Raw genomic sequence first — 72089 nt, forward strand, 5'->3', positions numbered from 1 at the left:
AATTTTTGGCAATTTTGATTGGGGCAGCCTGCAAGTAATGAACAGCTGAACTGAATATGGACTCTTCTGATTTTGTGTTTTATATTCTCTGTTGGTTTACCTCATTTTTTTTGTTGCCATTTGCATGATTTTTTTTGCAAGTTAGGGTGTGGTTTGATGTTTTTCTTTTTTTAAGATTATGAAGACACGCAGTCCTCTTTTATTGTCATTTAGTAATGCATGCATTAAGAAATGACACAATATTCCTCTGGTGTGATATCTCAAAACACAGGACAGGCCAAGACTGAAAAAACTGACAAAACCACATAATTATAACATATAGTTACAACAGTGTAACAATACCATAACTTGATGAAGAAGTCCATGAGCACAGTAAAAGTTCGAAGTCTCTCAAATGTCCCACATCTCACACAGACGGGAGAAGGAAGAAAACTCTCCCTGCCATGCTGACCACAGTCTGACTCTGAGTTGTCTGAAAACTTCGAGCTCTGATCAGCTCTCCAACACCGAATACTGAGTGCCATCTCTGTCCGAACAATTCGACCTCAACCTCGGTCGCCAACCGCAGGCAAGGCCGGGGATTTTGAGGCCTACCCTCCGAAAGATTCCCGACCACGGAGTAACGACAGCAGCGAATGAGCGTTTCAGAAATTTCTCCAGATGTTCCTCTGTGCTTTCACGTCCATTCTCCATCAAATCAGAATTGTCCACGGCCCCTATTTAACAGATACGATATCATTTTTCACCAGAGGGCTGCACACGCGTGTGGTGCGCTGCCTCTCCCCTCCTGCCATGGTTCCATGACGTTTCTTTGTTTGGTGGCTGTGGCGGAAGGCGAATCTCAGGGTTGTATACTGCATTCGTACTTTCATAATAAATGTATTTGAATTTTTGAATCATTGAAAAATCGTTTCACGTTATTGAGAACAAACCAAGACCAAAATCCAGGGCTCAGTATTACTTGAAACGAAGCTCACAAGCCATAACTCTTTTTCCCTTCGGATTTAAGAAAGCTTTTAAAGAAATGATAAATACACACAATTATGCAGAAGTACTTCCAATTAACATTTTAACATACAAACCCCTTACAGGCGGTGGCAGGAATTGATCCTTGAATGGTGATAGCTTCTCTGTAAAGTGTTGCGCTAACTGCCATGCTACTGTGCTGACCTGAACTTTTAAGTAAACTTTGAAAATTATTTTTTGATTTATATTACTTAGGTCTGTTTGAACAGGTTTTTCAAATATCAATCTTTAACATAGACCTTGAAACGATTTCCAGCAGCAGTGAATGGATGAAAGGCTGTCAAGGTGGTGCTAGGCCTCAGGATGCACAAACCTGTAGCTCCACAACCAAAGTTCAAAGGTCGTTTTGTTATCTGAGTACATATGCTTTATACAACCTTGAGATCTGTCTTCTTGCAGTCAACCATGAGACAAAGAACCCCAAGAGAACCCATTAAAAACAAAAGGATGCTGTCTAACACCCAGATCCAGAAGTCCACTGGTTGTAGGCCGCAGCCTCAGTCCAGCAACCCCTGTGGAGCAGCGAGCCAGTTTGGACCCTCCCTCACCTCTGACCCCGACAGCCGGACCAGTTCAATCAGGCCTGGTGCTTAAACCATTCAGACCTCAGGTTGTTCCTTGCCCTAGGCCTCGTGCTCCACCGCCTCAGTTCAGCCTGTACTGACCTTTCCAATTCAGCTCAGCTCTTAAACCGATCGAGCCTCGGATCCTTCCTCATCCTCAGCTCCTGCTGCATGGAGTTATCAGACCTCTCTAATTCGGCTCGGCTCTTAAATCGATAAAAACCTCGGATCTTTTCTCGTCTCACCCTGGCTCCGCAGGTTAGTCAAAAAGTTCAAGGTAAATTTATTATCAAAGTACACGTATTGTCCTTGAGGTTCATTTTCTTGCGGGCATACTCAATAAATCCATAATTGAACAACAACCACAATAGAATCAATAAAAGACCGCACCAACTAGTGTGTTGAACCAGTGCTCAAAAGACAACACACTGGTGCAAATACAAAAAAAGAGAGAATTAATAATAATAAATAAATAAGAAATGAATGTCAGGAGCATGAGGTGAAGAGTCCCTGTAAGTGAGTCCATAGGTTGTGGGAACATTTCAATGATGGGGCAAGTGAAATTGAGTGACATTATCCCCCTTGGTTCAAGAGGCTGCTCTTGGGGACAATCAGATCTGCACCACTACAAAAAAGTAAATATACAAGTAAAGAAAAATTAAGGGTGCAAGCACAATTATATGTTATCGTTGTAGATTTTCTAATCTTGGCAATCCAAGCAAAGCTCTTATTTGTTTGTATTGGAACTGTTGATCTAAAAACTCCCAGATAATTCCCCTATTACTTATTTCCACCATTAATGATAACAATAGTTAAATAACAATGGTCCTAACATTGATCCCTGCAGGGTGTCGTTGTTTGCAGGTCTAGAAGCAAATCGCAGTAATTAATAGCAGCGACTTGCCTCTGGGAATGCAACCAATTCTTAATCTAATATAGTGACCTCCCACCAGTTCCACAAGTTACTCCCCTGCGGAGTAACCTCTCATGAGGTACTTTATCAAATGCTCTCTGAAAATCCGCGGAAACAATCCCAGTGAGGCTTTCTCTGCTGGTGTGCTCATTGCACACGCTTCTGAGAAGGTTTTCTGTCGTCTTTTCCGGCGGCCGGAAGCGAAGCGACGCCTCCGTCATTCCGTGGCCGTGACTTGGCGTCTTTCTGAAAATTGAAATTGAGAATGGATCCTTGCAGTTCACTGTCAGCTAAGTTGGCGCAAGTGTGGAGTTGCGTTAGCATACTGCGTTTTCCCAGCAAGCTCGTTTTGATCTGCCTTCATTCAAGTTTTTCAGAGTTTCTTGATTATTTTGTTTATGTTCTCAAAGCATCCACCCGGTTGTGTACTTTATTCTCGTTGGTATTTTAGCACCCTGATTATAAAAGCTGAAGATCACTGAGTATCCATTAGGTACCATTAATGAACAAGAGACTAGTGCAAGTATGTTCAAAGTAAATTTATTATCAAAGTACATATATGGCTCCATGTACAACCCTGAGATTCATTTTAGAGTCATAGAGTTACTGTGTACCATTCAGCTAGATTTTCTGATAACAAACTACAACAAATTCAGAGTGGATTAAATGACAGGCGCATTTTATTATTTACTTGCAAGGGAAGCTACACATTATCATTTGAGAATAGCTTCAATCTTGAAGCTCAAACAAACTACTTCGATATGCTTTACAGAGAACAGCAATTAGAGTGTTCCATTCAATAATATTCCTCTGTTATCTGCATCCGTCTCTAGTTCCTAATATTTGTTCTTCAGTCAGACCATTTGTCTTTAGAGGCTGTGTCCGGTTTTTCTTTCTTGTCAGGACATTCCTCTTGACTTAAACACACACTCCCCTGTCATAAAACAAACACGCAGCCTCCATCCAAACCAGCAAAGCACTCTGGGATCTCGCAGGTTCCATTTTGTCACAATACATTTTACAAAAGTTACAAATTCATAAAGACTTCAAGGATACAGATATACTTCCACAGAGCCATAGCAAAGTCCAGCACAGAAACAAGCCCTTTGGCCTGTCTAGTCCATGCTGAGCCATTTAAATTGCCTACACCCATCTACCTGCTCCGGGACTTTAGCCCCCCCACACCCCTACCATCCATGTACCTATCCAAGCTTCTCTTAAATGTTGAAATTGAGCTGGCGTGCACCACTTGTGCTGGCAGCTCGTTCCTCACTCTCACCACCCTCTGAGTGAAGAGGTTTCTCCTCATGTTCCCCTTAAACTTTTCACCTTTGACCCTTAACCCATGACGTCTATTTGTAGTCCCACCCAACCTCAGTGGAAAAAGCCTGCTTCCAATTACTCTATCTATACCCCTCATAATTGGGTATCCCTCTATCAAATCTCCCCTCAATCTTCTACGTTCTAGGGAATAATGTCCGAACCTATTCAATCTTTCTTTATAACTCAGGTCCCCAAGACCCAGCAACGTCCTTTTATTCTTTCAACCCTATTTACATCTTTCCTGTAGAATCTTTCTTGCGGGCAATCACAGTAAATACAAAAAAATACAATAGAATCAATGAATGACCACACGTAACAGGGCAAACAACAACTAATGTGAAAAAAAACAAGTTGCACAAATAGAAAAAGAAAGAGAAATAATAATAAAAAATAAATAAGCAATTCTTGTCAAGAACATGAGATGAAGCCCAGTTCAGTGACTGGCTGAGAGAAGTTGAGTAATGTTAGCTGGTTTTCTTAGTGGCAAATAAGACCATAAGATGTAGGAGAAGAATTAGGCCATTTGGCCCATCAGGTCTGCTCTGCCATTTCATCATGGCTGACCAATTTTCCCTCTCAGCCCCAGTCTCCTCCCTTCCCCCTATATCCCTTCATGCCCTGACTAATCATGAATATATCTACCTCTGCCGTAAATATATGCAATGGCCTAGCCTTCATAACCTGTGGCAACAAATTCCACAGATTCACCACCCCTCTGGCTAAAGAAGTTTCTCCTCGCCTCCATTCTAAAAGGATGTCCCTCTATCCTGTGTCCTCTGGTCTTAAACTCCCCCACCATTGGAAACATCCTCTCCACATCCACTCTATCAAGGCCTTTCAACATTTGATAGGTTTCAGTGAGCTAATTCTTCATTCTTCTTAAATCCAGTGAGTAGAGGCCCAGAGCCATCAAACACTCCTCACATGACAAGCCTTTCGATCCCAGAATCATTTTCGTCAACCTCCTTTCAACCCTCTGTGGTATGACATGCTGGTCTGTTTTAAAGGTCATTGAGAGTATTTATGTGCAGTTTTTAAAAAAATTCTATTGTATTGCTTTGTTTTCCTGTAAATTCCTGTAAGAAAATGAATCTTGAGGTAGTAGATAGTGGAAGATACTGCTTTTCATAATGACTTTTCTTTGACTTTGAGAATGTTATCACGAGGAGTGCTTGAATGAACTAAAATTCCATCAAACCATAACTCCCCTTTTGTCCGATCGCCTATCAGGTTCAAGTAATGGCAATCTAGGTTTAAATCCAGCCCGCATTTGTGAACCAAATAGGTGAAATGATTATAAACGTGGATGTATCGGAGGTTTTTAGCAGTTTCTCTGAAGATGACCTCATGGAAATTTGTTTATTTTTTTATTGGCTCTGAACTATAAGATATATCACGATTTAAAAGCATTTGACAAGTGCTCGTTAATTTGTGCATTGCCCTTCAACAATCGACCAAGCTGACTAGACCACACGGGCCACTCTAAAAATTGACAAAAGCACTCACCACAACAGCGGTCAGAGAACCAAGTTCTCTTCTACTTTGCTGTCAGTTAAAGATTCTTGAAGCACAGAAAGAGCCTACTCAATTATTGTGCTTTTACTTCATCCCACTTCACTGCTCTTTCTCAAGGCTCGGCAATTTGCTTTTCTCGTTCCAATGTCTCTAGTTCCCGTTGGGACCTTCTCATTCCCCTATTTAGGGGTTTAAAGTAAATTTATTTCCAAAGTCCATACTGTATATGTCACCATCCACTAACCTGAGATTCATTTCTTGCGGGCATTCACAGTAACTACAAAGAAACACAATCAAGTTGATGAAAATACTACTCACAACATGGACAAGTAAACAATGTGCAAAGACAATGGTGCAAGCACAAAAAAATACTGACAATAAATAAGTAAGTTGTTATCATCAAAGTACACTTATGTCACCATATACAATCCCAAGGATCATTTGTTTTCCTGTGTTTGTAATGCCTTGGTTCATATTTTTACCGTTATGCTGTATGTATGTCATTTTGGCAGTTCTGCAAGAGCGGTCAGTTCTGTTTTCAGCTTGTTCGGGTTACTGTTGAGGGATGAGGGGAAATGTGTGCCATCCAATTAGGATGGTCGGATTAAGGGGAGGCTTCTCTGGTGAGGGACACTAAGCTCGGGCTTGGGACTTTCGTTTCAGTGGAAATGAAGAGGAAAGACACAGGATTTGACCAGGACCGGGACTGTGATTCAACGACACCCGGGGCGAGATCGATTGAGGATCAGTGACTATGGAGAAACTTTGAGTTTCAACTTGTGCACGTTTGACTGTTTAATTAAAATGGGCCCTTTTCCTTTTGTCCTTTTCTTTACTAACCGTTTAGTGGAATTAAGATTCATCAATCTTTCAATGGTATGTGGTGCACTGACTGTTATTTTGTGGCACTAATTTGTAACAGGGTAGCAAATTGCACAGCATCCGTGCAAACAGGGGTTTGAGGTGGGAGAGCCGTCTCAATCTCACGAGTTTGGCAGGGCTGGAGGTGTCTTCCCTAGACTTGCGCAGCCAAGGAAACCGGGGGGGGGGGGGTTTCATGGACGTACTCTATAAATCTAGAAAATAGTAGCTATAACAGAATCGATGAAAGACCACCCAACTAGGTCATTCAACCAGAGTGCAGAAGACAACAAACTGTGAAAATACAAAAAGAAGAAATAGTACATTAATAAATAAGCAATAAAAATTGAGAGCATTTGATGAAGAGTCCTTGGAAGTGAGCCCAAAGGTTGTGGGAGCATTTCAGTGATGGGGCAAGTGAGTTTGAGTGACATTATCCCCTTTGGTTCAAGGGCCTGATGGTTGAGGGGTGATAACTGTTCCTGAACTTGGTGATGTGAGTCCAGAGGCTCCTGTAGCTCTTTCCCAGTGGTGGCAGTGAGAAGAGAGCATGGGCCGGATCGTGGGGGCGCTCGATAATGGGTGCTGCTTTCCTACGACAGCACTTCTGGTGGATGGGTTCAGTGGGCAGGGCCTTACCCACGATGCACTGGGCCCCACCACGATGCGATCTTGTCTTCCCACCACATAGCTCTGTCAAGGCTGCTCCAAGGACACTCAGCTCATTTAAGCAGCTAAGGTGACACTTAATGCGATGATATTTTAAAAGGCAGATTAATTCAAATGTGACATTATTTCAGAGTTATAGCTGTCAGGATGCGAATGGGTTATTTCATTAAATCATCTGCGCTTTCAGTAATTCGAGCTCGCGGAACATGTGAGCTGGTTTTTATTATTTAATGTGTGCCAGTCTCATCGGGAGGGAGCTGTCACCTATCAGGTCTCGGTTCCAGTCACACACCCAATTAAAACATAGAGTAGGTAGAAGGTACAAGAGCCTCAGGACTCGCACCACCAGGTTCAGGAACAGTTCCTACCCCTCAACCATCAGGCTCTTGAACAGAAGGGGACAACTACACTCACTTGCCCATCCATTGAGATGTTCCCACAACCAATGATCTCACTTTAAGGACTCTTCATCTCATGTTCTCGTTATTTATTGCTATTTATTTATATTTGCAATTGCACAGTCTGTTGTCTTCCGCACTGTGGTTGATCTTTCACTGATCCTGTTTACAGTTACTATTCTATAGATTTGCTGAGTATGCCCGCAGGAAAACGAACCTCAGGGGTTGTATGTGGTGACATATATGTACTTTGATAATAAAATTTACTTTGAACTTTGAGTAAGCCTCTTGCGCCATTGTTTGCGTGTCACTTGTTTGTGATACACATAAACCTCTTCCAGCTCACGCATCTAACTTCAAAGCGTACAGTAACTTCTTCCTTGCGCATTCAGGTCCCCTACTACTTAAATATATCTGCGCTAGTAATATGGCGGCGCACTCGATCGCGCAGAGTCAACCGAAGGTGCTATTGCCCTTTTTAAACATACCTTTTTTAACGATGGCAAGGCCCTGCTGGACATTAAGAACTTAAAGCACTGGAGGTCTTCCCCACCAGTGAGTTGCCCGTTGGCGGAGAAACGGAAGGCGCTGAAGTTGGTATGGCTTGCGCTGCTGCCTGCGGGAGAGAGGCACTGGTGTGCAGTCTGGCAGTGAATGATCGTCGCAGTCACTTTCCTTGGGATTGGGAGACCCCGTTGGATATTGTTAACGTGGAAAGCAACAAGTCCGACTCGCTGGTTTGTTGGTGGGCGGCGGGGAGGCTGCGTGGCCTCGGCGGCAGCGAGGACCGGGCCTCAAGCCGCGGTGTCGCCTGTTTACAGCCACCCAGGAGAGGGACTTTGGAGTTGGGGCGCTCCACCGGACGGGGTGTGGCGTGGCGTCCAAGCTGGACTCGGTGCTGTCCTTTGGTGTTCGCTCAGCAGAAGACGAGCTGCATTGTGTTCGACTGCAGACTGCTGCTACATTCATGGACTCAGGGACTTTGAATTTTATTTGTGTGCCTGTATTTTCCTGATACCTGATACGTGTTTGCTACCTTATTTGTACCATACGTGCCTTGTCCTGTGTGTGACCGTTGGTACCGTGCTTTCCACCTTGGCCCTGGAGTAACACTGTTTCGTTTGGCTGTATGGTTGAATGAAAATAAAACTTGAACTAGTCACTCTTGAGATTAAGGAGTACCACATTTATCTTATGATTAGAGTTAAGATAAAAGTTAGTTCTATTTTTTATGTGTACAACAGAAGGGACAGTGAAATACGTTGTTTGTGTCAACGACCAACACAGTCCAGAGGTGTGCTGGGAGCAGCCCACATGTGTCTCCACGCCTCTAGCACCAACAACATAGCCTGTCCTCAATTTACTAACTCTCACTAGCCCACGCTGAATGTTTTTGGGATGTGGGAGGAAATTGGAGCACCTGGAAGAAAGGTCATGGGGCAAGGGGGCAAACTCCGTACAAACAAGACCATAAGGCAAAGGAGCAGAAGTCGGCCATTCGGCCCATCGAGTCTGTTCCGCCATTTTATCATGAGCTGATCCATTCTCCCATTTAGTCCCACTCCCCCGCCTTCTCACCATAACCTTTGATGTCCTAGCTACTCAGATACCTATCAATCTCTGCCTTAAATACACCCAATGATTTGGCCTCCACTGCCACCTGTGGCAACAAATTCCATAGATTCACCACCCTCTGACTAAAAAAAAATTTCTTCGCATTTCTGCTCTGAATGGGCGCCTTCAATTCTTAAGTCATGCCCTCCTGTACTACACTCCCCCATCATGGGAAACAACTTTGCCACATCCACTCTGTCCATGCCTTTCAACATTCAAAATGTTTCTATGAGGTCTCCCCTCATTCTTCTAAACTCCAAGGAATACAGTCCAAGAGCGGATAAACGTTCCTCATATGTTAACCCTCTCATTCCCGGAATCATTATAAACTACGGTGGGAACTGAACTTCGATCGTAAAGCGTAGCGCCACGCCGCCCGATAGATACTGGGAGCTTCTTAGCAGCCCTGTAACTGGGCTTGTCCTCACGTGGCAGCCACAGAGAGGCACGTTCTAGCAGGGCATCGTTGACCAAGAAAAGCAACCTCTTTCTTGCTGACCCACCTGAGCTCCAGGGGTCTCGGAGCTTTCTCCCTGCGCAGGAACCTATACCCGAGCCGAACGTCTGCCCGAAAGCAACAGCTGCTGCTGAGAAATCCTTTTCAGACAATCATTTTGAGGTTGTGTTCGCAAAAGCTGCATCACTGATGCAGGACCACAGTAGACATCTTGGTGAAGGTCATTCATCTCCTGAAGGTATGCTGTGCAGACTCCTAGTTAATGGATTTACGATGGCAGAAGGACATATTTACATCTTCTGACTCTTTGTCAGCGGCTGCCAAAGTTGCTTCTTTATGAAATGCAGCTAGCCTTATTCATAATTTAGTTTGTGAAGGATTTTTTTTTTTGTTTCTGGCATTGATTTCTTAATTCACGTCAGACTTCAGCCGTGAACTGCTTTGTGAAGATCAAAGTTCAAAGTCCGGAGAAAATTTGCATACAGTACTGTGCCAAAAGTCTTGTGCTGGCTGGTGGCGTAGTGGCTTCAGCACCAGACTTCAAAGCAAAGGGTCCCGGGTTCGAATCCGGCCGGCCCTTTGTTGATCATTTGTAAAAATACTAAGGTAGCTGCTAAAAGGAACAACAGCAATATGAATATGGAGTGGAGAGTGTGTGGTGTAAAATTTGACGGGAACAAAGGATGTTGGAAATGGTGAGGGTGGAGCACCGTGGGAGGGATGTGGACAGGTGACGGAAGGGGTTGGTGTGGGTGCAGACACACCCGGCCCAGAGACACCAGGCAGGGTCACTTGATTCCAAGCGATCGGTTCATTGATCATTACAGAATGCCCCTCTGGTGCTTCCCGCTCCCTTCCCCTTTTCCCAACCATGATTCCCCTCACCCTACCCCCTTCCCACCACTCTCAGTCCACAAAAGAGACCCATATCAGAATCAAGTTTATCATCACTCACATGTGTCTTGAAGTTTGTGGGATTTTTTTTTGTGGCAACAGTACAGTGAAATACATAAAATTACTACAGTACTGTGCAAAAGTCTTAGGCACCCTCGCTATATATATGTGCCTAAGACTTTTACTGTATGTGTCACCATACACTGCTCTGAGATTCATTTTCTCACAGGCGTTCACAGTAGAACAAAGAAATACAATCGAATCCATGCAAAGCTACACTCAAAGACTGACAAGCAACTGTGTCCAGTTCTGGTCCCCTCACTATAGGAAGGATGTGGAAGCATTGGAAAGGGTACAGAGGAGATTTACCAGGATGCTGCCTGGTTTAGAGAGTATGCATTATGATCAGAGATTAAGGGAGCTAGGGCTTTACTCTTTGGAGAGAAGGAAGATGAGAGGAGACATGATAGAGGTGTACAAGATAATAAGAGGAATAGATAGAGTGGATAGCCAGCGCCTCTTCCCCAGGGCACCACTGCTTAATACAAGAGGACATGGCTTTAAGGTAAGGGGTGGGAAGTTCAAGGGGGATATTAGAGGAAGGTTTTTTACTCAGAGAGTGGTTGGTACGTGGAATGCACCGCCTGAGTCAGTGGTGGAGGCAGATACACTAGTGAAGTTTAAGAGACTACTAGACAGGTATATGGAGGAATTTAAGGTGGGGGGTTATATGGGAGGCAGGATTTGAGGGTCGGCACAACATTGTGGGCCGAAGGGCCTGTACTGTGCTGTACTATTCTACGTTCTATGTTCTAATGTGCAAAGGAAGACAAACTCTGCACATACAAAAAAATAATAATAATAAATAAAGGGTAAATAAATAACTCTGAGAACACGAGTTGTAGAGTCCTTGAAAGTTGAGTCCAGAGGTTGTGGAATCAGTTCAGCGTTGAGGTGAGTGATGTTATCCACGCTGGTTCGGGGGCCTGACGGCCGAATCAGAACACAGTGGATTCTGACAACCAAGCAGGGAGGAGAAATACAGAGCAGTATGATCTTGGCTTTATCTCTTGCTGGCTGGTCTCAAGCAGGGTGTTAGTAACTTACTCAGGTTGACTCGAACAAGGAAGACGTGCGGTCAGCCAGTGCTCATTTTAAAAATTTCCCGGTGGAAGTGGCCCCTCAGGGGTCTCGAGGTTCGGGTTGTTGGTACCTCCAGTTCCTCCAGGCTGGCTTCCCATTTTCCATTCTCCTTCGACCTGGGCTCACCCATAACTCTGCTGCCCCGTGTCTAGTTCCCCTCTGCTCGAAGTTCAAAGTACGTCTCCGGACGCAACTCTGAGATTCGCCTTCTCCTGATAGCCACGAAGCAAAGAAAGAGCGTCAACGTCGCTCAGAGAGAAAGATCAACAAAGAAGAAGAGCAACACGGTCATCAGCCCCCAGCGCCCCTCGCCGTGCACAAAATGGACAAGGACATCGACCCCCAAGCAGCCCACCCCCCCACAAAATGGAACAAAAACATCGGTCCCAAAGCCCCCCCCTCCTCCATGCAAAACAGAACAAGAATATCGACCCCCAAGTAACCCCTCCCCTACACAAAAAAACTAACAGAAATGCAACAAGAACATCAACCCCCTCCCCTCGCCAAATAAAACGGAAAAGGAACGGGCGATAAAAAAACATAGAATATAAAAACCGTAAGTCTGAAAAAGTCCATAAATGCAATAGTCCAATCTATAAGCACAGAACCACAATATCATCCTACAATATCACCGACGTTCATTGAAAGAGAGGGACACCACACGAGGCAGAGGCCTACCTGCCGGCCACAGTGTGTCACACAGGGGAAAAAGAACCCATTAAAAAAGCAGAAGACCAGCCAACTCCCAATCTACAGCGAGAGAGAGAGAGAGAGAGAGAGAGAGAGAAAACAAACAGTGTAAACAATAAAAGTAAGCAAATAGCACTTAGAATGAAAGTGAGTCCTCCAACGCCAAGCCGGGAGCAACCTGAGCAGGCCCACAGCCTCGGCCTCAGGTCAGCACGTAGCGGAGTAAACCTTGAGGAGCCAGCAGGCCCCTAGCCTAGGCCTTAGTTCAACACACAGCGGAGTAAACGTCGAGGAGCCTTCAGGCACGAAGCCCGGATAAGGCCCACAGCCTCAGCCTCAGTTCAGCACATAGTGGAGTAAACGTTGAGGAGCCCACAGGCCCATAGCCTAGGCCCCAGTTAAACACACAGTGGAGTAAACGTCGAGGAGCCCTCAGGCATGAAGCCCGGAGAAGGCTCACAGCCTCAGCCTCAGTTCAGCACATAGCGGAGTAATCGTTGAGGAGCCCACAGGCCCAAAGCCTGGAGCAGGCCCATAGCCTAGGCCCCAGTTAAGCACACAGTGGAGTAAACGTCGAGGAGCCCTCAGGCATGAAGCCCGGAGAAGGCCCACAGCCTCAGCCTCAGTTCAGCACATAGCGGAGTAATCGTCGAGGAGCCCGCAGGCCCAAAGCCTGGAGCAGGCCCATAGCCTAGGCCCCAGTTAAACACACAGTGGAGTAAACATCGAGGAGCCCTCAGGCATGAAGCCCGGAGAAGGCCCACAGCCTCAGCCTCAGTTCAACACATAGTGGAGTAAATGTCGAGGAGCCCGCAGGCACGAAGCCTAGAGTAGGCCTGCAGCCTCAGCCTCAGTTTAGCACGTGGCAGAGCAGCGAGCAGAACCAGTACGGCCCTTGCCTGTCGATGACCTGCACCATCTCCTCGTCTGGTGGTACCTTGCATTTCATGAAATGAACTCATGTTTGTGAATCCCTCCATTGCCTGTAATCCCTCCCTATCTCTGTAAACTCCACCAGTACAAAACCCTCCAAGATCTACGTGCTTTGCCAATACCAGAGCGTCCTTCATTTTCCGTGTCTCCACTTTTGGCAACCATTCCTCAGAGCCAAAGAGCGCTAAAGCACAGAACCAGGCCTTTCAGCACATCTAGTCTGTGCCAGCCTCTTGTTCTGCCTAGTTCCATCAGCCCACACCTAGTACATAGCCATGTACTTACCCAAATTTCCTCTTTAGAATGTTGACATCAAACCCACGTCCACCACTTTGGCAGGCAGCTCGTTCCACACTTCAGGGACTCAGTCCCTAAACTCGAGATTTCTGAACATCTGATTATCTCTCTTGCTCTCAACTCTTAAGATGCTGTTAGAAATAACAGATTTTAGACATCCGCCCTAATATCTCGTTCAATGTCTCTGAAATGTCTCCAAACGCCTTGAAATATACTTCTATGGGAAAGATGCTACATGCTTACGAGATTGCACCAAGTATCCTGCAGTAACATTGGAACACTGAGCTGTTGGCCTCCCCTCTTGTCGTTTCAGAAGCAATACCAAAATCGATAGTTCATGGCCTTTGAGAGCTTACTGTTGCTTACACATTTTTTGTGTCGTGGGTGTCTGTGAAGAGTAAGAGTTTCTGGTTGTACACTGTGTATGTTCTCTGCCATTGAACTGAAGCCACCGAACAGCAAACCCCAGCAGAAGTCTATGCCTAGAGGCCGGTTAGCAAGTTTCACAAATAAGATATCCTTACAATCTGTTGTGTCTTACATATTAGTCTATTTTAAAAACTGCACAGTATTTGCACCATTGTGGCTGCAAAATCCTCCACATAATGCTCTGCTGCTGAGCCGCCCGCTGAACCTTGATGGGCAAAGGGAACGTGTTTGATTGCGATGGGACTGAGTGTGGGATCTAAACCTCTCACTCAATGCCAGCAAGACCAAGGAACTGATTGCAGACTTCAGGAGAGGGAAACCAGAAGTCCATAAGCCCGTCCTCATGGGAGGATTGGAGGTGGAGAGGGTTAGTAACTTTGGATTCCTAGCTGTCGCTATATGGGAGGACCTTTCGGATTGAACCCTGCACCAGGACTCCAGAAACAAAAATCCAAGTGCCAACTTTCAAGACTGAAATTGGTTGTGGGAACATTTCAATGATGGGGCCAGTGAAGTTTACTGATGTTAGACCATAAGACATAGGAGCAGAATTAGGCCATTCAGCCCATCGAGTCTGCTCGGCCATTCCATCATGGCTGATCCCGGATCCCACTCAACCCCATACACCTGTTTTCTCACCATATCCTTTGAAGCCCTGGCCGATCAGAAAATGATCAACTTCCGCCTTAAGTACACACACGGACTTGGTCTCCACTGCAGTCTGCAGCAGAGCGTTCCACAGATTCATTACTCTCTGGCTAAAAATAAAATCCTCCTTACCTTAGTTCAAAAAGGTCGCCCTTCAATTTTGAGGCTGTGTTCTGGATACCCCTACCATAGGAAACATCCTCTCCACATCCACCCTATCTAGTCCTTTCAACATTTGGCAGGTTTCAATGAGATTCCCCCTACCATTCTTCTAAATTCCAGTGAGTACAGGCCCAAAGCTGCCAAATGCTTGCCATATGTTAACCCCATTCATTCCCGGAATCATCCTCATTGGCTGACAAATAGAGAAAGCTTGGAGGCAGTGCAAGAGGGAGGATAGGCAGGTGATAGAGAAGGGATAAGCTCAGACCGATGGTTTGAGATGTGTCTATTTTAATGCAAGAAGCATCATGAACAAAGCGGATGAGCTTAGAACGTGGATCAGTACTTGGAGCTATGATGTTGTGGGCATTACAGAGATTTGGATGGCTCAGGAACAGAATGTTTACTTCAAGTGCCAGGCTTTAGATGTTTCAGAAAGGACAGGGAGGGAGGCAAAAGAGGTGGGAGCATGGCACTGCTGATCAGAGATGGTGTCAGGGCTGCAGAAATGGAGGAAGTCATGGAGGGATTGTTGATGGAGCCTCTGTGGGTGGAAGTTAGAAACAGGAAGGGGTCAATAACTCTACTGGGTGTTTTTTATAGACCACCCAATAGTAACAGGGACATCAAGGAGCAGAGACGGAGACAGGTTCTGGAAAGGTGTAATAATAACAGGGTTGTTGTGGTGGGAGATTTTAATTTTCCACATATTGATTGGCATCTCCCTAGAGTGAGGGGTTTAGATGGGGTGGAGTTTGTTAGATGTGTTCAGGAAGGTTTCCTGACACAATATGTACATAAGCCAACAATAGGAGAGGCTGTACTTGATCTGGTATTGGGAAATGAACCTGGTCAAGTTTTAGATCTCTCAGTGGGAGAGCATTTTGGAGACAGTGATCACAATTCTATCTCCTTTGCCATAGCATTGGCAAGGAATAGGAACAGACAAGTTAGGAAAGCATTTAATTGGAGTAAGGTGAAATATGAAGCTATCAGGCAGGAACTTGAAAGCATAAATTGGGAACAGATGTTCTCAGGGAAATGTATGGCAGAAATGTGGCAAATGTTCATGGGATATTTGAGTGGCGTTCTGCATAAGTACGTTCCAATAAGACAGGGAAAGGATGGTAGGGTACAGGAACCGTGGTGTACGAAGGCTGTGGTAAATCTAGTTGAAAAGAAAAGCTTACGAAAAGTTCAAAAAACTAGAAAATGATAGAGATCTAGAAGATTATAAGGCTAGTAGGCAGGAGCTTCAAAATGAAATTAGGAGAGCCAGAAGGGACCATGAGAAGGCCTTGCTGAGCAGGATTAAAGAAAACCCCAAGGCATTCCACAAGTGTGTGAAGAAGCAAGAGGATAAGATGTGAGAGAATAGGACCAATCAAGTGTGACAATGGAAAAGTGTGTGTGGAACCGGAGGAGATAGCAGAGGTACTTAATGAATACATTGCTTCAGTGTTCACTATGGAAAAGGAACTTGACGATTGTGGGGATGACTTACTGCGGATTGAAAAGCTTGAGCATAGAGACATTAAGAAAGAGGGAGTGCTGGAGCTTTTGGAAAGCATCAAGTTGGATAAGTCTCCGAGACTGGATGAGACATACCTCAGGCTACTGTGGGAGGCGAGGGAGGAGATGGCTGAGCCTCTGGCAATGATCTTTGCATCGTCAATGGGGATAGGAGAGGTTCCAGAGAATTGGAGGGTTGCAGATATTGTTCCCTTATTCAAGAAAGGGAGTAGAGATAGCTCAGGAAATTATAGAACAGTGAGTCTTAATTCAGTGGTTAGTAAGTTGATGGAAAAGATCTTGAGAGGCAGGATTTATGAACATTTGGAGAGGCATGATATGATTAAGAATAGTCCGCATGGCTTTGTCGAAGACAGGTCATGCCTTACGAGCCTGATTGAATTTTTTGAGGATGTGCTGAAACACATTGATGAAGGTAGAGCAGTAGATGTAGGGTATATGGATTTCAGCAAGGCATTTGATAAAGTACCCCATGCCAGGCCTATTGAGAAAATAAGGAGGCATGGGATCCATAGAGACCTTGCTTTGTGGATCAGAATTGGCTTGCCCACAGAAGGCAAAGAGTGGTTGTAGATGGGTCATATTCTGCATGGAGGTCAGTGACTAGTGGAGTGCATCAGGGATCTGTTCTGGGACCCTTTCTGTTTGTGATTTTTGTAAATGACCTGGATGAGGAAGTGGAGGGATGGGTTAGTAAATTTGCTGATGTCACAAAAGTTGGGAGTGTTGTGGATAGTGTGGAGGGCTGTCAGAGGTTACAGCGGGGCATCGATAGGATGCAAAACTGGGCTGAGAAGTGGCAGATGGAGTTCAATCCGGATAAGTGTGAGGTGGTTCATTTTGGTAGGTGAAATATGATGGCAGAATATAGTATTAACGGTAAGACTCTTGCCACTGTGGAGGATCAGAGGGATCTTTGGGTCCGAGTCCATAGGACACTCAAAACTACTGCGCAGGTTGACTCTGTGGTCAAGAAGGCATACCGTGTATTGGCCTTTATCAACGTGGGACTGAGTTTAAGAGCCGAGAGATAATGTTACAGCTATATAGGATCCTGGTCAGACCCCACTTGGAGTACTGTACTCAGTTCTGGCCACCTCACTACAGGAAGGATGTGGAAGCCATAGAAAGGGTGCAGAGGAGATTTACAAGGATGTTGCCTGGATTGGGGAGTATGACTTATGAAAATAGGTTGAGTGAACTCGGCCTTTTCTCTTTGGAGCGATGGAGGATGAGAGGTGACCTGATAGAGGTGTATAAGATGATGAGAGGCATTGACCGTGTGGATAGCCAGAGGCTTTTTCCCAGGGCTGAAATGGCCTGTACGAGAGGGCACAGTTTTAAGGTGCTTGGAGGTAGGTACAGAGGAGATGTTGGGGGTGAGTATTTTATGCAGAGAGTGGTGAGTGCGTAGAATGGGCTGCCGGCGACAGTGTTGGAGGCGAATACGATAGGGTCTTTTAAGAGACTCCTGGGTAGGTACATGGAGCTTAGAAAAATAGAGGGCTACGGGTAACCCTAGGTAATCTCTAAAGTCAGTACATGTTCAGCACAGCATTGTGGGCCGAAGGGCCTGTATTGTGCTGTAGGTTTTCTATATTTCTATGTGAACCTCCTCTGGACTCTCTCCAATGACAACACATCCTTTCTGAAATAGGGGGCCCTAAACTGTTGACAGTACTCCAAGTGCGGCCTGACTAGTGACTTATAAAGGCTCAGCATTATCTCCTTGCTTTTATATTCGATTGCCCTCGAAATAAATGACAACATTTCATTTGCCTTCCTTACTGCAACCTCAACCTGTAAATTAACCTTCTGGGAGTCTTGCATGAGGACTCCTCAGTCTCTCTGCACCTCTGTTCAAAGTCTCCCGCTGTTGTAGCCCATCCACTTCACGATTTGGCATGTTGTGCATTCAGAGATGTTCCTCCCATGGATGCTGGATGGACTGCTGATTTCCTCCATCAGATCGTTGCTTCAAAGTCTCAATCCCAGGCTTGCTGTTACTGCTGGTGGTTGGTGTATGTGTTTGTGGAGGGGTGGGGTTGGGGGAGTCCAGGGGGATGTTAGTGGAGTGATGTAGTCTATACCTCCTGGTGTACATCTCCAGTGAGTAGAAGCACCAACCTCACTGAGCAGGAACTGTACAAAAACAAAGAAAACTTGAACCGAGCTCCAGGCCATTGACATATGTTTGACCATCCACTTTGCACGTTTACCCCAGCTCGGTTTCTCTTTACTGAGACATTTTGAACCATTTTTCAGGGCAGGGGAAGAGGAGGTTTTCCAAGCTGCTCATCAATTGAGATGGGTAAGCAGACTGGGCATTTTCTCAAGTTTCGAAAGATGAGAAGTGATGTCAATAATATGTACTAAATTGCTAACGGGCTCCGCAGAGATATTTTTATTGTATTTATTGAGATACGGAGTGGAACGAGCACTTCTGGTCCTTCGAGCCACTCCGCCCACCCCCGGATTTAATCCTTGCTTAATCACGGGACAATTTACGATCACCAATTAACCTACTAACCAGTAACGGCTTCGTACTGTGGGAGGAAAGCGGAGCACCCGGGGGAAACCCACGCGGTCACGGGGAGAACGTACAAAGTCCTCACTGGCAGCGGCGGGAACTGAACCCGGGTCACTAGTATTATAAAGTGTCGTGCTAACCACTACGCTTCCGTGCAACAACATCCATACTTTTCAGAGCAAGGCAAGAGGAGGTTTTCCTGAGTGTTTGCCAATTTAGAGGGGCTTTGAGTGTTTCTTGAGATTAGCAAAATGAGAAGTGATATTAAATTGTTAAGCTGTTAAATTGAGAGACGTAGAGCCATTATTTCCCCTGGCCTGTATTTCGGAAATCAGAGTCTCGAAATAAGGGGACGGAGATGAGAAGGAATTTCTTCACCCAAAGTATGGCGAACATTTGGAATCCTATATTCAAGAGGACTGTGGAGGTTTGGTTACAGAGTATGTTCAAGTCAGAGACTGATAGATTTTTAGATATTAGGAGAATGGAGAGATAGGGAATTAGTGCAGGCTGGAGTCTGATAAGAGCCACAATCTTATTGAATGATAGAACACACCTTAGGGGCCAAATCGTGCAAACTGGCTTCTATTTCTTTTATTCTTATCATCGCAGATTTATCCTGATCGGCGAATAAATTGCTTTTGGATCACACTCAGACATTTGACTGTAGATAGCTTCTTGAATATAATTCATTTACTTGCACAAAATTCTTGGTTTGCGGCAATGATTTAATAACTTGTTGACGCCCACTTGTATGGAATGGACACGGGGAATTAACGCTTGGCTGCATTTATCACGTCCTCAGCATTGTTCCTGAAACATTACGCGAACAGCGACTGATGTCGAAGTGTTATTCCTATTGTTATGTAAACTGTGATACCAATTATACTCAGTGGCCACTTGATTAGATACCTCCTGTACTTAATAAAGAGGCGACTAAGTGTATGTTCAAAGTTCAAAATAAGTTTATTATCAAAGTACATGTATGTCAGGTGAGGTACCAGAGGATTGGATGACAGCCAATGTTCTGCTGTTTGCGAAAGGCTCTCAAAATAAACCTCGAAATAAAAGGCGTGTGAATCTGACATAATAGTGGGAAAGTATTGGAAGGTATTCTGAGGTACTGGATATATAAGTATTTGGATAGACATGGGCTGTACTTGGCTTTGTGCATGGGAGGTCATGTCTAATGAATCTTGAAGAGTTTTTCGAGGAAGTTACCGGGAAAGTGGACGCAGGCAAGGCAGTGGATGTTGTCTACATGGATTTTAGCAAGGTGCTTGACAAGGTCCCGCATGAGAGGTTGGTCAAGAAGGTTCAGTCACTCAGCATTCAAGATGATATGTGTTGTGTATGTGGCCTGGTTACACAACAATGCTAGTATTAAAAATGCTGGAGATGGGAGCTAAGTTTCATGGTTCTTTACTGGCATAATCCGAAACCGGCACACACATACAGATCAATACGCGCCTAATAGCGCATGCAACGACGTGCTACTAAAACATAAATTAGTCCCTTATTATAATGTAGGCTACATGGTACACTCCTCCCCTTTTATTTTAATAGTGTATCAGCTGTTTTTTTTTACTGGGGTACTATGCTAAACAAATATGTTTACCTTTAGCATACAAATGCCTACCATTTTTTTACGTAGCAACTTAATAATATCAACTTACAACAAAGTAACGTAATAATATCGAATTATAACAAGCCTTTTTTTTACTTTTGGTCTGATGTTCGTCCATCGTTGACGTCGATGAGGACCTCGACACCATTATGATGGTGTTGAGACTAGCGCGTGATTTGGATTTAAGTGAGGGAGAGTTGCGCAGCGTCAGCCTCACTCTCTCTTCTCAATTCCCATCTGGATCCAGTGGCAAGACAAGAGTCAAGACGGCTGGAGATGGGACTAGGTGCAGTGGATGACCAGGATGTCTTCTGTGTCTTGTCCTGCTCTACACGTTCTACGATGCTTGCAGAGACCGCCTTCTTGACTGTTGGACCTTCCGTTGGTCTCGTCCGCTCAATCCGCTGGAGTCTGTCTTCACATGCTGGAATAGACAGCTCCCTATCACACCGAAGGTTTGAGACCCGTTGGCTACCCTCACCTGGTTTGGCCAGCTTGTCGAAGCCGTTGCTTGGGGTGTGGCCGCTGTCGCGTGCAAACAGCTACGGGGAGCCACAGGTGAGAGCTGAGTGCCAGGTGGGGACCAGAGGTGGACTAACCGCCTTGAAAAGGATGCGACATGTTCCCCTACCAGAGGTGCTACCCCTTCCTGACACCCCATACACCCCTCTTTTGGTCTAAGACCCATCTATAACTCAAGTCTCTGTGGGCGGGGGGGGGGGGGGGCGTTCTTCTCTAGATTGTCCGGCACTGAAGCAAATAGGTCTTCACTCTATTGTCTGGAATAAATTGAACAATCCACAAATTGGCAGGTTCCAGCCATAAAAAGTAGTCACCTCCATCTTGCGAAGATGACGAAAGCAAAGAGAAATCCGTGAAAAGGTGAATGTTATTCCTAAAAATATGTACAATCATCAAAACTGAGATGGCATTGGAAAGTGTCTTCAAATAGTGTGGTCTCCAGTCTGTCAATAAGCTTGTTTGTTTTAATACCGATTTCCATATACAAGTCATGAACAGTTGACCCCTGAACATAGGGAGTTAAGAAGATGTGCGCCTCCAACTTGCTGAGAGTTCTAGGCAGCAGATTGCCTCTGTATAATGAAGACTGCTCTGTGCAGCTGTCCCAGATATATACACATTTTTGGACTATCACTTGTCTTCCTTACCCATATCTCATTTATTCCAACTGAACTAATTACACAGCCAATCTTCGTATTCTCCTTAGATTCCGAATAGCTAGCCTGACCTTTATGATACCGTCTCTTATCATAACATAACTTCCCATCTTCTGCTCGTGCTTCATATCTTTGTGCTGGTGATTCAGCAGGAGTGCTGGGAAGATGCTCAGGAGAAGGCGGAGAAGCCGGTCTTTTCGGAGATTTAAGCTTGTTGAGAGTTCACAGATATTCCATTACCTGTTCATCTGTTAACAAGTAATTTAACTGTGCAGGGTGCAGATTTTTGTCTTTTGTCTGTAATTGGAGCAGGGTCATTAGGTCTCCTCCTTAGTTTCCTAGTCATTATTGGCTTTACCTCCGTAGAATCTCCTGTGAGTTCCATTGTTAGCCTCTCATTCTCAATCATCTTTTTCTTTTCTTCTAACTCAATCTTTTTATCTTCAAGTTCCTTCACTGCTGCTTTCTTCACTTTAATATAATTCCTTTCCACTTCTTCTGTCTCTAGTTGCAGAAAAGGCTCTGTTTTTCATATTCTTTCCTTGTATTGTTGATCCTTTTCTGATACTCCTGCAAAGTGCCTTCCTGTAACTGCTGTAGCTGTCTTTTGAGAGATGTCAATTTCTACTGTTACATCTGCTCTTTTACTTCCAGGTAGTCTTCAGCATCCTGTTTATTGGCAATATCTGTCTCCCTTGCATCCTCTGTATCTTCATCTGAGTCGCAGCCACAGATACAGTGTCGTCCTCATCGTCGACGCTGTCTAGCTCCTCCTCGTTGTTGTAATAGTCGACAATGGGTAAGAGGCAAGCTGCGGACATCTTCCCCGCCGAGCTGCCCTCTTTTGTTGACACATCTAGTGCCTTGATGGTGTGCCAATCCAACTGGATTTTCCTGAGCCATTCACATCCCAGCAATGGTGGTCCTCCATTTTTCAGTACATAGGGGTTCAGCTGCTGTGTTTTGTCTCTGTAGGTCACTGTCACTTAATTTTACCTTTGGGACACACTTTCTGTCCTGTGTAGGTCTTTAGCAGTAGTTTTGTTAATTTCAGAGGTATGTGAGGAAATAGTTGTTTATAGTCATGTACAGAGATCACTGTTAAAGCTGAGCCTGTGTCCAACTCCATTTTCAGTCTCACGCCTGTGACTTGTGGAGTGATCCTTATTACTCTTCGATCATCGTGTCTCTTTCACGCTGTGAAGTAGCAGACAAGCCAATTCACTTTCGTCTGAGTCGTTTTCATCAGAACTGCTTTCTTCCATGTTGTGTACATTGTTGTATTTTCCTTTCTGGGGTTTCTTGTTTCTCTGTATTTTGTCATTTTTCTGCTGTTTACTAGCTTTGCATACTCTGCCAATGTGGCCCTGTTTGCCACAGTTTCTGCATTCTTTGTCTTTAAACCAACAGTCATCCAGGTCACGTGACCTGTTCCCACAACGGTAACATTTCTTTCTTCCATTTCCGTTCAGTGACATTTTATTTGTGAAATATTCCAGAGATTTTTGTTGTATCTCGGAAGCACTCCGTGCCACTGTTTCTGTTGATTTTGCAATGTTTAGCGCTTTCTCGAATGTAAGGTCTCTTTCACACAGAAGCTTCTTCTGTGTGGTTTCACAGTGCATGCCACACACTAACCTGTCCCTCAATGCGTCCAATAGACCAACTCCAAATTGACAATGTTCTGATAATTTGCACAATTCATCACAATATTCAGAAATGCTTTCATTTTCGCTCTGATTCCGATTGTGAAATTTAGATCTTTCAGCAATGACCAGTGGTTTGGGGTTTCACTGCTGTTGGAAAGTGACTACTAATTGCTTGAACGTTTTGTCAGCTGGCTTTTCAGGGGTTAACAAGCTCCATAGCAGTCCGTATGTTTTTGCTCCCATAATACTGAGTAAGACGCTGGCTTTCTTTTCATCCTCAACACCGTTAGCCTCACAATATAACTCCACTCTTTCAATGTAAGTTGCCCAGCCTTCAATGCCACTATCAAATGCTGTAATGCTCCAATCATCGCCATCTTTGTTATGTTAATTTAGCCTAGTTTTCCCCTTATTTTCCTTTTTGACTCACGTGTCCTTTTTGCTAGCACCATGAGCGCACTCCGTCTAGATGTGTGTGTGTGTGTGTGTTGCTCCTTTTTATCTCCTTTCTGGGGCAGGCAGACCCTCAGTCCCTGGGGATCAGCGCCAGCTGTGGTCTCAGCTGGACGTGCTGCAGCTCCGACTGTGTGTCTTGGTCTCCCGACGTTCCTGACCCTGGCTGTGCTCCCGCTTCCTTTCAGATTCGCGGCCTTGCTCTGCCTCCTTCTCCCGCTCCTTGGCTCGTTCCTTGCGCTCTTCTTCCGAGTGTCGTTATCAACTAAAACACGGCATTCCGATGCGATGTAGGTTCATTAACCTCGTCGCCAATTTGTTGTGTATGTGGCCTGGTTACGCAACAATGCTATTATTAAAAACGCTGGAGACGGGAGCTAGGTTTCATGGTTCTTTACTGGCATAATCCGAAACTGGCACACACGTACAGATCAATACACGCCCAATAGCGCATGCAACAATGTGTTACTAAGACATAAAGTAGTCCCTTATTATAAGGTAGACTATGCAGCACAATATGGTAGATTGGATTAGACAGTGGCTTTGTGAGAGGAGCCAGAGAGTCGGGGTAGAGGCCTATGACTAGAGGTGTGCTGCAGGGATCGGTGCTGGGTCCATTGTTGTTTGTCATCTATAGCAATCACCTGGGTGATAATGTGGTTAACTGGATCAGTAATTATGCAGATGACACCAAGATTGGGTGTGTAATGGACAGTGAGGAAGACTATTATGGCTTGCAGAGAGATCTGTCTGGACAAATAGGAAGGAGGAGGGAGGAGAAGATGGAGATGCGACGCAGCGCGCACGGTTGTTCCGAATTGATGTCAATTATGTGTTAACTAGGGGGCCGTGCACAATCCTGATTTGATGGAGACGGCCGTGAGAAGCGCAGAGGAACATCTGGAGAAACTTCTGAAATGCCCGCTTCGCTGCCGCTGCTACTGTGTGATTGAGAATCTCCGGAGGGGAACGCCACAAATCCTCGGCTTTGCCTATTGCCTGTTGCCAGGGCTGGGGTCGAAGCACTGGGCAGAGATGGTGCTCGGTGCTCAGTGTCGGAGAGCTGGTTGGAGGCTCGGAGTTTTCGGACGGACTCAGAGTCGGACTGTGGTCGGATGCTTCCAGGATGCTGCATCGGCAAGTTTGCGGCGCTGGAGGTTCACCGTCTGCGTGAGATGATGGGACTTTCGAGAGACTTTGAGACTTTTACCGTGCCCATGGTCTGTTCTTATCAAATTATGGTATTGCTTTGCACTGTTGTAACTATGTGTTATAATTACGTGGTTTTTGTCAGTTTTTAAGTCGGTTTGTCATGTGTTTCTGTGATATCATTCTGGAAAAACATTGTATCATTTCTTAATGCATGCATTTCTAAATGACAATAAAAGAGGACTGAGTGTCCTCATAATCTAATCTAATCTAATAATCTAAAAATGGCAGATGGAAGTTAATGCAGACAAGTGCGAGGTTTTGCACTTCAGTAGGACCAACCAGGGTAGGTCTTACACAGTGAATGGTAGGGGACTGAGGAGTGTGGCAGAACAAAGGGATCTGGGAATACAGGTCCATCATATGTAGAAAGTAGTGTCACAGGTGGACAGGGTCATAAAGAAAGCTCTTGGCACATTGACCTTCAAAAATCAGAGTACCGAGTATAGGAGATGGAGTATTATGTTGAAATTGTACAAGGCGTTGGGGAGGCCTAATCTGGAGTGTTGCGTGCAGTTTTGGTCACCTACGTACAGGAAAGATGTAAACAAGGTTGAAAGAGTACTGAGAAAACTTACAAGGATGTTGCCAGATCTGGAGGAGCTGAGTTATAAGGAAAGATTGAATAGGTTAGGACTTTATTCCTTAGAACATTGAGATTGAGAGATTTGATAGAGGTGTACAAAATTATGAGGGGTAGACAGGGTAAATGCAAGCAGGCTTTTCCCAATGAGGTTGGGTGGGACTACAACCAGAGGTCATGGGTTAAGGGTGGAAGGTGAAAAGTTTAAGGGGAACGTGAGGGGGAAACTTCTTCACTCAGAGGGTGGTCAGAGTGTGGAACGAGCTGCCAGCACAAGTAGTGCACGCGAGCTCGATTTCACCATTTAAGAGAAGTTTGGAAAGGTACACGGATGGTAGGGGTAGGGAGGGTTGTGGTCGATGGGAGTAGGCAGCTTAACTGGCTCGGCACGGACTAGATGGGCCAAAGGGCCTGTTACTGTGCTGTACTTTTCTATGACTCTACGACTCTGAAGGGGCCTGGTTATCGAACATTGACCGATTTCAGAAGATCAGGGTGAAACCAAAAAAGGGGGGAACATCCATGCCAGGCAACAAGATGCAGTAGTAACCAGAGCTACTGGTGATGATAAACGTATTCAGATGCATCTGAATTTGCTATCATTATTATTTATGAAACATTCTGCACCCATAACCTGCAACCTGTACTTAGGCATTCACTTTCAACTTGACGCGTCCAATCTTCCCACAAAGGTCTTCCATGGAATTAAAAGGACTTGTGATGAGCCTATATCATTAATGGCTTCATGGATATTGTAATCAGCGGGATCCACCGATATGATTCAGAAGCTTATAAGCAGCTAATTTGTGAATTTACATCCATTTTAGGGAGGAGACTAGGTCTGGAGGACCTGATTAATAAGGAAAGATTGAATAGGTTAGGACTTTATTCCTTAGAACGTAGAAGATTGAGAAGAGATTTGACAGAGGTACATAGTATATAACATTGTGAGGGGTATAGATAGGGTAAATGCAAGCTGGCTTTTTTCTGTGGAGGTTGGGTGGGACCACAACCTGAGGTCATGGGTTTAGGGTGAAAGGTGAAAAGTTTAAGGGAAACATGAGGGGAAACTTCTTCACTCAGAGGGTGGTGAGAGTGTGGAACGAGCTGCCAGCGCACGTGGTGGATGTGAGCTCGATTTCAATGTTTAAGAGAAGTTTGGATAGATACGTGGATGGGAGGGATGTGGAGGGCTATGGTCCTGGTGCAGGTTGATGGGAGTAGACAGATTAAATGGCTCAGCATGAACTAGATCGGCCAAGGGGCTTGTTTCTGTGCTGTACTTTGCTACGGTTCTGTGAAAATATATCTGTAACCTTGAAAGCTTTATGAATTTGTGGCTTTTGTATTCTGATGTTTGGTCTGAACAATGCCTGCACCTCTTGACCATGTCTGCGTGCTCTTATGCCTTGAGTTGCTGCCACATTAATGAGCAGGTGTAGAAGTGTACCTAATAAAGTGGCCACTGAGCAGAAATGGACAAGGATACCCAAAACGGCAATAAAAAGAACTGTTTGTCTCTGACTGCATCGGTTGTGGAAGCACCATTGCACAAACCACCAGACCAGTCGACTGTTTGAATAGCTGTCGGTCCTCTGTGGCGTTTGGACCGACCCTCAGAATAACATCTCACCACTCTGAGGGAAATAACCAATGGTCGATTCTATTTTCAAAGCTGGAATCCTGAACAATATAGAAATGCGAAACAATTTTTTGAAAGTTGACCAAGAGCTGGGGTTCCCACCCTGGGGTCCAGTCACCCCTTGCTTAATGGTATTGGTCCATGGCATAACAAAGGTTGGGGGTCCATTCTAAGTACATCTCCGAGACCAAGAATGGCAAGTTTCTTTATCATTTCTACTTCTTGGGAATGGCGGAGCTGGGGCCATCAATGACCTCCCGTCTGCGTCGTCCTCTGAAGTCGATGGGATCAAAGCTTCTGTAATCCATCTTATCCACTGTACAGCGGGATTTGCTTGTACAGCTCCACCAGAGCCCTGCTGGCCGATCTCCCCGATTTCCATCTCTCACGGCGGGCACGTAGGTTTGGACTTTGAGAGGGTCTTCCTCGCTTGGGAGTACAAATTATTACGTTTCAAAGTTCTAAGGTTTCAAAGGTACATTTAATGTCAGAGAAACATATACAATATACATCCTGAAATTCTTTTTCTTCACAAACATCCACGAAAGCAGAGGAGTGGCCTAAAGAATGAATGAGGGTTCAATGTTAGAACCCCCGAAGTGCCGTCCCCAGCTCCCCCCACCCATGCATAAGCAGTAGTAAAGAGACAACACCCCCCTCCCCCACTAGCAAAAAAAAGCATTGGCACCTCCCCCCCCCACCCCAACAAGCACTCAAGCGTGCAGCAAAGCATCAGTAAAGACACAGGCTTGCAGTACATCAAAGGCCACTCCTTCACCCGGTATTCGACATACCACATGCTCTCTCTCTCCCTAATAAGGGAAAAGGAGGTGTCCCTGTTTCACAGTGAGAGGGGAGACATTACAAGCAACTTGCTGATTTATGGTGTTAAAAGTCTGTTGCGTCGCTTTTTCCGAGCTCTGTGCCCAAAGAACTCGGGTCTCTGGGCACACAGCCAGCAGCCAGCTCGCTGCTTTCGATCTTCCGTCTCCCACGGCACACCAGATTCCTGTGACAACACCGACCTCGAGTCCGTCCGCCTCCAGAGCCATGAAATTCTGGAACCCTGAAGGCCCGCTAGTCTTCCAGGCCACGTCCTTCGTACATCGAACATCGGTCGGTTGTGAGACCCCGAGAGCAGGTTCCATTCCTGAAAAGAACCGAAGTCAGCGTGTAACCCCAGGTCAGGGTCTTCAAAAGAACACTGAAAGGGAAAAATAGAGATATTAAAGATAGAAATAGAGCTGTTTCCAAAGATGCAGGCAAAGGAGTCGCCATTAAGCGCCATCATTCTCCTAAGCTCCTCCTCCTTTGTGTTGTGTGCCTGATTGCTCCAGTTTCCGGGACTTAGATGCTCTAACTCTCCAGAATATGGATCGTTGTCGCGTTCCCTTTAAAGATTGAAGTTTGCCCCGCTAATGGGCAGCCATGTTTTGGTGCCAGGATTTTAATACTTAAAAAGCACTGGAAATGAGGTTTGCTGCTCAGTCAGAATCAGAATCAGAACATTATCATGAAATTTGTTAACTTTACGGCAGCAGTACAATGACGTACGGGATAAATAAATATGAGACCATAAGATATGGGAGCTGAATTAGGCAATTTGACCCATCGAGTCTGCTCCACCATTTCATCCTGGCTGATCCATTTTTCCTCTCAGCCCTAATGTCCCAGTATCCCTTCATACCCTGACCTATTAAGAATTGATTAACCTTTGCCTTAAATATATTATTATGAGGACACGCAGTCCCCTTTTATTGTCATTTAGTAATGCATGCATTAAGAAATGATAAAAATGTTTTTCCAGAATGATATCACGAAAACGCATGACAAACTGACTTAAAAACTAACAAAAACCACATAATTATAACATATAGTTACAACAGTGCAAAGCTATACTGTAATTTGTTAAGAGCAGACCATGGGCACAGTAAAAGTCTCAAAGTCTCTCGAAAGTCCCATCATCTCACGCAGACGGTGAACCTCCAGCGCCGCCAACTTGCCGATGCAGCATCCTGGAAGCATCCGACCACCGTCCGACTCCAAGTCCGTCCGAAAACTCTGAGCCTGCGACCACCTCTTCGACACCGAGCACCATCTCTGCCGAGTGTTTTGACCCCGGCCCCGGCGACAGGCGATACGCAAAGCCAAGGATTTGGGGCCTTCGTCTCCGGAGATTCTTGATCGCACAGTAGCAGCGGCAGCGAAGCAGGCATTTCAGAAGTTACTCCAGATGTTCCTCTGCGCTTCTCACGGCTGTCTCCATCAAATCAGGATTGTGCTTGTCACCCCTAGTTACATATATCGATATTCATTCGGAACGGCCACGTGCGCTGCGTCGCGCCGCCATCTTCTCCTCCCTCCCTTATACATAAAGACTTGGCCCCCAAATTCCACAGATTCACCGCTCTGTGAATAGTGGAAAAAACTGAATTACGTTCAGTGTCGTATATCAATGTCTATTAAATAGTTGAGTTAAAATAACTAGTGCAAAAAAAACCGCACAGAAGCAAAAAGTAGTGAGATGGTGTTCATGGGTTCAATTCAGGAATCAGACGGCAGAGGGGAAGAAGCTGTTCCTGAATCGCTGCGTGTGTGCCTTCAGGCTCCTGTAGTGCCTTCCTGATGGTAGCAGTGAGAACCAGGCATGTCCTGGGTGGTGGGGGTCCTGAATGATGGACGCTGCCTTTTTGAGGCACCACCTCCTTGAGGATGTCCTGGATACTACGGAGGCTGGTGCCCATGATGGAGCTGACTGAGTTTACAACTCTCTGTAGCTTCTTTCAATCCTGTGCAGTAGAACCCCCATCCCCATACCAGATGGTGATGCACCCAGTTAGAATGCTCTCCAAGGTACATTTGTAGAAGTTTTGAGTGTTTTAGTTGATAAACTTTATACTTTATACTTTATTGTTGCCAAACAATTGATACTAGAACATACAATCATCATAGCGATATTTGATTCTGCGCTTCCTGCTCCTTAGATTACAAATAGATAGTAAATATTAAAAATTTAAATTATAAATCATAAATAGAAAATAGAAAAGGGAAAGTAAGGTAGTGCAAAAAAGCCGAGAGGCAGGTCCGGATATTTGGAGGGTACGGCCCAGATCCGGGTCAGGATCCGTTCAGCAGTCTTATCACCGTTGGAAAGAAGCTGTTCCCAAATCTGGCCCTACGAGCCTTCAAGCTCCTGAGCCTTCTCCCGGAGGGAAGAGGGATGAAAAGTGTGTTGGCTGGGTGGGTCGTGCCCTTGATTATCCTGGCAGCATCAAATCTCCACAAACTTCTCATGAAATAATAGCCGCAGTCTTGCCTTCGTTATAACTACATCTTCAGATCTACCTTGGATTCACGTCTACCATCTAGTTTAGAAATCTGACCCCATGTCAGTCTCGTGTTGTGCCTTGATCTCAGTCTCGGATACTCCAGTACTTTGGTCCTAACCATCTCTCGACCCAATAAAAAAGATCTTGCTCTTCTCGTGCTGTGGAAGTGTGATATTATATCTGAACTATTTGTTCCTTAATAATAATTTGAAGAGATGGTAATTTATCACTGCAGAAAATCTTGCGTCTATCTAGAAAAGGAAAATGTAATAAATAATAGTTTCTTGATGTCCTTGGTTATCAAGTCTGACATTTTTATTAATGTTTTAATTCACATTACAGCATTGCTTTCAAATAGATGAACCAGTTGCTCTCGCCTGAGGCCTCAATCTTGTTCAGTCGCAGCCCTGCATCTGAAGGAGTGACTGCACTAATTTCATCTTACAAGCCTGCTGTTTTTGTACCTTTAACCCATCAAAGGTCACGCGCTGTGTTCCGGCCTTTCATTACGCGGCGCGAGAAGGCCAGCATTTTCAACGTGGTGAAATGTGACATGTTTCCTGACCTTCTCATTGTTTCCTTTAATGTGCGGCGCGCGTTGCCTGAGCTTTGCTTTTAAAACCCTCTTTCTGGATCTCCGGCAAGCTTCTGGTGTTTATGCTCCAGGTGAACCTCCTCCCAGCTGCCACATTTACTCAGCCTCCGTTCCTTCTTCCCCTGAGTGCTTATCTGGCTCGGCTTCAAATGCATCGAGAAAGAAGATGTGCATCAGAATCAGGTTTATTATAGAAACCATAGAAACCATAGAAAACTACAGCACAGAAACAGGCCTTTTGGCCCTTCTTGGCTGTGCCGAACCATTTTCTGCCTAGTCCGGCTGACCTGCACATGGACCATATCCCTCCATACACCTCCCATCCATGTATCTGTCCAATTTATTCTTAAATGTTAAAAAAAACCCGCATTTACCACCTCGTCTGGCAGCTCATTCCATACTCCCACCACTCTCTGTGTGAAGAAGCCCCCCCCCACCAATGTTCCCTTTAAACTTTTCCCCCCTCACCCTTAACCCATGTCCTCTGGTTTTTTTCTCCCCTTGCCTCAGTGGAAAAAGCCTGCTTGCATTCACTCTATCTATACCCATCATTATTTTATAAACCTCTATCAAATCTCCCCTCATTCTTCTACGCTCCAGGGAATAAGTCCTAACCTATTCAACCTTTCTCTGTAACTGAGTTTTTCAAGTCCTGGCAACATCCTTGTAAACCTTCTCTGCACTCTTTCAACCTTATTTATATCTTTCCTGTAATTTGGTGACCAAAACTGAACACAATACTCCAGATTCGGCCTCACCAATGCCTTATACAACCTCGTCATAACGTTCCAGCTCTTTATAACATTATAACATTATCACCAGCATGTGGCGTGAAATTTGTTAACTTAGCAGCAGCAGTTCAATGCAATACGTAATTCAGAAGGAAAAGACACAATAAAAAAAATAAATAACTAAATCAATTGCAGTACACGTATCTTGAATAGATTAAAAAACATGCAAAAAACAGAAATAATATATATTTTAAAAAAAGTGAGGTAGTGTCCATGGGTTCAATGTCCATTTAGGAATTGGATGGCAGACGGGAAGAAGCTGTTCCTGAATCGCTGAGTGTGTGCCTTCAGGCTTCTGTCCTCCTCCCTGATGGTAACAGTGAGAAAAGGGCATGCCCTGGGTGCTGGAGGTCCTTAATAATGGACCTTTCTGAGACACCGCTCCCTGAGGATGTTCTGGGTACTTTGCAGGCTGGTACCCAAGATGGAGCTGACTAGATTTACAACCTTCTGCAGCTTCTTTCGGTCCTGTGCAGTAGCCCCTCCGTACCAGACAGCGATACAGCCTGTCAGATGCTCTCCACGGTACATCTATAGAAATTTTTTGAGCGTTTTTGTTGACATACCAAATCTGTCCAAACTCCTAATGAGGTACAGTCGCTGTCTTGCCTTCTTTATAACTGCATCGATATGTTGGGACCAGGTTAGGTCCTCAGAGATCTTGACACTCAGGAACTTGAAACCACTCACTCTCTCCACTTCTGATCCCTCTATGAGGATTGGTATGTGCTCCTTTGACTTACCCTTCCTGAAGTCCACAATCAGCTCTTTCGTCTTACTGGCGTTGAGTGCCAGGTTGTTGCTGTGGCACCTCTCCACTAGTTGGCATCTCTCACTCCTGTACGCCCTCTCGTCAAGTGCATTCAAACAGCTTCCTTTCATGACCTCAGGCCATCTCAAAGTGCTTCACAGCCAAAAGGAAAACTACTTGTGAGGAGAAGTCTGTGTTGTGATGTAGAAAAGACAGGAGTCACTCTATCCACAGCAAGCTCCTATTGACGGTACAGTACAGGCCTCCGTCTGTCCGGATCAACCATGGACGTTGTGTCCTAGCTGTCCAGATACACAATCCTGGGCAGGATGATATGGAGAGCAAGCTGTTGTCCGTGTAGCAAGCTCCCCCTCTCCGCGCAACTGATGAACGGCAGAGACCGATACAGTAACAGTGTCACAGGAGTTGCCAGTCGGCGTTGAATTCAACACGGGACTGCCTTAGGGACCCCAGCTCCCGATCTTTCCCCCAGGGTTTACGTCTGAAGCTTTTCCCCTGAGTGGGTACAGCCGCAAGGCAGCCGAGGTTTGGGATCTGAGCTTCCCTTCTCCTAGACAAGCTGCCAACCACAGCTGATGAGCCCCATCTGTCCGAAATGACTGGTTTTGAGGCGCCAGTAGCCCGCCTTTGCCCCTTCTCCTGTCAGTAGAAACGGTTCCGCTGGGCTTAGTAGCTAAGCCACACGTGAAGGCCGGGAGCTGGACTTGGTTGTCAGAGGCTACCTGAGATGCCTTTGGGAGCATTTAATAGGTAGTGGCAGCTTATCCCCATTATCGCCCCCAGCTATAATAACTTTAAGGAGCCAATTAACAGCATTGATATTGGTTTGTTAATTTCTAGACAATCTCTTAATTAGATCAACATACACAAAATGCTGGAGGAACTCAGCAGGTCAGGCAGCATCTACGGAAGTGAATCAGCAGTCGACGTTTCGGGCCGAGACCCTTCTTCGGGACTGAGAAGGAAGAGGGAAGACGCCAGAATGAAAAGGTGGGAGTGAAGGGACAGAGGCCAGCTGGAAGGTAATGGGTGAAGCCAAGTGAGTGGGAAAAGTCAAGGGCTGGAGAAGAAGGGATCTGATAGGAGAGGAGAGTGGACCATAGGAGAAAGGGAGGGAGGAGGGGCACCAGGGGGAAGTAATGGGCAGGTGAGGAAGAGGTAAAAGATCAGAGTGAGGAATAGGGGAGGGCACGGGGAGGGGGGGGAGGAATTTTTTTACCAGAAGGAGAAATCGATAGTCATGCCATCATGGTGGAGGCTACCCAGATGGAATATGAGGGTGGCCACAAGAGCAGGGCATGGACCGACACGTCGGAATGGGAATGGGAATTCAGTTGTCAGGCCGCTGGGAAGTTCCACTTGTGGCAGGTGGAGCGGAGGTGCTCGACAGAGGCGCTACCTATGAAATGTGTTTAGAGTGGTAAATATCAGATGCAGAACTGAGGTGAATTGCCTTTCGTGTCACCCTGGTGAGAAGGCAAGGCCTTAGTTTCTGGACACATCATGGAAATAGGGTTCTTCACCCCACTGAGTCTGTGCTGACCACAAGTCACCCATTTTAAGCAATTTACGGCAGCCATTTTATGTACCAACCCACATACATTTTGGATGAGAAGATGGCGACGGGACGGCAGCGCGCGTGGCCTCTCCGGTGAATGATATCTGTAATCTGTCAAGTAGGGGACCGTGCACAATTCTGATTTGATGGAGACGGTCGTGAGAGCACGGAGGAACATCTGGAAAACTTCTGAAATGCCCGCTTCGCTGCCGCTGCTACTGTGTGGTAACCGGAATCTCCAGAGCAGAAGGCCCCGAATTCCTCGGCTTTGTGTGTTTCAGCGGCCGGGGAGAGGTCGAAGGCGCTCGGCAGAGGATGGCGCTCGGGAGGCTGTATCGGAGGGGCTGGTCGGAGGCTCGAAGTTTTCGGACGGACGGACTCAGTGTGGGCTGTGGTCGGCTGCTTCCAAGGCATCGGCAAGTTGACGGTGCCTGGAGGTTTATGGCAGGGAGTTTCTCCCCTTTGCCACTGCTCTTGGGGACTCAGGGACTTTGAGACTATTTTTACCATGCCAAATTATGGTATTGCTTTGCTCTGCTGTTATAATTATGTGGTTCTGTCAGTGTTAGTGTTATCCTGTTTTCTGTGATATCACTCTGGAGAAACATTGTATCATTTCTTAATGCATGTACGCATTTCTAAATGACAATAAAAGAGGACTGAGTGTTCTCATAATCTATCTAAACCGGAGCTCTCAGGTGATAACAAAAGGCACAAGCAAAATTCACACAAAGTTCAAAAGTACGAAGTAAATTTTATTATCAAAGTACATCTACAACCCTGAGATTTATTTTCCTGTGGGCATACTCAGCAAATGTATAGAATAGTAACTGTAAACAGGATCGGTGAAAGATCAACCAGAGTGCAGAAGACAACAAACTGTGCAAATGCAAATATAAATGAATAGCAATAAATAATGAGAACATGAGATAAAGAGTACTTAAAGTGAGATCATTGGTTGTGGGAACATCTCAGCAGATGAGTGTAGTTGTCCCCTTTTTTTCAAGAGCCTAATGGTTGAGGGGCAGTAACTGTTCCTGAATCTGGTGGGGTGAGTCCTGAGGCTCTTGTACCTTCTACCTGATGGACTCAAAGTCAAGATCAGAAGCAGAATCAGGACACATCAGAACATAATAAATAGGAGCAGGAGTCGGCCATCTGGCCCATCGAGCCTGCTCTGCCATCCAATAAGATCATGGCTGATCTGGCCATGGACTCATCTCCACCTACCTGCCTTTACCCCACAATGGGGTCCTGAATTACCCCTATGAACTGTGCTTTTGAAAAGAGAGAGAGAGAGTTATTTAACACTGACATGGTGTTTTAAGAAGAGAGAGAGAGAGAGAGAGAGAGCGAGAGATGAAGACTAACTGTTGGACTGTCACTTTAAGGCACAGGAAGTAACTTTGGACTTCTGCTGAGTTGGAGACAGCACCGAGCAGCTCAGAAGTTGCTATGGTGACCGAGGGCGTTATTTAATGGACACTCGATGTTATGATTTTCAGCAGGTTGTTGACTCTTCTCAAGGACTTTTGCCTGCTTGCATTTCTTCACAGAGAGAGGAAGGAGGAGTTATTTGCGTGACAGTTGATGCTCAGCACGGGAAGATAAAATAGGATGATAGGTCGGATGATAGACCTCAGACACATGTTCTGGACACTAAATGAGCTTTGTTGTGCTCTCAGGAAAAGTGGGTTTTGGAGGATCGATCAGGCGGATCGATCAGTTGCTCTTGCAGTGGAAAGAGGGAAAGGGTTGACTGGTGGGGAGTTGTCCATGTGTCCACCCTCGCCTGGGGGATAGCTCCACCACAGAAAACCGGTCCCCTTTGTTAAAGTCACAGTCGGTGACTTTTAAAGGATTTCGAAGGACAACGAGAAGATCGATGGCATCAGCTCACCTGAAGATTCAAATCTCTCCCTCTCTCTCTCTCTCTCTCCATCACTACTCAACTCAATACCACGAACTGAATTGAACTGAACTTTACTCATCATCGTAAGACTGTAACTTTTTACCCCTAGACTTAAAGAAGCTTGGTTTTTCATACATATATATTCCACGCTTACTTTTATATAATCATTGCTAACCTGTTTGATTTATCTACATTTATATTACTGTATTGTGTAGTTACTAATAAACATTATTAGTTAATAGCAATACTGGACTCCAAAGTGTTCTCCATCTCTGCTGGTTCTTTATTTCCATCACAGGGTACGTGACACCATGGACTCATCTCCACCTACCTGCCTTTACCCCACAACCCCTAATTCTGGCATAGTGTATAAAAATATGCTAATTCTTGAGCGATGTTCTTCTACACCTCCCTAAGTTGCTGATGATACTGATTTTGGAACCATAGAGTAGTACAGTACGGAAACAGGCCATTCAGCCCAACTGGTCCATGCTGCCTGCAGCAACCTCCCTGCTGCCAGTAAGGGAGGTCACGTGTCCGGTGTGTTTGGTGCATTCTGGGTCAGCTGGACTGGAAAGCTCCATGGGGTATGTGCCCGTTCAGTGCAAAGACAGCGCCGAAATCCGATAACTTCATGAGGTCCAATCTGATGGAGCAGGGATGTGGAGGGGGGGGGGGTTCCCAACCTGGAGTCCACGCACCCTTCGGTTAATGGTGGGGGTCCGGAGCGTAGAAGCGTTTGGGGACCCCTGAGATTGAGAACGGTCTGCCCGTCAGAATCAGAATCAGGTTTAATCTAAATGTACCTTTTGAAACTTATTGAATATCACCGTCACATGTCGTGAAATTCCTTGTTTTGCGGCAGCAGTACATTGCAATACATGATCACAAAAGCTGTGGGTTACAGTTTATATATACCTGCTCAGGATTAAATGCAAGGAACATTGTGGAAATAAGCAACTCCATCTTTAGACTCCAACTCTACCCTGGACGTCGCGTCGATTCCAACCTGTCACTCATTCCAAGGCGTCACTGGATAATCTTTGGGAACCACCTAATTAGAATCAGAATAAGAGTCACAGAAAAGTACAGCACAGAAACAGGCTCTTTGGCCCTTCTAGTCCGTGCTGAGCCATCTAAACTGCCTCCTCCCATTGACCAGCGCCGGGGCCATAGCCCTCCATATCCCTACCATCCATGTACCTATCCAAACTTCTCTTAAACATTGAAATCGAGCTCACATTCACCATTTGTGCTGGCAGCTCATTCCACACTTGCACCAGTCTCTGAGTGAAGAACTTTTCACCTTTCACCCTTAACCCATGACCTCTGGTTGTCATCCCACCCAACCTCAGTGGAAAAAGCCTACTTGCATTTACCCTATCTACACCCCTCATAATTTTGTATACCTCTATCAAATCTCCCCTCAATCTTCTACACTCCAAGGAACAAAGTCCTAACCTATTCAATCTTTCCCTATAACTCGGGTCCAACAGACCCGGCAACATCCTTGTAAATTTTCCCTGTCCTTTTTAAACCTTGTTTAGGTTTAATGTCAATGGCATATGTCATGAAATTTGTTGTTAAGTTCAGCAGCACATTGTAGTACATAATAAAAACTGTACATTACAGTAAGTAGTATATATATGTATTTTTAGAAGTTAAATTAAAAAAAGTAGTGAGGTGGTGTTCATGGGTTCAATGTCTACTCAGAAATCGGATGGCAGAGCGGAAGAAGCTGTTCCTGAATTGTTGAGTGTGTGCCTTCAGGCTCCTGTACCTCCTTCCTGATGGTAGCAATGCGAAGAGGGCATGTCCTGGGTGGTGGGGGTCCTTCACAACGGATCTCCTAAAGCACCATTTGTCAAATTCCTCCAATTCCGTCTATCCTCGTTGTATTTGATGTTGACCACCGACTGCCAGAGACCTGAATTACAGTTCTTTCGTTTTTGGCCCATCCCTCCCATCGCCTTGACTACCAGCAGCACCGCTTTCCTCTGCTTCTCCCTGGCTCCCTCCAGTCCGTGCCACAGTTTGCGAAGCAGAAGATGCTTGCAAGCGAATGACAACTCGTTCAATCTTACAAGGGATGTAGACCTTCCCCATTGCCTGAACGCTAACGGTCATGTTTCTCTTGAAAGCAAAATACTAATGAATGACCCACTGGAGCCCTCTCAAACCATGGAGTACATACAGAGGTGGTGGCACTGTCAAATGAGGTGAAGTCATCCCTGAATCTAGCAGGAAATTCAGAAGATGCTCCTTTACAGGAACATTGATGAAAATGGTGACCTGCGACCAAAGGAATGGATAGATGTGTCACGGAGAGTGTGTTGACTGGCTGCATCACAGCCTGGTATGGGAACACCAATATCTTTGAACGGAAATTCCTACAAAAGGCAGTGGGTTTGGCCCAGTACATCACGGGTAAAGCCCTCCCAGCCACTGAGCGCACCTACATGAAACGCTGTCGTAGGAGAGCAGCATCCATCATCAGACAAACTTCACCACCCAGGCCATGCTCTTTTCTCAGGTAGAAGGTACAGGAGCCTCAGGACTCACAACACCAGGTTCAAGAACAGTTACTACCCCTCAACCATCAGGCTCGTGGGCAAGAGGGGATAACTACACTCATCTATTGAGATGTTCCCACAACCAATGATCTCACTTTAAGGACTCTTTATCTCATTTTCTCATTATTTATTGCTATTTATTTATATTTGCATTTTCACAGTTTGTTGTCTTCTGCACTCTGGTTCACTGATCCTGTTTACAGTTACTATTCTATAGATTTGCTGAGTATGCCCACAGGCAAAAGAGTCTCAGGGTTGTATGTGGTGACATAGAGTTAAAAAATACATGTGGACTAAGATGTTAACTGTCCTGTGCTATCGCCAGTGGGATCATCAGTTGATCTGCCACCTGTCTTCAGGAGTTTCGGCCCGCTTCTGATCAAAACTCCCTCGAGGTGGTGGGCCAGCAGTGCTAAAGCACCACCTCCCACTGGTGAGCTTAAAAACTTGGCACCTGCCTCTATCAGAGTTGTTGGTCGCTTCCATCCAACAGATAGTCTACTCTTCAGGTGTCTATGCAACTACTGAGGGGTTTGCAAGATATGTATACACTGTCTGACTATCTGCCCCTCTGGACATACTTGATCCACACCCATGCTGACCTTTTCTCTGCTGCCTCAGCTACTGCCCTGCAGGTTGACTCGATCTCTCTTCTATATGTACACTGATAATAAAATTTAACTTTGAACTTTGAAGGTCTACGGGACATCATAAAATCACGGAAATTTCTATTCAACTACCATATCTCAGCATCTGACAGGGAGTCGAAATCGTAATAGATCAGATATTGAAAAAGGTATGAAGATAGATATGTGAAATAATTGATAAATGAATCACAATTGAAGAGGATTAAACTACTGATTGAGGGAGATTGTTTCTCTTCATTCTAAAAGAAGTTCATAAGGAGATAATAGACATTAAAACGATAACCAGTACACACAGATAATAAATATATGACTTAAATTAATTTGAAGGGAAAGAATGATAAAGGCTGGAAAATATCTACTGTGAATCCGTTATCTAAAGGGAGCCAAGTCTATAGAACTGTAAATCAGTAGCTTATAGAAAGATAATGAATCTTTACTGAAAGATTAAACAACAAAATACATAGGAAATTAAATCGTAATAAATTCCCAGCTGAATTTCAAAAGGAAAGATCACACTTGAGCAAGCAGACTGTATTATTTGACTCAGCAACTGAAATGGCAAACAAAGTGAAAAAAAAAATCGAATATTTTTCATTTTCAAAATCCTACAAAAAGTATTCGATGTGGCCCAGTGAATCAGGGGTAATGCCCTCCCAACCGCTGAGCACATCTACATGAAACGCTGCCGCGGGAAAGCAGCATCCGTTATTAGGAACACAAGAACATCTGCAGATGCTGGAAATCCAGAACAGCATCAATGGAGAAGAGTAAATAGTTGGCGTTCCAAGCTGAGACCCTTCGTCAGGACGGGAATGGAAGGGTGAAGACGCCAGAATTAAAAGATTTGGTGGGAGGGAGGGGAAAGGGCTAGCTGGAAGGTGATTGGTGAAGCCAGGTGGGTGGGAATGGTCAAGGGTTGGAGAAGAAGGAATCTGATAGGAGAGGGGAGTGGACAATAGGAGAAAGAAGGAGGAGGTAATAGGCAGGTGAGAAGAAGTAAAAGTTCAGAGTGGGGAATAAGGGAAGGGGGGTGAATTTTGTTCACCGGAAGGAGTAATTGATTGTCACACCATCAGGTTGGAATATAAGATATTGCTTCTCCTCTATCTATTAATAAGAACCGCCACCACCCAGGATATGCTCTCTTCCTGCTGCTGCCATCAGGAAGAAGGTACAGGAGCCTCAGGACTCACACCACCAGGTTCATGAACAGTTATTACCCTTCAGCCAGTGGGGATAACTTCACTCAGCCTCACTTGCCCCGTTGCTGAAATGTTCCCACCACCGATGGACTCGCTTTCGAAGGCTCTTCAGCTGAAGTTCTCGATATTTATTGCTTGTTTCTTTACATTGTTGCTTCCTCATTTTGAATTTGCACAGTTTGTTGTCTTCTGCACGCTGGTCGAGCGCCCAAGTTGGTGCAGTCTTTCATAAAAGAAGAAGGGGCCCGTGGGAAAACATGCCAATCTTGATAAACTCGCGCGTTTCGGCAGGAATTTCGGCATGTGGTGGTGATGCATTGTCATGGAGATAGCCAGTTCTCTGAATCTCCAGGGGTCAAAGTAGAATAAAAACAACTGATTGGCTGGGAGATCAGAATCGATCTGCTGGCATTGCCTATTGTGTCCGGTGCCCCCCATGTGGCCTCCTCTACATTTGGCGAGACCCGCCGTAAATCGGGGACTGCTTCAGGATGAGGCCACCCTCAGGGTGGAGGAGCAACACCTCATATTCCATCTAAGTAGCCTCCAACCTGATGGCATGAATATCGATCTCTCCTTACGGTGAACAAATTTCCCCTCCCCCCCCCAACTCTGACCTTTCGCTTCTTCTCACCTGCCTATTATTCCCCCTTCCCTTTCTCCTATTGTCGACTCTCCTGTCCTATCAGATTCATTCTTCTCCATCCCTTGACCTTTCTCACCCACCTGGCTTCACCTATCACCTTCTAGCTATTCTCTTTACCCGCCCCCCCTACCTTTTTATCCTGGCATTTCCCTCCCCCCTTCCTTCTCAGCCCTGAAGAAGGGTCTTGGTCTGAGGCAGCCACCATTTGCTCATTTCCACTGATGCTGCCTGACCTGCTGAGTTCTTCCAACATTTTGTCTTTGTTGCTGCAGAATTATCACTGACACGTGTCATGAAATTCCTTTCGCAATTTCTTTTATAGACTACAGTACAACACATAAAAATGACTCTAAGTCCAATAAGAAATATTTAAAACTAAATATTGCGTCAAGAGGGAAAAATGGTGAGGTAATGCTGCATGGACAGTTCAGAAGCCTGATGGCAGTGGGGCAGAATGTGTAATTACCAAGTAAATTTTGATTGGATTACTGTGAATTGGTATAATACGGCTGGGTTGTGTGTTCGAGGGTGTCTGATGTTGATAGGCCCGAAACGCCGATGGCCCCCAGGTTACACCACTGACAACGTGTCCCAGTCACTAAATTTAGGAGAGTATATAGTTCAGAGCAGAGGAGAAAAAGGATCTTAAGGTCAGATTCCTCGGTCACTTATTGTGACAGGAAAGAGTGAGCAATTTCAGGTTCCTGGGTGTCAATATCTCTGAGGATCGAACCTGGTCCCGACATATCGATGCAGCTAAAGGAAGGCATGACAGCATTCTGAGTTTGAGGAGATTTGATTTATCACCTATATCACGCAAAAACCTTTACTGATGTACCATGGTGAGCATTCTGACAGGCTGCATCGCCGTCTGGTATTGGGAGGGGTGCTACTGCACAGGACTGAAATAAGCTGCAGAGAGTTGTAAACTCAGTCAGCTCCATCATGGGCACCAGCCTCCGTAGCGTCCAGGACATCTTCAAGGAAGGCGGCGTCCATCATTAAGGACCCCCGTCACCCAGGACATGCCCTCTTCTCATTGCTACCATCAGGTAGGGGGTACAGGAACCTGAAGACACACACTCAACGATTCAGGAACAGCTTCTTCCCCTCTGCCATCAGATTTCCGAATGGACATTCAACCCATGAACATTACCTTACTCCTTTTTTATTTCTGTTTTTGTACGACTTATTTAATGTAACTGTTTTATATATATATATATATATATATATATATATATATATTTAACTGTAATTCACAGCTTAGTTTCTATAATTATCATGTATTGTATTGTATTGTACTGCTGCTGAAAAGACAACAAATTTCACGACATATGCCGGCGATAGTAAACCCTGATTCCAATTCTGATTCTCATGTTGGTGTTGATTTATGGAGACCCAACGGGCTGCCGTTATACAACACACATCAAAGTTGCTGGTGAACGCAGCAGGCCAGGCAGCATCTCTAGGAAGGGGTACAGTCGGCGTTTCAGGCCGTGACCCTTCGTCAGGACTAACTGAAGGAAAAGCTAGTAAGAGATTTGAGAGGGGGAGGGGGAGATCCAAAATGATAGGAGAAGACAGGAGGGGGAGGGATGGAGCCAAGAGCTGGACAGGTGATTGGCAAAAGGGATATGAGAGGATCATGGAACAGGAGGCCCTGGGAGAAGGAAAAGGGGGAGGGGGTGATAAAACCCAGAGGATGGGCAAGGGGTATAGTGAGAGGGACAGAGGAGAGAGAGAGAGAGAAAGAATGTGTGTATATAAATAAATAACGGATGGGGTATGAGGGGGAGGTGGGGCATTAGCGGAAGTTAGAGAAGTCAATGTTCATGCCATCAGGTTGGAGGCTACCCAGATGGAATATAAGGCGTTGTTCCTCCAACCTGAGTGTGGCTTCATCCTTACAGTAGAGGAGGCTGTGGATAGACTGCCTTTATCCTTGACGATGCATTGCCACCGTGTCCCAGAGTTGCTGCGGAACCATGCTGAAGGCTTCTTGGATCTATTCTATCCACTGTGTCCTGAACGCAAGAGATTTTGCAGTCGCTGCAAGTCTTGAGTGGAACACACAAACTGCTGGAGGACGTTAGCAAGCCAGGCAGTGTCTGTGGAGGGGAGTAATCAGCGGACGTTTCGGGAGCTCATGAAGAATCTTCACCTGAAATGTCTTCCCCTCTGTAGATGTTGCCAGACCTGCTGAGTCCCACCAGCACTTTGCGTGCGTCGCTGAGGTAGATTTGATTGTCAAGTTCAGTAAATGCACGTGGAAGGGTCGAGGAGGATACGCTGATGGGGAGATGAAGGGGGACGAAGTGTAGCTCCCCGGGTGGCTCAATCGCGCAACGCTTTACTGGGCCAATGATCCGGTTCAATCCCGCGGCTGCCCGTGAGAAGCTTATACGCTCTCCCCCAGACCACGTGGGCTCTTTCTGGGCGCCCCGGTTTCCTCCCACATTCTGAAGATGTGTGGGTTCGTGGGTTAATTTGTCGCATGGGTGCAACTGGGCAGCGTGGGCTCGTTAGGCCGCAAGGCCCGTCACTGTGCAAGACCTCTACAATATTAAAAAATAATTATTGCTATCAGACTGTTAGGCTGACATGACCTCATAAGCTCGACGCACGAGTGATTTTTTTCATCAGGCTAATATTTAACTGTTTTCCTCTTCTTGGTGTTCTGTTGGCACACAAAACCTGGCTGAGTCTTGGCAAAATGTTGTGATTTTATTGCGATCCTTGGACACCAGAGCAGCAGGGCTGATTGAAGTGTTGGATGAGTGGACTGTCAGAACACAGGGAGGAGGAAATCACTGAATCAGGGAAGGAGTGCAGTCAGCCGCGACTTCTACTGCATTAGCGGATCTGCTGCCGTGTTGAGAAATGTCACCCCAAGGTGGGAGATTGACACTTGCCGGCTGAAAGATGCAGAACTCCGGGAGCGGGGGCCAGAGCATGAAGCGGGGGGATTTACTGTGTTAGAACGAAAGTACAGCCAGAAACGCGTGAAGTGAAAGCTACTCCATTGAATGAAGCAAGTGTCGCAAGCACTTCAGTAAGGGAGGCCACAAGGCTTCGAGGGAAGAATTGCAGAGCAAAGCAGTACTAAAACTGCAGAAGCATCAGACTCCAAGTGAGTTAAATGAAAAAGTTTGAACTGTTTTCAGGAGTTTTGATAAAACTGTTGGTAAAATTCATATAAACTAAAGTGAGGAATCATAATAAAGTTTATTATCACTGGCATGTGTCATGAATTTTATCGTTCTGTGACATCCAGTGGTTGTTTGTTGTGTCTGACGATGATGGGAAATCTATGAGGGAGAGTTTTTTTTGAAGTGGAAAAGCTATTGCATTGAGGCAGTCCCACTCTCTTGACCTCAGAAGGAGGAGAGGAGAAGATGGCGGCGCAACGCAGCGCGCGCAGCTCTCCGGTGAAAATCATATCGTATCTGTTAAATAGGGGCTGTGGACAATTCTGATTTGATGGAGACAGACGTGAAAGCACAGAGGAACATCTGGAGAAATTTCAGAAACGCCGGTTCACTGCCGCTGTTACTGGGCGATCGAGAATCTTCCAGAGGGAAGGCCCCAAAATCCCCGGCTTTGCCTGCTGCTGGCGACCGAGGCTGAGGCCGAATCGTTCAGATAGAGATGGTGCTCGGTACTCGGTATCGGAGGGCTGATCGGAGGCTCGAAGTTTTCGGACGACTCAGAGTCGGACTGTGGTCGGGCACGGCAGGGAGAGTTTTCTTCCTTCTCCCATCTGCGTGAGGTGTGGGACGTTTGAGAGACTTAGAACTTTTTTACTGTGCCCATGGCCTGTTCTTCATCAAGTTATGGTATTGTTGCACTGTTGTAACTATATGTTATAATTATGTGGTTTTGTTAGTTTTACAGTCTTGGTCTGTCCTGTGTTTTTGTGATATCATACCAGAGAAATATTGTATCATTTCTTAATGCATGCATTACTAAATGACAATAAAAGAGGACTACGTGTCCTCATAATCTAATCTAATCAGAAGTCCGGGTCCAGGGGTACGAACAAGCATCACAAACTGGGGTCTTCCTTAGTTGCAGTGGATGACCGTGAGGTCTTCTGTACCTTGTCATGCCCTTCGCTCTCTATCGCCTTTCTAGCCGATGATCCACCCATTCCACTGGAGGTGACTTGGCATGCTGGGACAGGGATGTGCCTATCTCACCGGGGTACGGGCCCGCTGGCTACCCTCACCTGGTTTGGCCGGCCTGTCGAAGCAGTGTAGCAGAGCGTGGCCGCTGTCGCGTGTGGACAGCCACTTGGAGCCACGGGCGAGAGCCGAGTGTCTGGTGGGGACCAAAGGTGGGTGAGTTCCCCCCTTCCCCCAGAATGGACACGACAAGCCCCTTCACCAGAGGTGCTACCCCTCCCTAGATACCCCATACACCCCGCAATATATCAAATATACTATAATTATGAATTGCAGTATAAAAAATGCAAAAAGAGGGCAAGAATAGTGTGATGGTGTTCACGGGTTCATTGTCTGTTCAGAAAACTGATGGTGGAGGGGAAGAAGCTGTTCTCAAAATGTTGAACCTGTAATTCCGGGTCAGAATCAGGTTTCTTCGCACTAACGTCTGTTCTGTGGCAGCATAAAGCATGACTAAAAGTTACAATAAGAAATAAATTAAAATAAGTAGCATGAAAAGAGAGCGAAATGTAGTGTCCCTGGGTTCGTGGACCGTTCGGAAATTCGATGGTGGACGGGAAGAAGCTGTCCTAAAACATTGACAGTGTGCCTTCGGACTCCTGTGCCTCGTCCCTGCCAGTAATGAGAAGAGGGCACGTCCTGGGCAGTGGGGGTCCTGAATGAGGGTTGCCCCCTTTTTGAGGCATCGCCTTTTGAGGACATCCTCGACGGAGGGTGGAAATTACAAGATGTGCATAACATGTGACAGCAGCGGAGATTGCTTTGACAAGGCTGGCTACTCTGGACAACAAGGATTTTGCTTCCCGAATAGTTTTGGGTGTATCTCATGGATTTTGGACTGCTGATCGTGAAACGCAACATGGAGTTTTCCTATCACGCACCATGTTTTGAAACAGCCTGTATTTTTTTACTTCAATTCGCAATTCAAGTCAGAATGTCTGATGCCAAGATTAAGGAAGCCATTTTTGTTTTGGTCCACAAATCAAACAGGTCATTGGTGACAGGCAATTCAAAGAACTAATGGGACGGGAGAAAATCGCATGGAAGGCATTCAAGGATGTTGTTGAAAATTTTCTTGGCAACTACAGAGCACCAAAGGTTGACAACATGCTTCGAGCATGCAAAGCCATGAAGTACAATATGTCACTGAAGATTCAATCCCTGCCTTCCCATTTAGACTTCTTCCCTGCCAATCTTGGCGCTGTCAGTGACGAGCACGCTGAAAGGTTTCACCAAGACGTTGCGATCATGGAGAAACAATATCAGGGCAACTCCAAACCATCAATGCTGGCTGATTATTGTGGACACTTAAACGGGAAGCGTCAGGCACTGAGTACAAATGAAAATCAGCAACAAAACATTTTTAGTTCAGTTGAACTATTGCAAAGCGTCAGCACCCTTAAGCAAATAAATGCATTATATTCAATAAAAGTTAATTTCCTGTTTCTCCAAGTAGTGATACAAGTAGTCTGAAATAATATCAAAGATTCAAAGGTTCATTTTATTGTCAAAGTATGGATGTAGAATACAACTCTGAGATTTGTCTTCTCCAGATAGCCATAGGATACAGAAAAACCATAGAAGTTGTTGAAAGAAAGACAGCAATCTCCCCCAGTGGAAAGAAAAATAAGCGAAATCTCATAAACCCCAAATTCCCCCCCAAACCCTCCCTCCCTCGCACAGAAAACCCCAGCCTGCCAATCAGCAACAAGAAAAAATGGGCAAGAACATGAGATCAAATGAGCGAAAGTCTAATCCATAAATTTCAGAATTTCGATAACATCTCCAAGAGCATCCCTCCCCCCCCCCGAGGGCAATGACATGAACCAGCGGTCTCCCCCTCCCCCCTCACTCATTGCTCTAGAGTCTTCTCCTCTCCACAGTAACACATTGGGCATGCTTCAAAGTTCATAGTAAATTGTCCCATAATTAGGCTAGGATTAAATTGGGAGATTGCTGGACTTGAAGGTTCCAGACGGGCCAACTTCATGCTGTATCTCAATAAGTAAATAAATAAATTTATTATCAAAATACATATATGTCACCATATACAACCCTGAGATTCATTTACTTGTGGGCATACTCAATAAATCCATAACTGAATAATAAACATTAATGAAAGTCTGCACGAACCTGGGCGTCAACCATTGTGCAAAAGACAACAAACTGTGCGAATACAAAAAGAAATAAACAATAATAATAAATAACTAAGCAATAAATATTGAGAACGTGAGATGAAGAGTCCTTGAAAGTGAGTCCGTAGGTTGTGGGAACATTTCTGTGATGGGGCGAGTGAAGTTCAAAAGCCTGATGCTTGAGGGGTGGTAACTGCTCCTGAGCATGGTGGTGCGAGTCCTGAGGCTCCTGTACTTTCTTCCTGATGGCAGCCACTAAAAGAGGCCATGCCCTGGGCGGTGGGGGTCCCTGATGATGGATACTGCTTTCCTGCGACACGTGTAGGCTTTACCCGTGATGGACTGCGCCGTATCCACTTCCGTTGGTAGGATTTTCCGTTCAAGGGCATTGGTGTTCCCATACCAGGCTGGGATGTCAATACACTCTCCACCACACACCCTACAGAAGTTTGCCAAAGTTTTAAATGTCCTTCTATTCTTAGCTGCGGCTGCCCACACTACCACAGGATTCAGGAGTTAGTCATTCAGATCCAGTGGGCAAATCTCATTAGCACTTGGAAATGTGCAATATTATTGACTGTAAATACTTGCCGAATGCACAGAACCTAATTACGGCTCATAACCAAGATCTACAACATTCCCTTGGTCCACTGGGCATCGTTCTGCGAAGACTGCCAGAAAATCGGAAAGTGTTTGGAAAATTAAAAGCCCGGGGGATCAGAGGAGAAAAAGCAGGTTGGGCTCGAAGTTGGCTCCAGAGCAGGAAGCGAAGAGTAAGGCTGACAGGTGATTTAGTGACCAGCAGGCTGGCTGCACTGGAGTTCTGTGAGGGTTGGATTACTTATTTATGTGCTACACGTTACACCACTGGCATTTAGGGCAGCAATGGCGCCCTGAGCACCTTCTCTGGCAGTGTCCAGGGCTTCCCTCGTCGTGTCAGTCGCTTCCTCCCGGTTTTCACCGCAGTCAGTCACGCAAGTCCCAGGTGGAGACTCAGGAATACTGTCACACTCATAGAAACATAGAAACATAGAAAAGCTACAGCACAATTCAGGCCCTTCGGCCCACAATGCTGTGCTGAACATGTACTTACTTCAGAAATTACCTCAGGTTACCCTTTATTTTTCTAAGCTCCATGTACCTATCCAGGAACCTCTTAAAAGACTCTATTGTATCCGCCTCCACCACTGTCACCGGCAGTCCATTCCTCGCAATCACCACTCTCTGTATAAAAAACTTACTCCTAACATCTCCTCTGTACCTACTTCCAAGCACCTTAAAACTATGCCCTCTCATGTTAGCCATTTCAGCCCTGGGGAAAAGCCTCTGACTGTACACACGATCATCATCTTATACACCTCTATCAGATCTCTGTGGGTTGTCACCTTGTCGTGGTGGAGAGGCTTGTGCGGTCCTGAGATCCCGAGAGTGATGCCGTCTGGAGCTATGCTCCTGGTAGGGTCACCCATGGTGGTAAGGTCGAGGGTGAGGTCCCTGACAAAGAACAATCCAACCAAGACCTCAACGGTGGAACAGGTGGACGAAGTTACTTCGAACTCAACGGCTGTGAAGACGGATGAAGGCTGCAACAAATCCATCAGCTCCAATCGTCGTGGTTTCCATGCCACTGGAATCAGTTGGTTGATTTGTGAAGTATCATGTGAAGTATATGTTAAACAAATACGCGCACAGGCATCTTCGCTCTGTGGGCCATTTCTTCAGAACGAAGACCACCATCCTCGACCTTGAGGGATAGCCACGATGATGACGACGATCAGGTCACCTCTCATCCTCTGTCACTCCAAGGAGAAAAGGTCAAGTGCACTCAACCTATTCTCATAAGGCATGCTCCCCCATCCAGGCAACATCCTTGTAAATCTCCTGTCCACCCTTTCTATGGTTTCCACATCCTTCCTGTAGTGAGTGACCAGAACTGAGCACAGTACTCCAAGTGGGGTCTGACCAGGGTCCTATATAGCTGTAACATTACCTCTCGTCTCTTAAACTCAATCCCACGACTGATGAAGGCCAATGCACCATATGCCTTCTTAACCACAGAGTGCAGCAGCTTTGAGTGTCCTATGGACTCGGACCCCAAGGTCCCTATGATCCTTCACACTGCCAAGAGTCTACCATTAATGCTATATTCCGCCATCATATTTGACCTACCAAAATGAACAACCTCACACTTATCTGGGTTGAACTCCATCTGCCACTTCTCAGCCCAGTTTTGCATCCTATCGATGCCCCACTGTAACCTCTGACAGCCCTCCACACTATCCACAACACCCCCAACCTTTCTGTCTCCACTCAGATGGAGAAGAGTTCTCCGTTGCTGTTTCCGTAGCAATTTTGCTTTGACCAGTCAGGGTTGTTAGCCCTGAGCTGAACCCCCAAACCTGGAGGGACCGGTGGACCACTCTTAGTCTGGCCTCTACCCTTTGACCTTTTTGGCATGGGTGACCCTGATGCAGCCAACGTAGCTCTCCAGGACATTGATGCATGCAAGCCTCCAAACCCAACGGCAAGGTTGAGGACCTCTTGGAGGAGCGGTGTAACGGGGCAGTGAAAGTCTTGTCACCTCGCCCAGATGTTCACAAAACCGGGAAAGAATTGAAACTCTCCAAGGAACCCTTTCCCGATCTCATTTCCTTGCATTTCTTTCTGGAACTCTTGATTTGCTGAGGTAATTTGAAGCGCAGAATGACATCCGTGTGTTTCCTGTCTGTTTCTCTTCTCGCCAGTTTTGTTGCCGCCTTTGGGAAAGCGGGCTATGGCACCAGCACTGTCACTCAGCAGTCCCATAACTCAACTTCTCTTAAGCAATTATGTAGGATAAAACAAAGAAAATTTACAAGGATGTTGCCGGGAATGGAAGACCTGAGTTTTAAGATAAGTTGAGTAGGTTAGAACTTTATTCCTTGCAATGTAGAAGGTTGAGTGGGGATTTGATAGAGGTGCACATGATTAGGGACAACAATTGAGAAGCTTACACGCAAAATACTCTGCAGGTGCTGGGGTCAAAGCAACACTCACAACACGCTGGAGGAACTCAGCAGGTCGGGCAGCTTGTAAGTTGTACAAAAGAAACTATATGCCAGTTGGAAATAAGTCCAGGACCAGCCTATAGGGTCAGACTCACTGAGCCAATAGGCTGGTCCTGGACTTATTTCCATCTGGCATAATTTACATATTATTATTTAATTATTTATGGTTTTATATTGCTATATTTATATTCAGCCAGAGACTCATTCCACCGAGATGCAACACAGAGCATCATAGGAAGTCATTCCTGCCTGTGGCCATCAAACTTTACAACTCCTCCCTTGGAGGGTCAGAGTCCCTGAGCCAATAGGTTGGTCCTGGACTTATTTCCTGGCATAATTTACATATTACTATTTAACTATTTATGGTTTTATTACTATTTAATTATTCATGGTGCAACTGTGGCGAAACCCAATTTCCCCCAGGATCAATAAAATTTGACTATGACTATGACTATGACTATGACTATTTGGTTCAGGAACAAGAGAAAATGTGCAGATGCTTGAAATCCGAGCAACACACACAAAGTGCTGGAGGAACTCGGCAGGTCAGGCAGCATTGATGGAAAAAGGTAACCCAGGAAGAAGGGTGTGGGAAATGGAATCATGTCAGCGGACGGTTCAGAGACTGGCAAATGTGACTCAGTATAGAGAAGTGTGGGCACATGGCCAAGTGGTTAAGGCATTGGACTACCTATCTGAAGGTCGTGAGTTCGAGCCCCAGCCGAGGGAACGTGTTGTGTCCTTGAGCAAGGCGCTTAATCACACATTGCTCTACAATGACACCGGTGGCAAGCCGTATGGGTCCTAATGCCCTTCCCTTGGACAGTATTGGTGTCGTGGAGAGGGGAGACTTGCAGCATGGGCAACTGCCGGTCTTCCATACAACCTTGCCCAGGCCTGCGCCCTGGAGAGTGAAGACTTTCCAGGCGCAGATCCATGGTCTCGCAAGACTAACGGATGCCTTTAATAGAGAAGTGTGAGGTAATGCACATTTGTAGACAAGGCAAGGCAATAGAACCGAGAAGGGGAGGAATCTTTTTAGTCGGAGGGTGATGAATCTGTGGAATTCATTGCCACAGTCGGCTGTGGAAACCAAATCTTCGCTAAGTGTATTTAAAGTGGAAGCTGACAGGTTTCTGATCGGTAAGGGCTTTGATACGATACCTAGCAATGCTCTAGAAATAATTAAATCCAATTAATTAATTAAGAAGTACCTGTCGTAGGAAACGCTGTCATAGAATAGTGGCCTCCATCATCAGAGATCCCCACCACCTGGGACATGCTCTCTTCCCTCTGCAGCCATCAGGAAGAAGGTACAAGAGCATCAGGACTCACACCACCATGTTCAAGAACAATTACCACCCCTCAACCATAAAAGGGAATAACTTCACTCACTTGCCCCATCATTGAAATGTCCCCACAACCAATAATCTCATTTTATCTTGTTATTTGCATTTGCACAGTTTGTTGTCTTCTGCACTCTGGTTGATCTTTCACTGATCCTGTTTACAGTTACTATTCTATAGATTTGCTGAGTATGCCCGCAGGAAAACGAATCCCAGGATTGTATGTGGTGACATGTATGTACTCTGATAATAAACGTTTGACCTTTGACCATGACTTAATAAATCAGCCATGATGGAATGACAGAGCAGACTTATTGGGCCAAATAGCCAAATTCTGTTCCTATGTCCCTAGTCGGGTGGTCTTTCATTGATTCTGTTATAGTTATTATTCTATAGGTTTATTGAGTATTCCCACAAGAAAATGAAGCTCAGGGTTGGAAATGGCGACATATATGTACTTTGAACTTTGAACTTATGGCTTTAAATGCAGGAGTAATAAAAGTAACATGTCTTTCTTGCTAGATTCTGTCTGTACCTCTGGAAGTACACCACATGGCTCAGGGTAGGAAAAACAGAGAGGTCTTGGAGTGACTGTGACAGGCCTGGTCAATAAAGTGGTTAAGAAGGTATATTAGTCAAGTCATGCCAGGGTTTTACTGATTTAGCCAAGGAACAAGCACTCTGTATCGTTCCTGACAACCCCAGAGAGATTGCAGAGAAGATTTATGAGAATGTTGGCAAGCCGGAGATAAGATTTTTAGGGCGAGCTTGATTGGACGGAAGATGTTTCCTGTAGTGTAGAAGAGGCCAAGAGGGTAATCTGTATAAAATGTTGATTTTATAACATATTATAAGATAAAGTTATTTAAAAATTCTGACTGATGCCACAAACCAGCTTATCTTGTCAGAGAGGTCAGTGACAAGGGTGTACCGATTCAAGGCCAAGTGGAAGCAGAGATTTTGTTTTCACGCTGTTTAGCTGCCTGAAAGTGTGGAGGGATAGGAAATATCACATAGACAATCCCCACCACCTATTCTGCTATTCCTTTGGCCCCTTACCATCAGGAAAGAGGCACAGGAACATCAGGACCAGGAATGCCAGACTGGGTAACTGGTTGGCCTACCAGTGCTGTGCACTACATGCATTTTGAATTATATTTTATTAACTTATTTGGGGTAATAGTTTGCTGCGTGTGTTGTACTTGATATATATGTTGTGGGTGCTCCATGGTCTGGAGGAACGTTGTTTCATTTGGCTGTATATATGTGCAGTCAGATGACGACAAACCTGAACTTGAATATTTAAAAAGAATTTGGTTGAATACTCAATGTGCTGTGATCTGACTGTTGTGTATTTAATATTTCAATAATATTTGAATAATATTGTCAATATCTTGTTTGATTAAGCATTCTTTGTTGTTTACATAAGTCATTATGGGTTATATGTAAAAGTAAGTGAATGGCATGTGTCATCGCATCACCACGTTATATGTGCACACCTCACTAAAAGTAAAGAGCGAAGTAGACACGATTATTCACAGCTCCATGTTTTTCTTTCAATTAGTTTTATGTTTTGGAGTTACAAAACATAACAGTGGCAAGGAGAAAGTTTTAAACAAACCCAAGAAGACTACCTACCTGTGAAAATACATAGAGATACTCGGGTTAAAAAGAAGCGTAGTGAAACTTCTGAGTTAAGAAAAAAAGCACAGCGAGACATTTGAGTTAAAAAGAAGTGCAGTACATGCTTATTTAGGAAAGGAAAGAGGTGGTCAAATTTTTTTACAAAAGCAGAAAATGTACAAAATCTATGAGTTCGTAAACAATGAGCTGATAATAATCATTAATAAACGAAAGGTAGAAATCACTGACTACACTGGAAGGATAAATGCATTCGATTGCACAACAGATAACTGGATTTTGTATACTGAGCTAATTGAACAGCATCTTGAAGCAAATGAAACAGCCAGTTTCTCTGAGTGCATTGGGTGGAAAGGTATACAGTTTGCTTTGAAGTTTGACTGCCGCCTCCAAACCAGCTGAAATAAGCTTTGCTGATATTGTGAAAGTAAGGCAGGAACTTTTAGAACCAAAACAATTGTTGATTGTACAACGCTTTAGATTTCTTAAGCAGAATCAAAAGGAATAGGAGTCCATTTCAGCTTGTATGCCTAAATTGAAATAGTTAACTGAGTATTGTCAGTTTAGTGATGGGTTTATAGATGCACTGAGAAATCATTTAGTTTGTGGAATCTTACAAGAAAATGTTCAAAAACAGCTCCTTACTGAACCACAACTCACAGCAGCATCCATCATTAAGGGCCCCCACCACCCAGGACACAGCCTCTTCTGATAGTTACCATTAGGAAGGATGTACAGAAGCCTGAAGGCACGCAATCGGTGACTCAGGAACAGCTTCTTTCCCTCTGCTATCCAATTTCTGAATTGAACTCATGGATACTACCTCATTACTCTTTTAGTTGTTTTTGCGCTACTTATTTAATTTAACTATTAGATATACATATATATATATATACTTAATGTAATTCACAGTTTTTCCCTTGTATTATTATGCATTGCATTATACTGCTGCCGCAAAGTTAACAAATTTCACTACATTAGTCGGTGATATGAAATCCTGATCCTCATTTGAAAGAGCAGTTGAAATTGCAGTATCAATGGAAACAGCAGACAGTGACGGAATTGAGTTGCAGATAGGAATGAAAGGGAGTGTGAACAAAATTGCAACTTCTAATCAGAAACCAGCCTGGCAGAACAGATTGTGTTACCATTCTGGCAGGGGGTCACATACATCAGACCAATGCAAATTTAAAGGCAAAACTTGCAGAAAATGCAACAGAGTAGGACCTATATGAAGAACATGTCAGGCAGATTAAAAATAAATGGACTGCACAGAGAAGAGAAAAGACAAAAAGTCAAGATGCAGTTTATAAAAGAATACTAATCTGCATGCTGTTGATGAAAAATCTGATGATGAGAGTGACACAAGACTAAGTAGCCTTGAGGTTTGCTATGTAAAAATAGGAGACAAGCAATATGGCTTACACCAGCAGTGAACAGCAAGTTAATTAAAATTGAATTGGACTGGCTCGGCTGTTTCAGTCATTCCACAAAATGAGTTTGAACGACATTTCAAAGATACTGACCTGACGACTGCGGATATCCAACTAAGAGCTTATACAAGAAAAAAGATAACTCCTGTGGGACTGACAGTCATAACAGTGAAATACAGCAACCAACAAGCCACATTGGGCTTGTATGTGGTAAAAACAGGAGGGCCAGTATTGTAGAGGCGTGATTGGCTGAGACATCTACAGCTTGATTGGAGATCCATCCACCATTTGCATGCCACATCTCCTGCAATAAAGTCAAATGAAGTCGAATCAAGAAAAGGTACTGAATGGTGCCAACACAATGTTCAAGGGTAGCATTGGAAACTCAAACATATCAAGGGTAAAGCAACGTTAAATGAAAATGCCACAGCCAAGTTTTACAAAACCTGTTTGCTTCCTTATACCATCCGCGATAAAGTAGCCAGTGAGCTAGATCACACGGAGGCTGAAGGAATTCTTTCTAAGGTTGCGTGGAGCCCATGGGCAATGTCTGTAGTCCCAGTGCCCAAGAAGAATGGGTCTGCCAGGATCTGTGGTGATTTTAAGGTCACCATCAACCCAGTACTGAAAGTAGATCAATACCCTCTGTCCAGGATAGGGAATGTCTTTGCAAACCTTTCTAGAGGAAAACGCTTCAGCAAATTGGACTTAGCTGAGGTCCACCTACAGATGGAAGTGGAAGAAGAGTCCAAAGTGTTTCTCACCATAAACACTCACAAAGGGCGTTATCACTATAATAGGCTTATTCTTGGAGTAAAATCTGCCCCTGCACTCTGGCAGAAAGCCATGGACCAGGTGCATCAAGGCTGCCCAGGCCCTCAGTGTTATCTTGATGACAAGAAACATCTCCAAAATCTCAAGACAGTGTTAAAAAGATTAGAAGATTATGGGCTCAGAGCATGATGAAACAAGTGTGAGTTCTTTAAACCAGCCATCACTTACTGCGGTCATACCATTGACGCACAAGAACTTAACACAAGTGTGCTGAGAAAATTTAAGCAGTGGTGGATGCCCCAAGGTCAAAGGGTCCTTGTTAGGATTTATCAATTACTTGAGCATGCTACCAACAAACCAGGCTACTGTGTTTCCCCCCCTTGAATTCATTACGACAGATCGGGAAGAAATTTTAATAAACAAATCAGTGTGAGGTGCCTCTCCGAAAGACAAAAGAAAATGGTGATGCCAGACACTGTACCCACACATTATGATCTATATTGTCCAGTGAAGCTTGCCTGTGAAATCTCACCTTATGTGTGTCATGTCACATATTATGAGTGATGGAAGAGAATGGCCCCCTGGACTTTGTATTGTGTTCCCTTACCACCATAGAGAAAAATTGCGCACAGGTTGACAGGGTGACCTTGAGGCTTGTTGGAGGTGTAAATCATTTCAACCAGTACTTGTATGGGAGAGATTTTACGCTCATTACTGATCATCAACCCCCGGTGTCCGTTTTTAATCCACTGAGGGGTGTTCCACTAACAGCAGCCAAGATGGGCTGTTTCTTGGAGGACACAATTACGAGATCAAATTCAAGAGGACAACTGTTCATGGAAATAGAAGCATAGAATACCTACAGCACAATACAGGCCCTTCGGCCCACAAAGCTGTGCCGAATGTGTCCTTACCTGAGAAGTTACCTAGGGTTACCCATAGCCCTCTATTTTTCTGAGCTCCATATACTTGTCCAGGGGTCTCTTAAAAGACCCTACCGTATCCGCCTCCACCTCCGTCGCCAGCAGCCCATTCCACGCACTCACCACTCTCTGCATAAGAAACTTACCCCTGACATCTCCTCTGTACCTACTTCCAAGCACCTTAAAACTGTGCCCTCTCGTGCTAGCCATTTCAGCCCTGGGGAAAAGCCTCTGACTATCCAGATGATCAATGCCTCTCATCATCTTATACACATGCTGATGGATTGTCCCGTTTAACCCTTAGAAAAGGAAATAACTGAAAAATTTACAAAAGAGGACACCTCGCTGGACATATTCTCCCTAATGGAAATCGAAAGTCTTCCTATTACGGCAGAGATAGTCGAAAGGGAACCCCTGAAAAGAGCCCACACTCTCTCACATCTACTGCACATTTAAAGTGGCTGTAATATGCAGTAGAAATTCTAGTTCCCTCATCTTTACCAGTGCGGGGACGAACTTGTGTGATGTTTCACTCCTGGACAAGCAGTCCTGGGAAGGGACTACAGAGGTGATCAAAAGTGGATACCTGAAAAGATCAAGGACAGAACTGGACCACTCTCCTACACAGTGCAGATCATGTCTGATATCACCTGGAGACGACACATCGGTCAGTCGAGGAGAGCAGAGTCAATTGTTCAGGATGAAAGGTGTCCTGAACTGTCAGTCCCCCAGTCGCGGATACAACCGCCCATGGAGGAGGCCCCAGGACCTGAGATTGTTTCACAGCCATAAGTCCCTACTGGCAAGCAGAGTGATCCCCCTTGTCAGAAAAGGTGTTATCCCATAGTACTAAGAAATCTTCCACAATGCTTTAATCCTTAGCTGTGAAGGAGACAAATTAAAATTTACTGTGCTGTGGATACTTGCTGTATTTATGATGCACCATCGGTGACTCCAAAAGACTGGAAGTAGAGTAAATACTGAAAGGCTTTTATTAGCAGTAAAATGTGACCTCCATCATGCTGAGTATCTGCCCCTGGACTGAGGAGGAGGAGGAGGAGCAATGGCGCAATTGCCTTTATTCAGGGGTCTGTGGGAGGAGCCACAGGAGCAGTCAGCAGAGGGGCGTGTCCGGACAGCTAACCCAGTTACAACATATATATATGGTTTACCACAATTTAGTAGTTGCCACACCCCAGTACACCGCTTCGACAGGTAAGGATAGCCAGGAACCTCCAACGCCAGCGTTGTGATAGGGGTATGCCTACACCAGCACGCAAAGCCCGTTCCGGCTGACTGGGCGGATGATATCAACTACGAGATCCAACAGCCAAGAAGGCGCTGCTGCAGTGCTTCGTGGAGAGCGAAGGGCACGACGAGGCCTAGAAGGCGTCATGGCTGTCCGCTGCAGCCGAGTAGGTCTCCAGTCGTGACGATCTTTCGTACCATTGAACCAGGAATGTTGAGGCTGAGAAAGTGGGACTGCCCCAGTGCATCTGCTTTTTCACTATAAAACTACCCCCCCCCCACCCCCTACAGGTCTATGTCATCGTTGCAAAATGATGGACAATTAACACAGTTGTATAAGTTGGGATACATTCTATATTGAGTTGGAGTCTATAGTTAATCAGGGAGGCATGTTGTGTATTTAACTGTACTGTGGGCAGTTTTGGGCTCCTTATTTAAGAAAGGATGTGCTGACGTTGGAGAGGGTTCAGCGAAGATTCACTAGAATGATTCTGGGAACGAGAGGGTTAACATATGAGGAACGTTTGTCCGCTCTTGGACTGTATTCCTTGGAGTTTAGAAGAATGAGGGGTGGACCTCATAGAAACATTTCGAAGGCTGAAAGGCATGGACAGAGTGGATGTGGCAGAATTGTTTCTCGTGGTGGGGGAGTCTAGTATGAGAGGGTATGACTTAAGGATTGAAGGGTGCCCATTCGGAACAGAGATGTGAAGAAATTTTTTTAGCTAGAGGGTGGTGAATCTATGGAATTTGTTGCCACGGGTGGCAGTGGAGGCCAAGTTATTGGGTGTATTTAAGGCAGAGATTGATAGGTATCTGAGTAGCCAGGGCATCAAGGGCTATGGTGAGAAGGCGGGGGAGTGGGACTAAATGGGAGAATGGATCAGCTCATGATAAAATGGTGGAGCAGACTCGATGGGCTGAATGGCTGACCTGCTCCTTTGACTTATGGTCTTATGGTTATGGTCTTAATGTTTCAGTAATATTTGATTAATCATTCTTTGTTGTTTATATTATTCATTACAGGTTATATATAAAAGTACGTGAATGGCAATCGTCATGACGCCACTGCGTCATACGTGCACGCCTGACTAAAACTGAAGAATGAAGTAGGCATGTTTATTCCTTGCTCTGTCGTCTTCCTTTTGATTAGTTTTATGTTTTGGAGTTACAAAATGTAATACTGACTCTGGACTGATAGACTGGGTAAATGAGTGGCTTACATAGCCTTGAGTCAGCAGAGGTAGATGGCCCAAGTGGCTGCCTCCTGTGCCGTGAACTCCTCTGATTTCTTTGAATTATGAGTCAGACTTTCAGCCTCTGAAATCACAGAAAGGGAGAGCTTGTAGCAGAGAACGAAGATACTCAGGACGAATGGCTCAATTTTGGGGCACCTACTGCATAATCAGATTATCTGCGTACACACATTACAAGATAGTTTCTCATTTCCTAGAACATGCTGCTAAGTGGAAGAGCACATGATTTTTATTATCAGTTTTAATGGGGTCTGTAATTGAGGTCTTTTTCTGCACACTGGTGAGGGAAAAGTGCAGCGAGCTATAAAATTTTGTAAACCAAGAAAAAGGAGGCAATAAAATTGAGTTTGTGCTTCTAATCCAAGTGGAAAAAAAAGAGCTTGAAATAAAACTTAAAGTGCTGGAACTTCAAAGCTCGTTCGTCAATAGCCAGAGGAGAAGTGCATGGTGGTGTTCGACACAGAATTTGAATCCAAAATAAAACCCATATTCCCTCTCTTGACAGACCTGTAGTGCACTTATCTGTTTCTGCCTTCCTTTTTGTATTTAATCTGTAAATATTTTTGATAGCTTTTCAGCATCAAATAGCTTCAAACAAAGACATCTTTGTTGAAAGGAGGTTAAGATGCTTTCAGTTCCAATTATTTCCATTCTGCTGTACGGTGTCTCACCCAAACCCTCTGCTACTCCTTTTTTTAAACCTACGTTACACCTTTTCGGTTTTCTCTTCCCCTCCCCCTCTCCCTCTCCCTCCCCTTTTATTTCTCCCATTCTCCCTCCCTCCCTCCCCTCCTCATCTCTTTCTCCCTCCCTCTCCCTCTTCCTCCCTCCCTCTCCCTCTTCCTTCCCCAACCCCTCCCCCTCCCTCCTGCTTGCCCTCCCCTTCGTTTCCCTCCCTTTCCCTCCCCATCTTTTTCTCTCACACACCTCTCTCCCTCCCTCTCTCCTCTCTCTCCCCTCTCTTTATCTCTCCCCTCTCTTTATCTCTCCCTCCCCATCCCTCACCCCTCCCTCTCTCTGCTCTCTCCCCTTCTCCCTCTCCCTCCACCCTCCCTCCCCATCCCTCTTCCCCTCTTCCTCTCACTCCATTTCTCCCCTCTTACCTCCCTCTCTCTCTCCTCTCTCTCTCTCCCTCTCTCTCTCCCCCTCCCTCTCTCCTCCCTCCCTCTCTCTCTCCCTCTCTCTCCTCCCCCTCTCTCCTCCCCTCTCATTCTCCCTCTCTCCCTCTCTCTCCCTCTCCCTATCTCTCCCTCTCTCTCTCCTCCCCTCTCTCTCCTCCCCCTCTCTCCTCCCCTCTCATTCTCCCTCTCTCCCTCTCTCTCCTCTCTCTCCCTCTCCCTCTCTCTCCCTCTCTCTCTCCTCCCCTCTCTCTCCTCCCCTCTCTCTCCCCACCTCTCTCTCTCCTCCCTCTCTCTCTCCCTCCCTCTCCCCCTCCCTCTCCCCTCTCTCTCTCCCTCCCACTCTCTCTCTCCTCCCTCTGTCTCTCTCCCTTCCTCTCTCTCTCCCTCTCTCTCCCCCCCTCCCTCTCTCTCCCTCCCACTCTCTCTCTCCTCCCTCTCTCTCTCTCTCCTACTCCTCTCTCTCTCTCTCCCTCCCTCTCTCCTCCATTTCACCCCTGAGTCAGATAGTTACAGGTCCATCTGTCATATTTGAAAGCACTATTTTAATTTTCAATTTTTTCCCTGACTCCTTGACCTATAAATCTATGAGTAAGCTATTTCACATAAGTAGGCTTTTTTTTGCTTCTTTCATCTTTTGTACGTTTTGTTTTCAATTTTAATTTAAGAGACAGAATTTTCTGAGGGTTTCCCCTGTTCGATTCCCTATCATCTCTGGAAGGCCTCAGCACCCTTTTCCCTATTTTTAGAAATCGTGGTTTCTTTCATGATATACATCTTTTAAGAAGTCTGTTTGAAGAACTGATGTTCTTTCCAAAAAGTGCCCTATCAAAACTCTCACATGAAGCCTAATCTGTTCCATGAGCCCTGGACATTTGTCTGTCCTATATCTTGTTTATGATCCAAGCAAAGCCAGGGAGGTCCTCCGGTGCACACTGGGAGATCAACAGTTGTTTTCATTTATAAAATTCCAATCTTGATTAAAGTCCTGATTTTTTGTGCTGTTTTTCTCAACAAAATGATATCCAGACCATCTCTAGGCACCATCGCAACCTCTCTCTCAGTCACCTCACCCGTCAGGGCAGAACCAGCCTCGGACACCAGTTCCATTCCTCGCCAGGGGCAAAAATGGTTTCTAGTCTTGACCGTTATATATCATGTTCACAGAATAGAAAACCCAAATAAAGTACATCCAATGTTGGAAACAGGCCCTTGTCTCCCTTGTTTTGTGGTGTGACAGACGCCGGAGTAGGGGGCTGCGTGGCCTGTTTGTAGTCAGGGCTAGGCCTTAAGCCGCAGGCTTGCCTGCTGCTGCAGTCCAGGGAGAGGAGACGCTGGGGGCGGTGTTGCATGGCATCTGTGCTCGTTTGGGAGCTGGCCTCTTCTGTCAGTGCTGCCCTCTAGTGTCCGACTGGTGGAATGGCACGCTGGATTGCGTGTGCGTGTTTTTCTGCGCACTCCCGAGAACTGTACCATCAATTTGCGGGACATGTCATTCAGGGACTTAGTCTATATATATGTATTTTTTGCATGACTATGTTTTTTTTTACTCATTATTTTGAATGTGCTGTGTCGGTTTTTCACTTCGACCCCAAAGGGACGCCATTTCATTTGACGGTATTCACGTATGGTTGAATGATAATTAAACTTGAATTTAAATTTGATTTGAATTTTCTGGTTGGGAACAAAATAGCTGGCAATGAAAGAGAGGCAGGAGCACAATGTGAGGGAAAGTTATTCCCTCACATAACGAGGGCAGCCTGGTAGTGTAGTGGTTAGCACAATGCTTTACAGTACTAGTGACCCGGGTTCAATTCCTGCCACTGTCCGTAAGGAATGTGTACGTTCTCCCCATGACCATGTGGGTTTCCTCCGGGTGCTCCAGTTTCCTCCCACAGTCCAAAGGCGCACCAGTTTATCTTAGTAGGTTAATTTGTCATTGTAAATTGTGCTGTGATTACTTACCTACTTACCGTCCATTACACCACGGGCATTTCGGGGAGTGACGCAGGTCTTCCATCTCTGTCTGTCCATACTGTCTCGCACAGATATAGAAGAAATCTTCATTGCTGTTTCTGTAAAAGTTTTGTTTTACCAGTCTGAGCTGAACCCCCGAACCTGGAGGACCGGTGGGTCTCTCTTAGTCAGGCCTCTACCCTTTGACCTGTTTGGCATAGTTGACCCTACCAGGAGCCAAAGCATAAGGCCCTGACTCCAGCCAGCATAGCCCTCTGGGTTACTGAGGCAGGCAAGCCTCCAAAACCTATGACAAGGTTGTGGTCCACTTGGAGGGTCCCGTGATTAGGCTAGGGTTAAAGAGGTGGGTTGCTGAGTGACGCGGCTCGAAGGGCTGGAAGGGCCTGTTCCGTGTGTTGGATGAATAGATAAATTCAGGATGATTATTCGTAAAGTGCTTCCCACAGTGGCAACGTCAGAAGCATCTCTTCCAATACTGCGGTAGGAGTTGAAAGTCAATTTCTCCAGCTTTCTCAAATCATTGCTTCCTACCTTGCTGTGCTAGATCTTACTGAGTCCTCACCCCTACAATTATGGATCCCGTATCGTGGTGCTTTCACCTTCCCTGGCTTCAGCCTTGCTGTCCTCTGCTCACACAATCCCCATGTTCCGAGACACCCTGGATCATGCCAGCGACGAATCTTTGTCTCCAGTGCTCCCCTCAGAAAGTTACTGTGGTTCTGAAATTGAAGTAGAATTCTTGATGGGTAGATGCATTAATAAAGTTCAAAGTAAATTTATTATCAAAGTATACGTATACAACCCTGAGATTCATTTTCTAGCAGGCATACTCAATCAATCCATATTAGAGTAGTAACTATAATAGAATCAATGAGAGAGCGCACCAACTGGGCATTCAACTGGTGTGCTAAAGACAGCAAACTGTGCAAATACAAAAAGAAAGAAATAATACTACTAGTAATAAATAAATAAGTAATAATGTTGAGAACATGAGATGAGGAGTCCTTGAAAGTGAGTCCGTTGGTTGTGGGAACATTTCAGTGATGGGGCAAGTGAAGTTGAGTGAAGTTATCCCCTTTGGTTCAGGAACCTGATGGTTGAGGGGTACTAGCTGCTCCTGAAGCTGTTGCCTTCTTCCTGATGGCAGCTGCAAGAAGAGAGCATGGCCTGGGTGGTGGCAGGTGGGGAGGGGGTTGTCCCTGATGAAGGATGTTGCTTTCCTGCGACAACTCTCCATGCAGGTGTGCTCAATGGTGGGGAGGGCTTTCCCCGTGACGGACTGGGCCTTATCCACTACTTCTCGCTGGGTTTCCGTTCAAGGGCATTGGTGTTTCCTGATCCTGGTGGTGAGAGTCCTGACCTACCTGTACCTTCTTCCTGATGGCAGCAGCGAGAAGAGAGCACGACTGACGTGGATGAAATTGTCTTTATCTTGGCTAAAATCTAACCTATTTGTGGGATGAACTTCAAACACCCCTACCTGAGTTGGAAACAAGATACATTTGAAGAAATATAATGTTTGCTTTTATGAATTGTGGTAATTTGGAAAAGTAAGTTAGAATATTCATTTCCAGAAAGAAAATAGCTTACAGTGCATGAATGCACTGCCTCTTACAATCCTTTCAAGCATGACATCACAAACTTCGACAAACTTCTTTAGACGTGTAGTGGCGAGTGTATTGACTGGTTGCGTCACAGCCTGGTACGGGAAACACCGATGCCCTTGAATGGAAAATCCAACAAAAGGGAGTGAATTCAGCGCAGTACATCACAGGTGAAGCCCTGTCAACTGCTCAGCACGTCCACATGAAACGCTGCAGTAGGAGAGCAGCATCCATCATCAGAGACCCCCACCACGCGGGCCGTGCTCTCTTCTCACTGCTGCCATCAGGTAGAAGGTACAAGAGCCTCAGGACTCGCACCACCAGGTTCAGGAACAGTTACTACCCCTCAACCATCAGGCTCTTGAACAAAAGGGGATAACTACACTCACTCGCCCCATCCATTGAGGTGTTCCCACAACCAATGATCTCACTTTAAGGACTCTTTATCTCATGTTCTCATTATTTATTGCTATTTATTTATATTTGCATTTGCACAGTTTGCTGTCTTCTGCACTCTGGTTGATCTTTCACTGATCCTGTTTACAGTTACTATTCTATAGATTTGCTGAGTATGCCCGCAGGAAAATGAATCTCAGGGTTGTATGTGGTGACATATATGTACTCTGATAATAAAGTTTACTTTGAACTTTGAACTTTACTTATTGCAGAATAGTTATTATAAGGAATTTTTTTATATAGCACCCTTGAATGAACTAAATGTTTGCACTAGGAAACATACACCAAAGTCTCTACAACTGCGAGAGGGAGAAGGGTGGGGGTGGGAGAGAGAGAGCGAGAAAGAAAGAAAATAAATGAAATAAAGAAAATTTGGGGTCCAGCTGCTGAAGTTGAGGTAAGGCAAGGGTTAAAGACAATGTCAGGCAAGGAAAGCCCGGTGCATTTGTAGTCAGGTGAGACATTTGTAGCCTTTGCTTACTACAGGTGAAGTAGGCTAGGGTAGCTGTGGCAGTGTATACTCAAGCCAGACAAGTGAGGCCTCTGTAACAAAATATTTCCAAAAAGGTCTTCCTAAAACGTAGAGTCCCTTTACACAATAGGGGTGCTGGAGACAGGCGAGATAAGAATAATGGAAAGATGTGAAACACAGCCAACAACTAAGGCACTGTAGTATTTACTGAGTTCAAAATATCATCAGCTGTCCGCTTGAAGTTTCGATGAACTTTTAACACCTCTGTTGTTTTTACCATCTTCAAGATCTCATCAGCTGTCTACTTAAAGTTCTGATTGACTTTAACACCTCATCTTTACTAACTTCAAAATATCATCAGCTGTCCGCTTGAAGTTTCGATGAAATTTTAACACCTCTGTTGCTTTTACCAACTTCAAAATCTCATCAGCTGCCTACTTAAAGTTCTGATTGACTTTAACACCTCGATCTTTACTAACTTCAAAATATCATCAGCTGTCTGCTTAAAGTTTCAATTGACTCTAACACCTCTATTAAGAATGGCAATTGATTCGGTGAGCAAGGAATTCGAGCATATACATGTACAAGTTACAATGATCAATATCCGTAACTGATCAGCCAATTATGTATAAAAATAGCAGTCTATGGTTCAGACTTCAGAACGGTGTGGGTGACTGGGGCCATGCTGTTCTTCTTGTGCACAAGTAAAATGAAAGGAATGTTTGAGTCGTGAGAGTGCATGTGTTCTGGGCTCAGTTATTTTATTTAATTTTATTATCGGTAATGATGCAGCAGAATAGCAGAACAACACAGAAGCAACCCACTGTGCCGTAAACTCCACATCTGATATCTAATGATACCCTGACACCACTCAATGCTTGACTTAACCCTGTCAAGTGCCCAGAAACTCCGCAAACCCCATAAACTTGATGCTTCAAACATTGTGTTCAGTTCCGGTGGCCTCATTATAGGAGGGATGTGGAAGGGGTTTAGAGAGGGTGCAATTTACAAAGGGTGCTGCCTGGATTGGAGGGCATTTGTTTTGTGTTGAGGAAGCTAGGGATGCAAAATGCTGGAGGAACTCAGCAGGTCAGGCAGCATTTATGGAAATGAATAAAGAGTCGACGTTTCAGGCTGAGACCCTTCATCAGGACTGAGAAGGAAGGGGGAAGATGACAGAATAAAAAGATGGGGTGAGGGGAAGAAAGGTAGGTAGTTTTGATAGAAGTATGCTTATTGATTTCTCCCTCCAGTGAACATACTTCACACCCTCCCTCACTACTTCCTTCTCACCTGCCTATTACCTCCCCCTGGGTTCCCTCCTCCTTCCCCTTCTCCTCTGGTCCTCTCTCCTCTCCTGTCAGATTCCTTCCTCTCCAGCCCTTGACCTTTCCCACCCACCTGACTTCACCCATCACCGTCCAGCTAGCCTCCTTCCCCTCCCCCAACCTTTTTATTCAGGCCTCTCCCCGCCCCCCCCCCCCCACTCCTTCTCAGGTCTCGGACCGAAACGTTTACTCCTCCCCACAGACGCTGCCTGACTTGCTGAGTTCCTCCAGCATTTCGTGTATGTGGCTATAATTTTGTGCTGGCGCGTAGCAGTTAAGGCGTTCGTCTAGCGATCTGAAGGTCGCTAGTTCGAGCCTTGGCTGAGGCAGCGTGTTGTGTCCTTGAGCAAGGCACTTGACCACACATTGCTCTGCGATGACACTGGTGCCAAGCTGTTTGGGTCCTAACGCCCTTCCCTTGGACAACATCGGTGGCGTGGAGAGGGGAGACTTGCAGCATGGGCAACTGCCGGTCTTCCATACAGCCTTGCCCAGGCCTGCACCCTGGAAACCTTCCAAGGTGCAAATCCATGGTCTCACAAGACTAACGGATGCCTATATAATGGCTATAATTTTGGCCAGGAAAACGAATATAATAATTGATAGACTATAAAAATAGAAACACAAGATTCACTTAGATGTCATAACGTGTTAATTATTCCGGAGTACCACACAAGAAGCCCTGATGAAAGAGACGCACGTCCCGTCACAAACCCTGACTCGCTGTGAGCAAGGCCTGATCTGTCACACACCGGACATGAATCATGGTTGTCTCTCCAAAATGTACTCAAAGCTGATCACTGACCTTAAAGGCTGGCATTTCAAAGCAGTTGCTTTCATTACCTGATTACTGGCAGCAGTTTATTAATGGACACAATACCTGGATATGCTTGTTTAGGACTGACGACAGAGACGACCGCATTCCACTGTGGCTGACTTCCGCTGTCAGCTTGAAGCCATTCTGCTGATTAAGTAGGTCCCTGAACTATTCAGTACAGTGGTTGTTGTTACTGTTCATTTTCACGCCTTGTGGCACATCGGCCGGCTTTTCTTTTGCTATTCTCTTCGCATTTGACTGTATTTTACGAGGCCAAGCTCAGTGCTCGACCTGAAGTCCAAAGTTAGAAGTTCGAAGACCTAAAGAAGCTGCAGAAGATCGTGAACACGGCGCAGCACGTCACACAAACCAATCTTCCGTCCTTGGACTCATTTTACACCGCACGCTGTCGGAGCAGTGCTGCCAGGATAATCAAGGACGCGACCCACCCAGCCAACACACTTTTCATCCCTCTTCCCTCTGGGAGAAGGCTCAGGGGCTTCAAGACTTGTACGATCAGATTTGGGAACGGCTTCTTTCCAACTGTGATAAGACTGCTGAACGGATCCTGACCCGGATCTGGGCCGTACCCTCCAAATATCTGGACCTGCCTCTTGGCTTTTTTGCACTACCTTACTTCCCATTTTTCTATTTTCTATTTATGATTTATAATTTAAATTTTTAATATTTACTAATTGTTACCATTTTTAATATTTAATGTTTGTAATCCAGGGAGCGGGAAGCGCAGAATCGAATATCGCTGTGATGATTGTACGTTCTAGTATCAATTGTTTGGCGACTATAAAGTGTTGCAAGGAGCTGGCAGGATTCGATCCCAGGACCATTGGCCTCGAAGTCCAGTGCCGATGTCTCTACACCACCGGCCGGCTAATTCAGTGCAATCCCAAAGGTGGGAGTTGGTGGGGAGGTGATTGCTGAAGGTTTATATCAGCAGTCTCCAAGAATAGAACCTCATCTTTTAACTCCTGAATCTTGGAGCGATCAGCAATTATTCCGGTTCAGATAAAGATCCCATCAGATGAAACAAGCCTTTCTTTCACCTTGAGCTGCTCCATGAAGCTGGCAAAAGATTTATTGCCTGGAATAAAACTATGTGCTGGTCAATAAGCCTCCCCTCTCAGGGATAGTTTAATAGCTGTCCTAGTGTGCAATAATTCAATTTTACATAATTAATGTGCCTCGTCCATTGCGCTGCCTGACAATATAATCGCAGCCATTCCATTAATTGACGCAGTATGATTTGTTTTAATTAAGCGTTAAAAACATCGTTCTTTGCTGGCCACGTGACTGAAATCATGTGCCTACTTTGAGGGCCAAAAATGCCACTGATAGGCCTGTTTTTGTTCAATCTCTTTCCCAGTATCTTGAGTAATGAATTAGTCAGTGTTCGGTTTGAATAGGCCTTTTGGCAGCATTCTTGGTTCAGAAGTTCGAGTGCCTGAGATGTCTTTATTAAAGGGGGTGGAGGGGGTGAAATAACTTTACGGTTGTGTCTTCTTTGTGTTAGGAAAGCAAGCGTTAAAGTCTGCGGGAAGGCTGAGGGTAGCTTCCCTTTGGCCAGCGAACGCCACCTCACCACCGTGGCCCAGTGCGTCCAAGCTCGACATCGGAGCTCTTTCGCATATCAAACACTTCCCGCGCGTTGGATCTCCCCTTGAACGGAGCCGTCAGAGGGCGAAGGAGAAGGAACGTGACAAGGGAAGCGAGGAAATTCTGGTCAATTCTGTTCGCCTCACTACAGTGGAGACCATAGAAAGGGTGCAGAGGAGATTTACAAGGATGTTGCCTGGATTAGGGAATAAGAGGCATTGATCGTGTGGATAGTCAGAGGCTTTTTCCCAGGGCTGAAATGAGTAGCACGAGAGGGCATAGTTTTCAGGTGCTTGGAAGTAGGTACAGAGGAGATGTCAGGGGTATGTTTTTTATGCAGAGAGTGGTGAGTGCGTGGAATGGGCTGGCGGCGGTGGAGATGGAAACGATAGGGTCTTTTAAGAGATCCTGGATGGAGACATGGAGCTTAGAAAAATAGAGGGCTATGGGTAAGCCTAGGTAGTTCTAAAGTAAGGACATGTACAGCACAGCTTTGTGGACCGAAGGGCCTGTAGGATTTCTATGTTCCTATGAAAACCAGGGAACCTGAACGTCACAGATTTCAAAACATCCGGCCAAAGAGGAGGGAGGAGAAGATGGCGGCGCGACGCAGCGCACACAGCTGCTCTGAATAATATCATATTTGTGAACTAGGGTGCTGTGCACAATCCTGATTGCTGGAGGCAGCCGTGAGAAGCACGGAGGAACACATGGAGAAACTTCTGAAATGCCCGCTTTGCTGCCGCTGCTACTGTGCGATCGAGAATCTCCGGAGGGGAAGGCCCCAAATCCTCGGCTTTGCCTATTGCCTGTTGCCGGGGCCGGGGTCGAAGCGCTCGGCAGAGATGGTGCTCGGTGTCGGAGAGCTGGTCGGAGGCTCGGAGTTTTCGGACGGACTCGGAGTCGGACTGTGGTCGGCTGCTTCCGGGATGCTGCATCGGCGGCGCTGGAGGTTCACCGTCTGCGTGAGATGATGGGACTTTCAAGAGACTTTGAGACTTTCTACCGTGCCATGGTCTGTTCTTATCAAATTACGGTATTGCTTTGCACTGTTGTAACTATATGTTGTAATTATGTGGTTTTTGTCAGTTTTTCAGTCTTGGTTTGTCATGTGTTTCTCTGATATCATTCTGGAGAAACATTGTATCATTTCTTAATGCATGCATTACTAAATGACAATAAACGAGGACTGTGTGACCTCATAATCGTAATAAGAGTAGAACTGGTGTTGTTAGCAGCTTCAAATGATTTTGATGGTTCAATTTAATATCAGAGAATGTATACAGTATACAACCTGAAATTCTTACTCTTCACAGACATCCACGAAAGACGAAACCCCACAGAATGAATGACAGAAACATCAGAACACAAAAGCCCCCTCCCCTAAGCAGCAGCAGAAGCTTCGACCTTCTCCCTCCCCCTCCTCCCATGTGCACCAGTAGATCCCCCTCCAATCCCCCATCACACACAAAAGCCCCCAAAAAAGACCTTGATCGAGAGCCCATCAAAAACTACAGTCCGTGAACCAGCACTTTAGTATCTCAGGCAGGCTCCTTCTCACCAGCTAGGGAGAGAGAGATCGCTCCTACAACAACGAGGGTGGAGACCAGGAACTCGCAATCTATCGTGTCGCTTCTCCAAGCATCCCCGCCCCCTCCCTCAGCTCGAGGACCGACAGAGCTCACCATCAAAAGAGAGAGAGAGAGAGGGATTGCTCGAGGGCGGGGGCTTTCTCCCGACAGCAGCGCTGTTCCTAAGTGTCAGTCTCCCACGGTGAAACCCGGTGAGGAACCGGGTTGCCCGCGGGGCCGCCCGCTGGGGGCTCGCGGCCTTCCAGGCCGTTCCTGGAGATAGTGAAGCGCCAGGCCGCGCAGCCGGTCTGAAAACTCGCTGCTTGCGAAGAAGTGCAGTTTGAACTGGTAGATCACGGACTTGGGCAGAACCCCAACCACTGAGAAAAGAAATGAAAGGCACACGAAAAGAATGAGCCGTTTCGCGGACAAACTGGAATAAGTCGCCTGGGTCAGCAAAAACCATGGGTGTGATCTTTCCAAACTCCTCTTTGTGACTTTTGCTGACATTCCTACTCTCTCACAGGGGCGTAATGCCTGAAAAACTTTGACGAGAGGAGGTGGAAAGTAGACAATCAAACAAGTGAGGACCAAGTTGATAATGAACGCAGCAGGCCAGGCAGCATCTCTCGGAAGAGGTACAGTCGACATTTCAGGCTGAGACGAAGTGTCCTGACGAAGGGTCTCGGCCTGAAACGTCGACTGTACCCCTTCCTAGAGATGCTGCCTGGCCTGCTGTGTTCACCAGCAACTTTGATGTGTGTTGCTTGAATTTCCAGCATCTGCAGAATTCCTTGTGTGACCAAGTTGATAATGTTGGATTGGGTATAGAATTGCAAGCAACAGGAACTCTGACGAAGTTCACCTGCTGCGTTCACCAGCACCTTTGATATGTGTTGGGTATAGAATTAGTTTTTTTCTTGTTTAACTTTCCTATGCTGTTTTGTATTTTTATGTAATCACCCATGAACATGCAGTTGTGCTGTGCTTTTTCCAGCAATTACGGTAATTGCCCTTGTATTTTCTAGAAACTTCTTAGTTTTCAATAGCAAGTGTCACGCCACCTGAATCTGGCTTGGTTAATTATATAGTACGATGAGAAGGTCTTAAGCACAGAAAGGGTCAGAGTCATAGAAAAGTTCAGCACAGAAACAGGCCCTTCGGCCCATCTAGTCCATGACGAAACCATTTAAACTGCCTACTTTCCATTGACCTACACCAGGACCATAGCCCTCTACGTCCCTACCATCCATGTACCCGTCCAAACTTTTCTCCAAAGTTGAAACCAAGCTTTTGTGCTGGCAGTTTGTTGCACCCTCTCGTGGCCCTCTGAGCGAAGAAGTCTCTCCTTGCGCTCCCCTTAAACTTTTCATCTTTCACCCTCAACCCGTGACCTCTGGCTGTAGTTCCACCCAACCCCGGTGGAGAAAGCCTGCTTGTATTTGCCCGATGTAGCCGGGGTGCCTCGGACTTTTCCACAGCACTGTATTTGTCAACATGGAGGGGAAAGCGGCTTTGTAGATCTGGCGGGAGCAGAGGATGCTGGGAATGGTGAGGGTGGGGCGCCGGGGGAGGGGTGCGGGACGGGTGGAAGAGTAAAAGTGCCAGGGTCGGGAGGGCGAGTGACGCAGGTGCATGCACATCTAGCCCTGAGACAGCAGGCAAGGTCATATGATTCTGAACAATTATTTCATTGACCTTTACAGAGTGTCTCTCTGGTGCGTCCCGCTCCCTCCCCTCTCCCGTCCCCTTTTCCCAACCATGATTCCCCTCTCCCTGCCCCTTTCCCACTCTCAGTCCACAATAGAGACCCATATCAGAATCAGGTTTATCATCACTCACATATGTCATGAAATGTGTCTCTTTTTTTGTGGCAGCAGTACTAAAATTACTACAGTTCTGTGCAAAAATCTTAAGCACCCTAGCTTTATATATGTGCCTGATATTTTTGCACAGTAATGTGCTGTAGTCATTTTATGTGTGGGTTACTTGTTATTACTGGATTTTTGTTATCTCTTATCGGAGTATGAAAAGATTACAACTACTTTTTTTTTAGATTATGAGGACACTCAGTCCTCGTTTATTGTCATTTAGTAATGCATGCATTAAAAAATGATACAATGTTCCTCCAGAAAGATATCACAGAAACACAGGACAAACCAAGAATAAAACTGACAAAATCAC

Source organism: Mobula birostris, chromosome 28 (genome assembly GCF_030028105.1).
Source record: "Mobula birostris isolate sMobBir1 chromosome 28, sMobBir1.hap1, whole genome shotgun sequence".
Lineage (NCBI taxonomy): Eukaryota > Metazoa > Chordata > Chondrichthyes > Myliobatiformes > Myliobatidae > Mobula > Mobula birostris.